The 50962-nt window shown below is 38.6% G+C and overlaps 1 protein-coding gene across 1 annotated transcript; it reads left to right on the top strand.

Annotated features, from left to right (window-relative positions):
• The first annotated feature begins 9747 nt into the window (after positions 1–9747).
• LOC120464258 (dysbindin) lies at positions 9748–47103 on the top strand. The gene is made up of 4 exons (XM_039653636.2): positions 9748–9993; positions 37122–37271; positions 40144–40287; positions 45446–47103. The coding sequence occupies exons 1-4, from the start codon at positions 9951–9953 to the stop codon at positions 45706–45708; spliced, it is 600 nt and encodes a 199-aa protein (XP_039509570.2). The 5' UTR covers positions 9748–9950; the 3' UTR covers positions 45709–47103.
• The last annotated feature ends 3859 nt before the right edge of the window (positions 47104–50962 follow it).

Genomic DNA, 50962 nt, shown 5'->3' with positions numbered 1-50962 from the left:
ATGTGGGAGGTCCCACCAAGCCGCACAGTGCAACCTTAAAAGACTTTGTGATCTGTGCCAAGGAAAGAACCTGAGAGTTCCCATAGTGTGAACACCCGTCCCGCTGCAAAGCCACCCAAAGTAGAGAGTTGTCTAGTTAAAAGCGGTACCGAGGTTCTTTACCTGGACCGTCCATCAACTTCCAATCGTGTCCTATTAAAGTTTGTGAGAGTGCTTCTTCGGAACAAGGACCGAACTCTTGACATATATGCGGTATTGGATGATGGATCAGAACGCACAGTGCTCCTTCCAGAAGCTGTTGACCGACTTAGATTGCAAGGTAGACAAGAGGATCTTGTCCTCCGCACAGTACGTCAGGATGTTCAAACGTTGAAGGGATCATCCGTCTCATTCTGCATATCACCTCTTGCACATCCCAGAAGAAATAATAATAATAATAATAATTCGTTACATTTATATAGCGCTTTTCTGGACACTCAAAGCGCTTCACATAGAAGGGGGGATCTCCTCAACCACCACCAATGTGCAGCATCCACCTGGATGATGCGACGGCAGCCATATTGCGCCAGAACGCTCACCACACACCAGCTTACTGGTGGAGAGGAGACAGTGATGAAGCCAATTGGTGTATATGGGGATAATTAGGAGGCCATGATGGACAGAGGCTACTGGGCAAATTTGGCCAGGATGCCGGGGTTACACCCCTACTCTTACGAAAGACATCCTGGGATTTTTTATGACCACAGAGAGTCAGGACCTCGGTTTAACGTCTCATCCGAAGGACGGTGCTCTTTTTGACAGCATAGTGTCCCCATCACTTTGCTGGGGCGTTAGGACCCACACAGACCACAGGGTGAGCACCCCCTGCTGGCCACACTAACACCTCTACCAGCAGCAACCTGGCTTTCTCAGAAGGTCTCCCATCCAGGTACTAACCAGGCTCAGCCCTGCTTAGCTTTAATGGGCAACCAGTCTTGGGCTACAGGGTGATATGGCTGCTGGCAAGAAGCTTTCAGATTGCAGAGGCATTCACTTCACAACGTCTCAGCCTGGTGGATCACTCATATCCCATCTCCATGTTGAAGAGGAAATATAAGCATCTGGCAGACCTCCCTATTGAACCATTCGAGCATGTCAGGCCACTTGTATTGATAGGAGCTGATCACCCCTATCTGCTTACTCCAGTTGAGCCAGTGAGGTTAGGCCCTCCAGGAGGACCGGCAGCTATCCGTACCAGGCTGGGCTGGACGCTTCAGGGGCCGACTCACCTCATTCAGTGGATAGCTTGCACACAACAGTGCCTCCTTACCAGTGTTTCACCGCAGACAACCGAGCTGATGAGGAATGTTGAGAAACTCTGGCAAATGGATGTACTGCCTTTCCAGAGTGACAAGATGGTGGTGAGATCGAAACAAGACAAGGAGGAAATAGAACAGTTTGAGGCAAAGACAAGAAGGGTAGAGGTTGCTGGCATCCTCTGGTATGCTACTCTGTTGCTACGGAAAAAGGACATGCCACTGTTCCAGGCATCCAAAGAGGCTGTTCTCCCGAGCTTGAGGAGTACAGAGAAGCGATTGGCAAAAGACCCTCAACGTGCCAGAGCCTACTGTGAGGCAATCAATCAGCTGGTACAATCAGGAGCTGTCAAGAAGTTGGGCCCAGACGAGATCTCAAAGACTGGTGAAAGATGGTACATACCTCATCACATAGTAAGCCACAATGGGTAAGATCGGCTTGTTTTCAACTGATCCTATTAGTTCGGGGAACTGAATCTGAATGATGCCCTTCTTCCAGGACCGACCTTGGGCGCATCTCTTCTTGGTGTCCTGCTGCGCTTTAGGCAACAAGCAGTAGCAATTAGTGGAGATATCAGGGGTATGTTCAACCAAGTCCAGCTTCTGCCAGAAGACCGGCCTCTTCTCGGGTTTGTGTGGAGAGATATGAAGCGAGAGGATCCCCCTGATACCTTCGAGTGGCAAGTTCTGCCCTTTGGCACCACCTGTTTACCTTGTTGTGCCACCTTTGCTCTTTAATGACATGTCAGAGATCACAGTGTTCCAGAGGATGGTGTCAGAGACTCTGTAGAACGCTGTTTCTATGTCGATAATTGCCTTCAGAGCGTGCCAACTGCAGCTGAAACAAAGGGGTTGGTGGACGAACTCAGGGAGATTCTGGCATCAGGTTGATTTGAGATCCGTCAGTGGGCGTGTAACATCCCAAGTGTCACCGAACATCTGCCAAAGGAAGCAAGGTCGGAGAGTGTGGAGCTCTGGCTCTCACATGAAGACACAGGGCTGTGCGAATCAACTCTTGGTCTTAGTTGGCATTGGGAATCGGACATCTTAGGATATAAGAGCCGACCACTGGACTATGACATACTGACTATGCGCAACGTGTATAAGGTTCTGGCTCGACAGTATGACCCTCTAGGGTTCATATTACCCTACACGACTCGTGCCAAGTTGCTTGTCCAAAGCATGTGGGATAAGCATCGTCACTGGGACGACCCTTTCCTTCCTCAGGAGCTCCAGAGAGCTTGGAAAGAGTGGTAAGCCGAACTCAATCTATTGCCTCGCATAACCTTACCTCGATCATATGTTCCAGCTCATGTGGGTCAAACGGTTGTCTCAAGACAGATCCACATATTCAGCGATGCATCGGAGAAAGCCCACGGCTCTGTTTCCTACCTGCGGACCGAGGATGCCCAAGGCCAAGTCTACCTGTCTTTCCTGGAAGCGAGATCAAGGGTCGCTCTTCGGCGACGACACTCCATTCCACGTCTAGAGCTCTGTGGTGCACTGACAGCAGCCCAACTGGCAAAGATGTTGAAGGTCGAGCTGACCTTGAAGGTTGACCAGACTATACTTTGGAGTGATTCAACCACAGTGCTTTCCTGGCTGCAGTCAGAGTCGTGCCATTTTTAAGTATTTGTGGGTACCCGTGTTGCTGAAATTCAGGAGCTCACAGAACCCAGCGCATGTGGACTCCTCACTGAATCCTGCCGGTGATGTCACCCGGGGTAAGACTGTGGGGGAGCTTGCCTTGCCTACTCGCTGGAGCCAAGGGCCCTCTTTCCTCCTTAAGGGACTCGGCGAATGGCCGTCCCAATCACCTAAGCCGTCAGTTTCAGATTCGTCAGAGTACAGGAATTTGGTCTCTTGCGGTATTGTGACTAAAAGCGACTGGCCATGTTCTCTACAAGGAGGCCAACATACTTGGAAGGATTTCGTTGAGGCTACTGTGCGTGAGCTTCACGGGGCGGCTGGACAGGGTAGTGCCGTTACTGCTTCAGATTACCATCAAGCAGAAATGACAATCTACAAGAGGATCCAGCAAGACTGTTTCCCAGAAGAATGGTATCACCTTAAGAAGGGCAAGTCAGTACCGAATAGTAGTCGCCTACTTACCTTGCCCCCAAAGTTAGACACTAAGGAGGCGATCATACGGTGGTAGATTGCGGCGGGCTGAAGCTCTCGATTCTGCTTTTAAACACCCGATCGTACTGGATCCAGGCCATCCAGCCACCAAGCTACTTATACAGGACTATAACAGTCATCTCTGTCACCCTGGACCTGGGACGGGTTTACGCAGAAATGCGCCGCACCTTTTGGATCCTGCGTGGGAGAGAGGCAATCTGTCATGTTCAACATCTCTGTAAGGAATGTTGAAGGTGGAAGGCTAAGCCATCGGTGCCAAAGATGTCTGACTTACCTGTGGCCCGTCTGCGTCTATATAAGCCAGCCTTCTATTCCACAAGTGTAGACTGTTTTGGGCCTTTCCAGGTGAAGTTGGGACGCCGCTCCATGAAGAGATGGGGTATTGTATACAAATGTCTCACTACGTGAGCGGTGCACCTGCACCTGGACATAGCTTGGATTCAGACTCCTTTCTAATGAGCCTCAGGAGATTCATTGCCCTTAGAGGTACGCCGGCTGAACTCTACTCGGATTAGGGCACAAATTTCAAAGCAGGAGAGAAAGAGCTTTGCGAGACATTTGACGGCCTATCCTCAGAGCTTCAACAGCTTCTAGCAAAGCAGAAGATTAGATTGCCTTTCACTTCAACCCTCCGGCAGCACCCCATTTCGGCGGACCATGGGAGCGAGAGATAAGATCGGTCAAATCTGCTTTTTACACAGTTGTAGGAGCTCAGCCGGTCTCTGAAGAAGTACTCCGTACCGTCTTGTTGGAAGTCGAGGCGATACTGAACTCAAAGCCACTGGGATATAGTTCAGCCAACATAGCAGATCTGGATGCAATCACTCCGAACATCCTCTTGATGGGGCAGCTAGATGGTGCTTTACCCCAGGTAGTATACAACAAGAGTGAAGGCTTGAGCAGGAAAAGATGGAGGCACTGTCAGGTCTTGGCAGACCACTTCTGGTCTAGGTTTATAAGGTACTACCTGCCCACCTTGCAGTCTCGACAGAAGTGCATACCACCACAGGGGATCTTGCGGTCAACTCTGTTGTTCTGATGATTGACCCACAGCTTCCCAGGGCTCTTTGGCCAGTCGGCAGGGTGACTAAAGTACATCAGAGCGCTGATAGTCGTGTAAGGTCAGCAGAAGCCAGTAGTTTTAATGCTATTTATGTTGTCATGAATGTGATTGAGATAATGAAAAGCAGAGGCGGCTGGTCTATTATGGGCGCTGGGGCGCCGCCCCTCCTACCAAGTAAAAAAAAAAAGTTTTTTTAATTTGACAAAAATATGACTTTCTTCTGTACAGGTGTACGTGTTTTACAGGTTTTACACAACAGAAGGACGGGGAGGGGTGGGGATATTTTTGTAAGCCAGCTTAATCGTGTAGTTTTATCCTCGGTGCGCTGAGAAAGAGCGCCCTCACTATCTAACCAATGAAGCTCTGATATGCTATTAAAACGTCACTAAATTTGCTCAATTCAACCAATCAGTGACGCGCAGTGTTAATTCTCCGATGGGCACTTTGCCTCAGCGCCCATCAGAGAATAACATGGAGTTTTGAGTTACTTGGTGTGGTCACGTAGCAGCGGCGGCATACGAGAAAGAGACCGTTAAATCTCTTCTTCAAACTTTGTTTGCCAAAAAGGTCCCACTTTATATTAAGTGGCCCTAATACCTGTGAACTTACATGGTTACTAGATATGTACTTAGTATGTAAGTACAGTGTAAATACACATTGGTACACAGTATTTACAGCTGTAATATGTGTGTAACTACACATATGTAATAACACACTGAAAGGTATGGGTAAGTACAATTGTGTAACAGGACATTGGTAACAACACTTTTTTCACTAGTACACATGTGTAACAGGCATTATGTAAGTACATTTTGTAACAACAATGTATTATTTACACACGTTCTTCCACTTCCACACAGTCTTCAATATAGGCACTGAAACTCCATTGAAATCATGATGATTCCGTAAGTTGTGGCCGTTTCACACATTGTATCAAGTGCAGAGTTACTGAGGAGTTACCATGTAACACTGTTAATACAGTGTTGCACAGAGGTTTGTGGGTTTTTTTTATATTACTCGTTAAGTTGAAGCCGTTTTACACTGCATCAAGTGGACCATTCCTGAGGAGTTACAACGTGAGTAGACTGTTAATACAGTGTTGTACAGAGGTTTGGGTTTTGTATAATACACAGTAAGTTATGGCCGTTTTACACTTTGTATCAAGTGCAGAGTTACTGAGGAGTTACCATGTAACACTGTTAATAGAGTGTTGCACACAGCTTTGGGTTTTGTATATTACACTGTAAGTTATGGCTGTTTTACACTTTATATTAAGTAGACACTTCCTGAGGAGTTACCGTGTAAGTACACTGTTAATACGGAATTGTACAGAGGTTTGGTTGTTTTTATTATACACAGTAAGTTATGGCCCTTTTACACTTTATATTAAGTAGACACTTCCTGAGGAGTTACCGTGTAAGTACACTGTTAATACAGTGTACAGAGTTAGGGTGTTTTTACTATACACAGTAAGTTATGGCCCTTTTACACTTTATGTTAAGTAGACACTTCCTGAGGAGTTACCATGTAAGTACACTGTTAATACAGAGTTGTACAGAGGTTTGGTTGTTTTTATTATACACAGTAAGTTATGATTGTTTAACACATTCTATCAAGTGCAGAGTTACTGAGGAGTTACCGTGTGAGTACAGTACACTGATACCACAAGGGGAAACTTTAGCTGTAATTCAGCGCGAGTCCTGCCAGTCATACAATAAATACATGGTATACACGTGTAGGAATTATCATGATTTCAGTGGAGTTTCAGTGCCTTCCAAACTAGTAACTACAGTATTGAAGACTGTGTGGAAGTGGAAGAACGTGTGTAAATACATTGTTGTTACAAAATGTAGTTACATAGTGCCTGTTACACATGTGTACTTACTCTAGTGAAAAAAGTGTTGTTACCAATGTCCTGTTACACATTTGTACTTACCCATACCTTTCTGTGTGTTATTACATTTGTGTAGTTACACAAATATTACAGCTGTAAATACTATGTACCAATGTTTACTTACACTGTACTTACATACTTAGTACATACCTAGTAACCATGTAAGTTCACAGGTATTAGGGCCACTTAATATAAAGTGGGACCCACGTGGGTCACGGAAGAGCTGTAGTGGCGTGATTCGTAGAGTGTGTGGTTCGGTAAAGAGCTTTGATGCAGTCGGACCCGAGTTCGAATCTACCTTTTGCCGAACATATGAGATGTAAAATGTATACACTATCATGAAGGTCTCTAGAGTTATATTTTGCCAATGAACTAAAATCGAAACCATGATATTGTTTTTTGCCTTCATAAAACAGCACAAGACTTTAAGAATAGGCATTCTGTTTTTGCTGGTTATTTAGAGAAACGTATGCACTTTGCTCACGCGATCTTCATGGTCATCTGGTGTTTTCTCCTAAATAAAAGCTCAAGGATTTATTTCTTGCAAGCGTAGAAATAAGGACTAAAGTATTTTAATTTTCCTATATTATAGTGTAATGTAGACTAAAATATACTTTTGAAATATTCATTTTCATTTATTTAGTATACACCCACATTTAGGCTATATGGATTTTACGTCATAGGAATAATTATAAATCATTGTTACATTATTATAATAATTGTTTGGCATCCTAAAACACCATTGGTAATGTAATGTAGACTGAGACTCTCATAATTTAAAAGATGTTTGAGTCCTCTTTATTGTCCTGGTACAAATCAATGCTTTATCTTTGTTTAACAAACAGTTCATGGGAGTTGAAGCTCTTAATTTCAAAGATCACGAGACTGATGCATTTAATTTTCTACATGGCAGTTCAATTAACATTGTATTTTTAGACCATTGGTATTAAATGGCAAGGAGCAAAGGCCTAAAATGCACCAGAATACAGGAAATCACATCTACGAAATTCAAAATTTGATGGGGGAATTTGACCCCCAGACCCCCCAAAAAGACACACAGCCCCACCTATAATATATTTTACACCAGCCGCCACTGATGAAAAGCATTGTTTGTTAGAGCATATTTTTATTTGTTTATTTGTTACAGACCACTCACATATGCTGATTCACTTCTTTGGTCATAAAGTACGAGACAATACAGAGTGTCAGTGAAATGTGCACAGAGAGCATTGTTTAACTCAACCTGATAGGATCTGGCTCCCCCTCTGCATATGCTTGTTCAAATAAATCTGTTGAACTGGATTCCTTCTCCGACTTTGGTGTCTTAATAACTTAGTAGCAACGGCTAGCACCTTACAGTCCTTAGCCTCTCAGTTACAAGGCCCACCTTCCCACCGCATCCATTTATCAGATTTTTATACAAAATAAACCACTTTTAGGATTTATTTTCAGACAAAATCTATTGCTCCATAAATGTTCAACCATACATATTTTTTTTTCTGCAATCATGCATTATGGGAAGAGTGAAAAGTATTTTTTTTTCTTAAGGTGTGCCTTGAGCCCCATTGTACTTCTAAAAAATATTGAATGCACTATAAATAATTGGAGTAAGTGTCCACCAAATGGATCTGCTAGTGGTGCAGTAATGCAGTACCACACATGTAACCTTTTTCTGCTTTAAAATATGATTGTAGTTTGTGTACAGCAGATCTTTTGAAACGAAATTCTCTTGAGTGATGGGAAACTCCAATTTCATGTTTTTCTTGAGTTACTTTTTACATAGTTTTACAACCCAAACATCAGTCACAAGTGGCAATATTATCAGGGTAACCCATTTGCACTTTTGCTTTTATCTGTCTGCACTTGAAACGTTAGTGACATGCTGCGACCACAAACACTGAAGTGAAGCCCACACACAGTCGCAAGGATTCTCTGTCTGAGTCATATAAGAGCTCTTTAACACCACACACCCCTCCAAACACATACACATACACAGCATGAATGTCAGTCTGGATTGTAAAGATGTGTTTGTGACATTTAGAGAGAACTAATGCTGATACAATCATGTTTTCCACACATCCCACACACTCATACAGCTGTGGCAAACTAAACTTCATACGCAACGTAACAGAAGCTCAGCTGCACATTTTTGAGGCTGTGTATCTTGTGAGGACAGTTGAAGCGGAGTATGACATTAACCATGGCATTAGAGCAACATTAACCTCAATTCTGATCCTCTAAGCCTCTCATGCACAAAATTGTCATCGGTGGTGCATGACTGAATGTACTGAGGAAACAAATATTATTCTATCCATAATAAAATATAGGTGTTTTTTATTATTATTATTATTATTTTTATTTTTTTGTATTTGGCAATTTAGATATTGCATGATGACATTTAATGTTTTAGATATTTTTAGATATATAGTTTGTATGTGGGTGTTCTTTAGTCTAACATTTACACAAGTGGCAGTTTTAACTGTAAATCTACCACAGTCACAATCTACACAGTAGCACTTTACACACTTTACAGTATGAAGTGCAAATAAATAAATAAATAAATAAACAAAAACGCACCCTGATCTTACTGGTTTTGTTTAATTGCCACTAGATGGCGCTTTGTATCTATCTTAAAACTAGACTAAGTCCACAAAATAAATAAATAAATCCCAAAAACAAACAAACAAAAAAGAAATCTCTGTAGTACTTCATATCTTGTACTGCAGCTGGAAGTTGGCCAAATCCAAATTTCTCCTCAAATTATTATTATTATTATTATTATTATCTAACACACTCTTAACCATGAGGTATGCCCGGATGATTTTTAAACAGCACTGAAATGTACTGATACAATATATATATATATATATATATATATATATATATATATATATATATATATATATATATATATATGTATATATATATAGTAGAGTTTTAGAGTTACTATCCAAAAATACACATTGAAAGATGAATGTAATGAATGTGTGTTTACGTACAAACACACACACACACACACACACACACACACACACACACACACACACACACACACACACATAAGTTTAAATTTAATTTAATTTTAAGTAAGTTTATATTTAATATAAAATGAATACATTAATGGTCGATTTGTTTTTAGTGATTTCTTCAAAATGAATTTCAAAGAAACGTCTTTCTCCTTTCATGGAATGACCTCTAAGACAAAGAGAGTTTGAAAGACAGAGCTAGCTTTAATTTTCTTAGCACATCCTTTCTTGTTACATAATCCCTCCTTCCTCTGCCTGATCCCTTCTGTAAATGCAACTCTCCTCCTCCCGTGAGGGTGGACTTGGTATGATCCATTCCACTTGCCCCAGACCCGAGGTCTGATTCTGAGCAGAGATACGCGTCCACTGGCGCTGCTGCAGAGGAAGTGCACGACTGAATCTACAGACCAAAGTGTCAGAGACAGAGAGGGAGATGAGCTGTGTCAGAGTCCAGTCTTGCTCTGGGACGGCAGACTGACTGAAACTACCGGGAAAGCACTCAGTTTTCACAGCTGTGTATCTCTGGAGTCATGAGCTCAAAGGGGACGAACCTGCACAACAAACGTCTTCCCTGTGAGTATTTCACCTTTTGTTGAATAATTTTGCTCATAAAGATATGACTCTTCTTACACTCTGCTTGACAACATGCATGACAGATGACCAGTCATTAACCAAAAGAAGAATCACTGGGTCATTACTTTAAATAACATGTATGGCTAGTTGTCACACTGTTTTCCAGTAAATATTTCTCACTTTAGGGTTATTATTTATGATAATCAGTTCCTAAATTGATGCAAACTGTAAAAAACAACTTTTCTGACTGCATTTCTCAGTCATTTAGCATGCCCACCTGTTATTGTACAAAATAATTATCAAAACAAAGCAATTAATGACAAAGATTAAATGTTAAAAACTTGCAAAATAAAATATGAAACCACTGTACTTAAATATGAAAATACAAAATATAAAACATATGACAACTTGCCCCAACCTGACATTTATGTAAAAAAAACTTGTCCTGAAAGCACTACTTATCTTTTCAATTAAAATGTACCATCATTGAATACCTTTTTTACATGATGTATGCCAGTATGTTTTTGTTTACTTGTTTGCAGCCACATTTTTAAATATATGCTGATTTAGTTTAAGTTTCAAGCTTTTAGATTCAGTTTTCAAGTCTTAGTTTTAGTTTCAAGAATTCATAATGAATTTATAAAAAAAAATATTCTATTATGTTTGAATCCAGTGTGCAAAACTGCTGCAAGTGAAAACAGTGTAATTTACAGAGCTCAATGAACTGCAACTAAACCAGCAAATAGAAGAAAAAAACACCAGCAAATTAACATCTTCATAAATTTGCCAACACAAGTGCTGCAAATACTCGCAACACAACCAAATACAGAAACGCGTTGTGAATACTCAACTCAGCCTAAAACAGAAAAGCAATGCAAATATATATTCAAAATGTAACCAAATACAAAAAGGCAGTGTAAATTCTTAACACAACCGAATATAAAAATGCGCTATAAATACTCACAACGCAACCAAATACAGAAACATACTGCAAATACTCATTATGCAACCAAACAGAAACGTGCTACAAATACACTCAATGCAACCAAATACAGAAACGCGCTGCAAATACTCACAACGCAACCAAATACAGAAACGCGCTGCAAATACTCACAACACAACCAAATACAGAAACGTGCTGTACATACTCACAACGCAACCAAATACAGAAACGTGCTGCACATACTCACAACTCAACCAAATACAGAAATGCGCTGTACATACTCACAACACAATCAAATACAGAAACGTGCTGTACATACTCACAACGCAACCAAATACAGAAACGCGCTGCACATACTCACAACACAACCAAATACAGAAACGCGCTGCACATACTCACAACGCAACCAAAAACAGAAACGCGCTGTACATACTCACAACGCAACCAAATACAGAAACGCGCTGCAAATACTCACAACACAACCAAATACAGAAACGTGCTGTACATACTCACAACACAACCAAATACAGAAACGTGCTGCACATACTCACAACGCAACCAAATACAGAAACGCGCTGCACATACTCACAATTCAACCAAATACAGAAGCGCGCTGTACATACTCACAACTCAACCAAATACAGAAACGCGCTGCACATACTCACAATTCAACCAAATACAGAAGCGCGCTGTACATACTCACAACACAACCAAATACAGAAACGCGCTGTACATACTCACAACTCAACCTAATACAGAAACGCGCTGCACATACTCACAACACAACCAAATACAGAAACGCGCTGCACATACTCACAACTCAACCAAATACAGAAGCGCGCTGTACATACTCACAACACAACCAAATACAGAAACGCGCTGTACATACTCACAACTCAACCAAATACAGAAGCGCGCTGTACATACTCACAACACAACCAAATACAGAAACGCGCTGTACATACTCACAACTCAACCAAATACAGAAACGCGCTGCACATACTCACAACTCAACCAAATACAGAAGCGCGCTGTACATACTCACAACACAACCAAATACAGAAACGTGCTGTACATACTCACAACTCAACCAAATACAGAAACGCGCTGCACATACTCACAACACAACCAAATACAGAAACGCGCTGTACATACTCACAACGCAACCAAATACAGAAACGCGCTGTACATACTCACAACGCAACCAAATACACAAACGTGCTGCAAATAGCAGAAAATGTTCTGCAACTGGAGAAAACGCATGCCCATGAAGAACATCATTATCAGTTTGAAAACATGTGTGCAGCAAATACAATGCAACCAAATTCAGAAATGTGTTGCAATTCCTCACAACCAGTGATGAACCTGGCTCGAAAATGCTTATTGTTCAAGGTCTACTCGTCAGTGGTGTTGTTGATGCCCTGAAAGATTTATTGAAACATCCTGATGGTATGTGCATTGTGAGTATTTACTGTATCAGCCTGCCCAAAGATAAAAGGTCATTGCGGACCCTTTGCCCTGAAAGAGGAGTCCCTCAGTGAGTCTGACCAGAAGTGTGAGCCCACAACATCAGTGGCCGAGGGTATATCTGGGTCGATTTTGACACTGAGGACTGGCTGATTGAATATTGTCTCCCACCCTATCCCACCCCATTTTGGATTTTTCATCACTATTCCTGATGGACTGTATGAGCTTTCTTCCTGCTTCCTCTGAACCTTCATCGCTGTTTCTAGACAGCACAGACACCTTACCTTTGACCCAGTCCTCTTCTTATGCCTCTATCACTGCCCTGCTCAGCCAGTCCTCCAGCCCCTCTTCTGCTGGAGGTTGTCAGCCTTTCGCCATCTCCTGCAATACCAAGCACTCACTTCAAACCTCAGGTCCTGCAACCACCATTAGCGCCTGAGCGGGTAGATTCAGTGGCTCCACCTCCTGCCTCAGATTGACTCGCTCTGTCTTGACCTGGTGGCTCCACCTTGGCTCCTCCCACCTTTGGCTTCACCAGGCACCCTCTTCTCTCACAGCTCCTCCGCCTACCTGCCATTCCTCAACCCCTATGGCTGTAGCGGGCTCCTCTTTCCCTTCAAGTCCTCCATCACACCAGCATCAACGAGTCATCGGGCAGTCTGGCTCCTCCTCAGATGATCGTCGCACAGGCCTCCTGATGTCACGGCAAATCTGTTATGTAGATTTTCTATTTGTTAAGGGCTTCTGTTGTTTTGACCAAAAATTTAAAGGGCTGATGACTCGATGAACTTGTCAAAGCTTATGGATTCTAGATTTGTTGGGTGTAACTTGACTGAAATCCCTCTAAATGAGATTGTTTTTCTGAAATTTTTAGCAGATGGGACTGTATAGAATCCAAGTTCCCACACTCTCTGGTCTCAGACACACACATGCTTAGAGGTTGAGACTGAAAATTAGATTGGTCACATGAGTATTTGTTACACTATTTTTCAATTTTGCTCTAATTATGAGTAAAATGTCCATGTCTGTCAAAAAGAAAATTGCACTCCAGATGTTTAGGGTGGTGTCATTCAGGTCGAGTGGAATGACTTATCTACAGGAATGGCACTTGTTGAATGGCACAAGTACAATTTGCAAATTGTGTTACAAATAATTATGGTAATGTTTCTGATTTGTCAAAACAATTTAAGGCAATATGGTAAAATTGAATGACAAAGACAGAAAATAGACTAAATGTATGAGGTATGTTTAACTGGAAATTACACTTCACTTTTAGCGACCATTAATTCCAAAAAAGGAGAAGTGCCTACTTGATTCTGTTACATACTGATGCTTTCAAAATCAAAACTGATTAAGTTTGGGCTAAAATATACTTGGTTTTATCCTTATAACTGTGTGTGTGTTCAAGCATGGTTGCTGATTCTGGGTTCATAGTTGCACTAATGAAGAGACTTTCAACAAATGACACTCAACTCTGATGTTTTTTGGTTTTTTTTTTTTTTTTTGAGATTATGCATAACTATAAAATTGTGTTTTTGAAGTTTTTTATTTAGGTGGGCAGTTCTATATTAAAGTTCTATAAAGTGTTTGTAGTTCATGAAGGAAAACTTTTTATAATACACAAGTGTTGGTTGATGCTCTGATGCCATTTAGTTTAAAATGTATAAATACAGAAAATCAGGCCGCAACAAACTTTTTCAATGCATTGTATGTATCACTCTTAAGTCTTTAGATGATAGCATGAAAAGTCGGGAGAAATTTCACTGAACCTACAAGGACTACTTTTTATCTTCTCACTTTAGGAGCTTGTATATAGTGTGGGCAAACTAATGAGAAAAAGATACACTTTTGGTTGTCTAGTTCTTTACTTCATGCTTCATAGTTTCCTTATTATCATGTCACTCATCTTGTGGAATCTTTTATAAATTCCTCTCCGTGCGTTTCACTCACGTTGCTCTCTGGTACTTTTCCGTGAATCCCAGTATCTCTGAAAATAGAACTAATAGAGTTGCTGCCTAATAAAAGATCCTGAATTAAATATCTTGGATTTTAGCTTGGTTAACAATCATCTCTTTGTCAGATAACTGAAGATATTTAGTTTCTGGGTTTCCTTATTTCCAAAACTTTCATACCCACACATTCCACACACACATATACTCCCACTATTAATAATTCAGTTTGTTTTGGAAACCACAGTTGTGTGTCTAGATTCAACACATGACAATGTGATTTCTGGGTTATGCAGTAACTATTTATGCTTCGGTTATTTATATAAAAGGGTTTATCAGACTTCCAGAAATGTGCTCTGGTAATTCTCAGACACTTAAAGGTGCAGTAAGCGATTTCCGAGAAACACTGTTGATACAGTGTAATAAAAATCCTGTATTTTTTATAGAATAATGCTGGCAACTTTGGTTGCCAGAGCAATTCTTTAAAAAACACATTAAAACTGTAATTAGCTTTGCAGTGATAAACAGTGAAACAGTGATTTCATTTTCTGAAATCTGTTGATATACAGTACCAACCTTTTGAAAAATTGATTTCTGTTTTAATACACTGACAACCATCAATCATCACAGTAGGGATGGGAGCTACATGAGCAATCAAAGCTCATCAGAAGATGTCTTCCATTAGAAGGTTAATACTTATATTTAGAAGCTGCACAGTGCCATTCACACAAACATTAAAAACCATCATGGTAACACACGTGAAATTTAAAAAATGCAATAAACATTAATTGAACAACATTAAATGTAACATAAAACCTTAATGTACACAACTGATTAGAAAAATAAACAAGAAAATTATGAGGAAACATAGTTATTTCAACAAAAATACATCAAATGTGAAGTGTGACGCAGGGAATTGTGGGAAATATTTTCACTTTCAAAAACTGTAAATTTAACAGTATTTTACAGTAAAATTATATCACAGTTATTTACCGTATATGGTACGGAAACTTTCTGTTAACCAATTAACAGTTTTGCACTGTAGCATTTTTACAGTTTTTTTACGTTAAAATTACGATTATTTTTTACCCCTCCCTTCCTTGCTCCACCCCCAAAATAAAGAATTTGCAATGCAAGAGTGAATGTCTCTATCATAGCTGAAACAAACAAAAAGAATGCTTCATGAATAAAGCGAAGATGATGAAGAAAAAAACAATAATAAATAATAACAAAAAATGAACAGAGTGCAAGAGTTTGTTTTTAGTCACCAGCAGCACACGCTCTAGACAAACAATGCCACTCAAAACCGTCCTGTTTCTATAGCTAAAATTACAACAACAGCATATCTTGTCTCTCAAAAAAAAAAAAAAAGCAAAAACAAGGTTGTGATGAAGTCTAAGCGTTGGTGTAGTGGGCAGACGACCGGACGATGAAGATGAATACAAAATATGATTTTTTTTTTTTACTGATATCATCATAAAACACACACACCTCATATGTACTTATGTCAGAGATGCTTTTCAAAAACTCTTGCAAAACTTCATCAAATGTATCATCACCCTCATGATTCGTGTGTCAATGCATCAGTGCTAACCACTAGTCCATAGCTCCAAAGAAGCATGTTGTTTCTTCATGTGTGTAGCATTTTTGGGAACATCACCCTTCACATTATGTGAACATACTGCATAGTGGCGACTTCTTTTTAAAGCGAATACAGTGTGGCATGTTTCTTTGTGCTGTTTGATGGATGGCAGTTTGAAAGTGCAGCAGGTCAGAGATCATTAAAAGAGGGATACACTAATGAACGGCAGCAGTTCCAAATGACCTGACAAATCTTGACATTGGCATGGCAGGACATCTTTTATAACAGACCTGTGACATCATCACATTGTGCTTAGGACTGAGTGTTACATAATGATCCTTGGAGCAAATGGACATGATAATAAACTGTTGCTATGCCTTAGATCAGCTGTTTTTATTGTATGATACATAAATATAATTAGTTGCTTTGTATTTTGTCAGTTATAATACTTTAATGTATAAATGTTTTAATTATTAGTATATAAATCCTGTGTATTTAAGTAACCCATGAAATCAAAACTGGAGTTTTGTGGTAGCTTTGTTAGCCTTGTGGCTAATATTGGTAACATGGTTGCATATTCCTTAGATGGGGTGGGTGATATACCGGTAGACATGAATAAGTATAAATTTGTCAACCGGTAGAGATTTTGGACTATCGTCTTTATTGCGGCTCAGCTCATGTGATTTTTCTGTGTTATGTCAAGTCACCTTTATTTATATAGCACTTTTTACAATACAGATTATCTCAAAGCAGCTTCACAGTAATAACATGAAAGTAATACAACAAGTTTGTTTCTAGAAGCAAATTACGTCAATGTCCACCTTAAGTAAGGCAGATCAATATGGTTGAATATTAAATGTCCTTAGTAACTAAGCAAGCCAAAAGCCAAGGCAACAGTGGCAAGGAACCACAACTCCATCAGGTGACAGAATGGACACAACAAACCTCGGGAGAAACCAGACTCAGTCGGAGGGCCAGTTCTCCTCTGGCCAATGAAGGAACAGTGTATGATTCGGGCAGCATTACAAGTCAGATTGGGTCGGAACATTTAGAGTACTTATCCATTTCCATCTGTTTGGAAGACAAAGTAATCATGCCGGTAAGGGGAGACGTTGAGGATCAGTGCCGTTGAGTTGTTGAGGATCAGTGCCGTTGGCTGTCGTGTCGATGAGGCCGGCACTTAAAGGAGAACTCCGGCGAACAATGAACCTTTGGTCTAATAAAACATCGGTACCTAGTCAATCGTTCTGTGAGTTTTGTTTTCATGATAATTGAATGTAAAGAGTTTTATCTCTAAAAACTGTTTAGTGTATAATGCTAGTAATGGGGGCATTGACTAAAATAAAAGAAATTGCTAGTTTATACCACTAACAAGGCTCAAAATAGCCCCACACTAACGCAGTAATATAATGAGGCTCCATACATGCAAAACGAAGCATTGAGAACTTTGTAAGACTTTGTACAGACCGTTTAATAAGAAGATACTTTATGAAGACAGTTCACTTCGCGTATACAGACAGGAGCCATCTTAAAAAATAGTCTCGATAAGTCGATCCTCGATCGCCATTCATACAGTTCAGAAGTTCGCTGAACTTCATACAATTCAGATCACTCAGCACGACGTTCGTGGTTTGACTTATCGAGACTATTTTTTAAGATGGCTCCTGTCTGTTTACACGAAGTGAACTGCCTTCATAAAGTATCTTCTTATTAAATGGTCTGTACACTTACAAAGTTCTCAATGCTTCGTTTTGCATGTATGGAGCCTCATTATGTTACTGCGTTAGTATGGGGCTATTTTGAGCCTTGTTAGTGGTATAAACTAGCGATTTCTTTTTACTTAGTCAATGCCCCCATTACTAGCATTATACGCTAAGCAGTTTTTAGAAATAAAACTCTTTACATTCGATTATCATGAAAACAAATCTCAGAGAACGATTGACTATGCACCGATGTTTTATTAGACCAAAGGTTCATTGTTCGCCGGAGTTCTCCTTTAAGGATGAGTTGGGATGGGTCCAGGCGCAGGTCCACCATTGAGGGTCCCTCGGGATAAACAGAGAGACTAATATTAGCGTAGACACCATCCTTCTTATCATGTACCAAGTACAGGATTTACAAGACGTGTTCCCGGTTCCGGCTGATCTAAACTATGCAGCCTAAAAAAATGGCTTGCTTTGAGCTTGCTCAGTTGGGGTTATTTATTTAGTGTTTAGCAATGTTGTTGATCTGTGTTGTGCTACTTACATGTTATCACTGTGAAGCTGCTTTGATACAATCTGTATTGTGAAAAGCGCTATATAAATAAATGTGACTTGACTTGACTTGACTTAATTTTGAATTTAGGAAGTCTATAGTGTGTTATGTGTATTGGCCAAAGAGATGTGTTTTTAGTCTAGATTTGAACTGACTGAGTGTGTCTGCTTCCCAGACAATGTTAGGAAGATTGTTCCAGAGTTTTGGTTCTAAATAAGAAAAGGATCTCCCGCCTGCAGTCGATTTTTCTATTCTAGGTATTATCAACTGGTTGGAATTTCTATAGTGGACTATAATGTGTTAAGAGCTCGCTCAATACTGCGGAGCTAAACCATTTAGTGCTTTGTAAGTAATCAGCAATATTTTAAAATTTATATGATGTTTAATAGGCAGCCAATGCAGGGTTGACAGAACAAGGCTAATATTATATTTCCTGGTTCTGGTAAGAACTCGAGCTGCTGCTTTTAGAACTAGCTGAAGTTTGTTTATTAAGCGTGCAGGGCAACCACCCAGTAGAGCATTACAATAATCTAGCCTTGATGTCATGAACGCATGAACTAATTGTTAGTGTGGTCACGGAAGCTTATCATTTGCATGTCTTTTTAAGCATTGCAGTAAAAAAACAAAACGAAAAAAAAACTGTTTATAAACTGGTAAACCGCTGTATGCAGCGAAAGACAACTCATTTTGCTATTTGTGCATGCTGTCAGAGAGATGGTTTCTGAGTGTTGTTTAAGGGCACATTTACGCAAAAGTGATGTAGCTACTATAAATGGCAAAGTTTTTCCTTCTGGGGAGCCTTCTGTGGAGGGGCGTAATGTCATAGATACACAGCAAATTCTGGTTTTTGGAATAAACTCCCTGTTAGTTAAAGGGTTAGTTCACCCAAAAATGAAAATTCTGTCAGTATTTACTCACCCTCATGTTGTTCCAACCCCGCAAGACCTTCGTTCATCTTCGGAACACAAATTAAGATATTTAAGATATTAAGATCGCTCCTGCATACAGTCCATAGGCTTCTTGAGGGACTGGCTCTTGCTGTCCCCGAAAAGTCATTAAAGACATCGTTAAAATAGTCCAAGTGACTACAGGGGCTCAATCTTAAGTTTATCAAACGACGAGAACACTTTTGTGCGCAAAAAAAACAACAAAAATAACGACTTTATTTCAACTATTCGTTTATTTCTCCCTCTGCGCGAGTCAGGTTACTAGTTTAATAGCGTAAGCTTCTGTTATTGTACGTCACACGCATCACACACACATGACCAGCGTCGGCCAATAGTGAGCCTACGTGTGACGTAGCTCTACGCAATCACGCTACGTTAACTGACTTACAGGCTCATGGAGAAGGAAGTGAATAGTTGAAATAAAGTCGTTATTTTTGTTGTTTTTTTTGCGCACAAAAGTGTTCTTGTCGTTTGATAAACTTAAGATTGAGCCCCTGTAGTCACTTGGACTATTTTAACGATGTCTTTAATGACTTTTCGGGGACAGCAAGAGCTAGTCCCTCAAGAAGCCTATGGACTTGTATGCAGGAGCGATCTTAATATCTTAAATATCTTAATTTGTGTTCCGAAGATGAACGAAGGTCTTACGGGGTTGGAACAACATGAGGGTGAGTAAATACTGACAGAATTTTCATTTTTGGGTGAACTAACCCTTTAAAATCAACTCAATCTGAGTGTACATGTGAGACCATCAATTAGACTCCAGCGCAGAGTTAAAATAACTCTGCTTTTGGAGTTGAATTTTTAACACTTTTTTCAGAGTTAAAATGGAGTTAAAATACTAATCCTACAAAGAGTAAATGTAACTCTAAAATTAATTATATGAACTCATTACCAGTGTTACCAGTTAAGTTTAACACTTCTTAGAGTTAACATTTATTTAACACAATATAATGTTTTGTGTGGAAATTACTATACTGGACACCATACTCTTGATTTACTGCCTTTATTTGAGCAAATCCATTTGGTTCAGACTTGAGGAGGAGTAACCTTCAACCGCTTGCTGCAGGACAGTCGTCTGAACAGCATGAGGCATAATATAATCTAGCACCATTCATTGAGAATGCAAAAATATATAAGCTGAAAATCACGCACATCGTGGGTCACCACTAATATAGCCTAACGTTACATAGCTGTTACAATTCAATTGCCTGTAATGCATTGATGCATCAATTTCACGGCAAAACACTCATTTTCAGAAACACGGTGAATGGAAAGACGGTTAGCTAATGTTAACTCGTTTACATCGACAAAAAACCCACGCAAATAACCATTTCAAAATTTGAAACAAGTAATTTAAACATGCGTTCAACAGCAAGTTTGTCATGGTCGTTGACGTTAATTAGTAAACAAACTAGCCTGTAACGTAACAGGGGCCCGTTTCAGAAAGGAGGTTAAGTGAAAACTCTGAGTATGTTAACCCTGAAATGAGGGAAACTCTGGGTTTTCCGTTTCAGAAAGGTGGGTATATCAAACCCGAGAAAGCAGAGTAAGTCAAGCCCGTTTCTGAAAGAGAGGTAACTTATACTCAGAGTCAGTTACCATGGTAACTTACTCTGTGAACCTAACCTGGTCGGGAGCAGGTTTTCTTCAGTAAACTCAGAGTTTCTTGCGGTCTCCTCCCCTTTTTTAAAGAGGAAGTGCTGTTTAAACACTAACAATAAAATGTATTTACACATTCTTTAAGGAATATATATTGTTTGTCCATGTTTTAATTGACTAAATCTGTTTTGCAGCAATTTGCCAAAAAGTAAAAGGATTAAAACGTTTGCTAAACTTTTATTTGATTACCACCATTTTTTATAATATATTTCTATTAAATCATTAAAAAAATTGGAATAAAAAACATTTTATAGAACTCAATTGTTTTTCAAACATAATTTAATAAGTTATTAATGATAAAAATAAGATGTTAATCTTATTCATAATCAATTATTGAAGTTAGTTGATTACATATGTTTTATTGAACAAATGTTTAATTTATTTAACTCATTTTCATTTTAACTGATGATAATAATAATAACCGTAATTTAATAATGCTGTTTATATATTTAATAATTGTTTAATACCATAAACCGTGATATTTTCTGAGACGGTTCTTATACTGTGAAACTCTCATACCCCACATGGGGGAGTCCCGCACACCACCCCCACTGTTAAACAAGTTACTCAGCAACTTTTACTGTTTTAAATTAACTACTTTTTACTTTTTAGATTTTTAGACTGGTATTTTTACTTAAGTAAAAATGTATCAAAGTAATAGTAGCCTACTTTAGGTTGAATAACATTCTTCCAGTTTCACCTCTGATATTATAACAGTAAGTTACTGTAAAATAGTTATGAATTATTAACCACAAATGACATCTTAAACAGTGTAGTTAGATTAATGTAATACTTACTATCTCTAGAAAGTATTGGTCTACATATTACTAAATCCTATATCAACCTCAACTACTTGATTAACACAAAGAGAAGAGACAAGAAACAGCACTTTTAAATCTTTCAGATTAACAATATACAATTGCATGAATTATTCTTGAATTGATCAAAGTGTGTAGAGGGAGAAGGTTACATAAAACATATAACTTTTAAAAATGTATGTTAAATGCACTATTGTTTTATACTGAATTGTTCTATAGTTTATGCAGTAGCTTTTTTAATGTAATTGCATCATATTTTATTTTAAATTACAGAAGAATTAAGAGTAACCCCCTTAATTAAATTACAATATTTAGATCACTTGTTAATTAATTACACCTAACACCTCTTTTTGTCTGGCGCTGTTGCCATGGTGACTCATAATATCTGCGCTCCATTGATAATGGCTTTTTATAGTTGTGGTGCACGCGCTTAACTCAGAGTCAGTCAACTCAGAGTTGATTGAACTAACTCATTTCAGCTGTTCTGTAACCGAAAACTCAGAGTTTCCCATCTCAGGGTAAGTCAACTCAGAGTTCAAGCTTTAACTCAGAGTTGGTTGAGCCTCCTTATTGAAACGGGCCCCTGGTACGCGATGACCAAACGTGTTTGTCAGAAAATATATTTTTTAATTAGTTTTATATAAGTTACACTTTTACCTACCTCACGACGAAGCGTAAGTCCATTATTCCTTTGTGCAGCGGCAGGGTCGTGTCGTGGCGCACTTCTCAAAAATAACTCCAGGTGTAGTGTTAAAACACGCTCCTGGGGCCTGTTTCAGAAAGGAGGTTAAGTGAAAACTCTGAGTATGTTAACCCTGAAATGAGGGAAACTCTGGGTTTTCCGTTTCAGAAAGGGGGGTATATCAAACCCGATAAAGCAGAGTAAGTCAAGCCCGTTTCTGAAAGAGAGGTAACTTACTCAGAGTCAGTTATCATGGTAACTTACTCTGTGAACCTAACCTGGTCGGGAGCAGGTTTTCTTCGGTAAACCCAGAGTTTCTTGCGGTCTCCTCCCCTTTTTTAAAGAGGAAGTGCTGTTTAAACACCAACACTAAAATGTATTTACACATTCTTTAAGGAATATATATTGTTTGTCCATGGTTTAATTGACTAAATCTGGTTTGCAGCACTTTACCAAAAAATAAAAGGATTAAAACCTTTGCTAAACTTGTATTTGATTACCACCGTTTTTGATCATATATTTCTATTAAATCATAAAAAATATAATAGAACTCAATTATTTTTCAAACATAATTTAATAAGTTATTAATTATAAAAAAATAAGATGTTAATCTTATTCATAATCAATTATTGAAGTAAGTTGATTATGTTTTATTGAACAAATGTTTAATTTATTTAACTGTCATTTTAACTGATGATAATAACCATAATTTAATAATGCAGTTTATATATTTAATAATTGTTTAATACCATAAACCGTGATATTTTCTGAGACGGTTCTCATACTGTGAAACTCTCACCACATGGGGGAGTCCCCCACGCCACCCCTGCTGTTAAACAAGTTACTCAACAACTTTTACTCATGTTTTAAATTAACTACTTTTTACTTAGACTGGTATTTTTACTTTTACTTAAGTAAAAATTTATCAAAGTAATAGAAGCCTAATTTAGGTTAAATAACATTCTTCCAGTTTCACCTCTGATATTATAACAGTAAGTTACTCTAAAATAGTTATGATTATGAATTATTAACAACAAATGACATTTTCAACGGTGTAGTTAGTAACAATTACTATCTCTAGAAAGTATTGGTCCACATATTACTAAATCCTATATCAACCTCAACCACTTGATTAATACAAGGAGGAGAGACAAGAAACTGCACTTTTAATGCTTTCAAATTAACAATATACAATTGCATGAATTATTCTTGAATTGATCAAAGTGTGTAGAGGGAGAAGGTTACACAAAAAAATATATACCTTTTAAAAATGTATGTTAAATCCACTATTGTTTTATACTGAATTGGTCTATAGTTTATGCAGTAGCCTATTTAATGTAATTGCATCATATTTTATATTAAATTACAGAAGAATTAAGAATAATCCCTTTAATTAAATTACAATATTTAGATTACTTGGTAATTAATTACACCCAACAGCTCTTTTTTTTTTGTATGGCTGTTGCCATGGTGACTCGTAATATCTGTGCTCCATTGATAATGGCTTTTTATAGTTGTGGTGCACACGCTTAACTCAGAGTCAGTCAACTCAGTTGATTGAACTAACTCATTTCAGCTGTTCTGTAACCGAAAACTCAGAGTTTCCCATCTCAGGGTAAGTCAACTCAGAGTTCAAGCTTTAACTCAGAGTTGGTTGAACCTCCTTATTGAAACAGGCCCCTGAACACCAATGAATGAACTCCAAAATACAACACAGCCGGGGAGTATCCAATAACACAAACCGTAGTCAGAGTTAAAAAAAAATAACTCCAAAAAATTAACTCTTTCACACTTTTTTGCCTAACTCATGAATTTTCAACTCCTGAAATTTGCTGTGTACTCATTCTTAGTTTCATTATCATAGAGTTTTATTTAGTTTGTCTTTCTTTGTTCAGTTTCCAGCTACATATCAGTTGCCGTAGTGATTAATTTAATCATCACAGGTGTTTGTCATTATTTACATAATTTGCTTTGTATTTAAGATGCAGTCTTTTCAGTGTACGTTTGTCTGGTCACATCAGTGCATAGCAGTTGTGTTTGTTTGCCTGCCTCATTTGGAAAATATTCTGTGTGGAATATTAAAGCCTTTTGACCGTGATCTTCATCTTCATCGTGTTTTCTGCAAACGTTGGTGACAGTTATGTTATCACAAAATAATATATATCATGATATATTGTGGTCATATCGGCCACCTCTATTCCTTAGCAGACAAAAGCAGAAAGCTGAAGGGGAATCTGAGAGTGTATGTTATAGTGAGTTTACCATGACTAAGGAGTGTTTTTAAAACCAGCTGAAGAAAATTGAGCAGTTTCTGAACTAAAGGTTTTTTACAGTGTATTGTCAAGCAAGCACTTTTACCTTTTATTTACCATATTTGATGATTTGTGAATTGATCAATGTTTGTAAGGGCAACTGAATCTTACATACATTGAACAATGCATGTAAGAGCAATCAAGTCTTTTCAGAAGTCTTTAATTGCACTGCTTGATTCATATGGATTTCTTTTATGATCTCAGTTGAATATTGGTTGAATAATTGAAGAGTTCAGATGCAAAAGCCTCTAAGTGCCATTTGAAATTTTCTTCTAGAATGATCATTTTTATCAAGCTTGTATATTTAAGTTCGGTGATTTCACTTAAATGGCAATGATGATTACCTATTAATTGTTATTTAAGTGAAATTACTGAACTTACAAGTTTGATAAAAAATCATCATTCAAGAAGAAAATTTCAAATGGCACTTAGAGGCTTTTGCATCTGAACTCTTCAATTTTTCAGTGAAAGGACTGCAAAATCTCAGGTTTAATTTAAAACATCTTCAATTGTTTATTGAAGATTAACAAAAATGTTATGGGTTTGGAATAGGGTTGGGTATCGTTTGAATTTGAACGATTCTGATTCCGATTCCTTGTTTCGATTCCGGTTCCTAACGATTCTCGATTCCGATTCTTTTAAGAAGCAGGGTCAAAAAAGTTTAGCTAACCTTGCTAACCAATGGTCTTTCTGAAGGAAATACTCCTTCTGTCACAAATACTCCTTTTGTCACAAATTTAGCATTTTGCCAAGATTTCGTTATTTTTAGAAAAGTGAAGCCACACTTTGGACCGCCGACGTAAGCTACTCATGTTCGACTGGCGCGGTTATGCCAACACTTCCGGCAGACGCTTCTTCGTTTCTTCTTCCGCTCGGCGGACTGTGAATATCGAAACTAGGAATCGAAATTTTAACTTTTGAACGATTCCGGGAAAAACGAAAAGTTAGTCCCGGTTCCAATCGATACTCGATTCTCGATACCCAACCCTAGTTTGGAATGACATGAGGGTGGTGAGTAAATGATGAGAGAATTTTCATTTTGGGGAGAATTAATCCTTTAAGAGCTTGTGTTTAGCTGAATACCGCATCCTTTATCCATGTCTTTTTGGTTTGTGGGTTTGAAAATCCTCATTTCTGGTTTAAGGTTATACTTGTCAAAAGTGGGTAAAATCTATTTTAGAGAAACATTCTCTTGTCATTTCTAATGAGAGAAATTAGCATTTGCCTTTTAGTTATAGTTAGTAAGTCGGTCCTCTCAGTCCCTGAGGTTTAACACATGAACTTTTAACTCATTCATCTGGAAAGTTCATTTCCTATGTCCTGTTTTCAAACTGTCCTCAGAGGGATGTGGTGGACTGGTTTTAGGTTGTTTTGGGGCTGTAATGCTTCTGAAAGTCACCTCCTAGAAGAAAAATGTTAGTGTTTTGGGTGAGATGACTGGAAGAGGTTGATGTGCGGTTAAGGCATTCCTGCTGTGGTAGTTACACATACCTATGACTGACTATTTATACAGCCAGAATGCATTCCTGTTGATGAAACCAAGATCTGCTAAAATCAAGATCTGCATGACATGTTTATTTTTGTCTGAAAAGGTTAAGACTGTTGGCATGCATCTGAGAGTGCCTGTATGGATGATGTGCCATGTCCTGTATCCTGCTGGATCCATAATCCCCAGAATGCTTTAGTATGTGAACCACTATGACAAAGAAAGCTGGGGGTAGGGTGGGGTGGAAACAGAGCGTTGCCTTGTATGGAGAAAATGACAAATCAGTCCTTACAGACAATCCGCCTTTCTTCTGCTTTGATCTAACAAGTCTTGCTCACCCCTCCCAACATACTGCTGTGTGAATGGAAAGCACAGTGCGAAAAAGGGGGATGGATGCAAGAAAGAGATGAGTCCAAGAGAGGAAGAGAAAAATAGAGTGATCTCATCCTCATGCGGTTGTTTACTTGCCTTATGAATGATCTTATTGGATGATTTGGGGCAGCGTCAGAAAGCCTCGTGATGAAGTCATTCACTTTAAATCAATCACCGATTTAGTCTGATTGGAAAACAGTGGCTGATCAATTGTGGAATTTACATAGTTCTCCACAGCAGATCTGACTCCATCCACTACTGCACTTTTAATGTAAACTCCAACAACTGAATCAAAATAGTTTTGTGGTTGTTGAGGTTTTTGGGTTGGTTGAATGATGGTGATAGTGCAGTGATGCTGCCTGAATCATAATGACACTGTGTTCGTTCGTTGCCAGAGGAGAACTGCCCCCAACCATTCTGTCACGTGATGGAGTTTGGGTTCCTTACTATTATCGCCTCTGGCTTGCTTAATTGGGGACATTTAATATTCAACACTATTATTGATTTGACTACACCAATGATGTTTAATGAGCAGATTCAGCAGATTAAGGTTTGCTTTATAGATTAACTATTATATTAAGTCAACACAGAACTAACTTCAGCTGAACAATGACAATATTTTCTTTTAGAGCTGCTGTACAGCCTCACTTTGCATCATTGAATCATGTTCCTGTTGTCACTGTAAAGCTGCTTTGAGATCTAAATTGTATGAAGCACTAAATATAAAGATGACTTAACTTGCTTGGTGGTTGCCAGGGTCGTTGGTTTTGATTTGGTTTCTACCCTGTTATTTGTGGTAGCCAAGGTGTATCTATGGCTACGTTCACACTGCAGGGCTTAATGCTCAATTCCGATTTTTTGAAAAAATTCGATTTTTTTGCAAGGCCGTTCACATTTCCAATTAAATGCGACCTTTTGTGATCTCCTGTGTGAACGTGAAATGACCCAGAAGTGACCCGCATGCGCAGAAGAGTAATCAACGGTCAACTACGTCACTTGTTGGAATAGTTTTTTTTCCATATTGTTGCGAGCTTTTGTTTTATTATTATTGTTATTGCCACAGCCCATAACACAGACAACAATTTTTTATCGACGGGCAAAGTTTGCGCATAAATGTAAGATTTTTCTGATCCTCACCGACCTCGTCATAAAACCTGTTTAATTGATAGTGCCTCGGCGCTCCTTGCTTTATTCACCAGCGGCCGCGGTGCGACACTGGTGGCTGGTGTTGCCAGATTGGGTGTTTTTTCGCTACATTTTAAGGCATGTATACATGTGTTTTAGCCAGGTTTTCGCCTGAAAGGCTCTATAGAAATCAATCTGGCACCCTACTGTACGAAGTTAAACTGACAGAGAGCGCACGTTCACAGACACCAGAATGAACATGTTCACAGTAATGTTTATCAGGCAGTAATACAGTATATGAACGCGTTCATGCACTATCGTTCATTGAACGCATTCAGGCACAACTCTGAGGTAGAGACACGTCTGCAGCGGCCCATAACAGTGCAGAAACGCATTGGAGTTAGCATGTATTGGCCAGCTACAGGTGCGTGCAATGACGTGCGGGTCGGATATATGTGACCTGGCCATTCAGATTGAAGTCGCATTTCAAAAGATCGGATTCATATCGGATTTAGACCACATACCCAAGTGGCCTAGGTCGCATTTGAAAAGATCGGATCTGTGTCGTTCAGACTGTCATGAAAAAATCAGATACAGGTCGCATAGGGGCAAAAAAATCGGAATTAGGTCGTTTCAGCCTGCAGTGTGAACGTAGCCATATGTAGCTGCTAAGGTTACAGAGTGTTTTTTAAGAATATGGCCAGGTGGTTTCTAGGGAAAGGGAAGGCAGCCCTTCTCCTGAGGGCTAACTTCTCAAAGATTTCAACTACAATCCTAATAAAACCTGAGCCAGCTAATCAAGGTGTTCAAGATTTTTTTTTTTATAAATAACAAGCAGGTGTGCTGGAGCAGGGTTGGAATGAAGTCTGAATGAAGAAGAAACTCAAGTCTAATGAGAATAAACAATTGAAGTACTGTACATTGAATTAAGTATTGTATTGATTTGTAAATTAGGCTAATAGATTGTAGCTATTGCTGCCTACAAGTTGCTATGTGACCCTGAGGCCAGGAATACTCACAAGCTCTGCCAGATCTGCCAGATGACATGTCCAACTGCACTGGCATTTTGCAAAGTGCAAGAGTGGCCAGCAAAATTTTGTTTTGTTTTTTTCTCAGTCGAATCTCATTTTCCCTGACTTGCTCCTTTCTTGATCATATCAAATAAAATGTGATTTGACTGGAAGGGAATGCCAGAGAATAAAACAAACTGCACCCCTGGGCAAAGCACTTAACCTTGCGTTATTTCAGAAGCATCAAGTCATCATTTTATTTTCACACACATGCACACACTCAAATATTCACATGGCAGATGTCAAGGACTGAGTCATACCACCCTGGTTATGCAATATCCATTCATGACATGTCTGTCAGGTTTTAAGTGCCTCAACCTTTCTTAACCTTTAGTTTAAACACAGGCATATGTTTTTAAATTTTAAACTTGGACAAGGTCATGGAAAAATGCAAGAGGAGATCCCTGTGGTGTTCAAAGAGCTGAGTTTACGTGTTGAATGGTTTGCCATTTGGATACTAGAATGCCACTGTAAGTGAATTCCACTGTGAATTCCTGCTACAAGCATAGTTTGTCCCTGCGGGATTGAAGGAATGTTCTGGGTTTAGTTTACGTTCAAGTGTACGTTTGCTAAATACATGTTATTGATCTTATTCTGAACGATACATATGTTTTATTTTTAAAAAATGTGTTTTAATCTCATAATGTCATAACTTGATCTTCCCAGTGGTAACATTTGCTGGACTAACCAAATTATTTAATCCACTAAAACAACAGCCCTTCTCATACAATTGACTGCAAGTCCACACCTATATTTTAAAGAACAAAGCTCTACGTTTTCTCTTTTGTGATAACCTGTTTCACTCAAATGTAAAAAATAAAACATTAAACTGTTGCTACTTGTATTTCATCGTAACTTTAAGCTCACTTGGTAGCATCTGTCACATTCTGTTGATTACCAAAAACAAAACAAAAAAGGTCCCCACCCACCACTGTTAAAAGGATAATTTAGACCACTTTAGTACTCAAATAACTAATTTTGTGTAGGTGAGAACCAATATAAGCTCTGGAAGGCAGAGGAGCAGTATCAGGGTACAACATAATCTTATGAGCACCACATCTCAACTTTTAAGAATCTGAATAATGTCTGGAGAATTTGAATAATGTCAAGCAGCTAGATCACATTATGTTTCATTTTGTGGCAATTGTTGATCTTGTGATGTTTGAAATTGAAATTGAATGAACTTGTTTACGGAAGTGAATCAAATTCACAAACTTTTTTACTATTAAAGTTTAAATGAGAGATTACAACATCTCTGTTAAAGAGCTTCAAAATCATTGCGTTGTTCATAATGTTGCTTAATTTTATATTGCCAGAAACCATCACAAATATATGTTAAAAGTATAACCACACAGCAATATCAGATGGAAAAACAAATGGGACTCCAACTACCACTTTGCCCATTATGGCTGCAATGGTCAGCTAGAGCAGATCTGATTAGTTATTCAGAGTGACAGCGCTGTGGCCCCTGGATGCCCCCCGTCGTCCTCACAGCCACCACCAGGCGAGAGAGAATGACCCGTCTTACACAACTGCCTACTCTGGCAGTTTGCCTGTCAAATGTGATGACTCATGGATTCTTTAACATAAATAAAAAGGAACTGTAATCATCACAGCCTTACCCAGGTTCTCCATGGTGCAAAAATGTTTTGCTATCCAAAGAGAACAAATGAGATATTAAAGAGTTTATATTTGTGATGTTTCTTTTTGGGAGTGTCTAAAAGGGGTTGTTCATTCAAAAAATAAAATTCTGTCATCATTTACTCATTTACTCACCCCAATGACTTTAACTGTATGGGGAAAAAAACATTGAGACAAAAAAAATGTAGGTGTCCCACAAATGAAAGAAATGTAAGGTTTGTAAATATATGAGACATCTGCTCAAACATTGGTGGTGAGGGTCTTCTCTGCACTGTCTATAATGTAAACACGTGTTGGCAGTTGGTTTTGTTACTGCACAGAATCTCCCCTTAACCTCCTGAGACCCGAGAGTTCGCCTGGTGTGCATTTTATACTTTTTCTTGCTATTTGGGATAAGTAGGACCTAATAAGTATAATAACTAAAATTTGTTTTTTTTACAGGAAGTAGTTTTTGCATAAAAGGATGTCCTCATGCGAGGACAGTGGGTCTATCATATCTTTTACAAAATATTATTTGCTGTTGGGGCCAGAATTTCCTAATTAGTCAAAATTCAAAATTTCAGCTTAATACGATAAGTAGTTCTCTCAAAAATGAATGTCCTCATACGAGTACAGTGGGTCTATCTTACTGTTTGACACAAATAGACTACATTGATAAAAAAGTTCATTTGATACATTTTCACAGTTTATTTGAAAATACAAACATGAGAGTGCATAGCCTACATAAAATGTAAACAGCCTGAAACATGGCTAATAAAAAAAAGCTAAAGTGCAAACTGTAACAGTAACAGTACAAATGTTCACAGTTTATTTGAAAATGTAAACATCAGTGTATAGCCTACATAAACTGTAAACAAACTGAAACATGGCTAGTAAAAAAGCTAAAGTGCAAACTGTAACAGTAACTGTCCAAAAACAGTTGAATTCAGCAGGGCAGCCTTTGAACTCTGGCTTTTTTTTTTCTAACTAGCTCCCTCTATCTTTCCAGCCTGTCTGGAATAGCCCCTATTGGCCGGTGTGAAATGCTGCATTGGGGGGGATTGGAGCGACCCGAGATTTTTTGCCTGGTGGTGGAAGGTTTCCGTTCTCATTCTCTTCTTCTGCGACATGAGCACCTTCATGAAGAACATCACACTTGCTGAGGAATACCTGAGCCACTACCATGCGAAACTCAAGAAACTTCATGATAGATTTCCTTGGGGTGCCATTTCCCTGGTTATCTCTGCGATACAGCAGCCAGCTGTTGGGCAAGATCTGTGAAGTGCATCAGCATTCGAACTGTCCACTTCTTCGTCCGCACAGACATTCGGTAGTAACTCATCATCCTATCTGACATGTCAACATCTCCCATCTTTGAGTTGTACTCGCGCACGATGCTTGGTCGTTTCACGGTCACATACTTTTTTCCCTTCTTGGACCAACGCTGGCAAGTATCTTCTGGCTGCTCTGAATGAACAGTGGAGAGCATCACAACTGGCTTGTTGTCGTACCACTTGACCACGCAAAGTTTCCCATCTGCCCTGGTTACTGTGGACACGGCACCTCTCCCTTGGTCCTTCAGGGTTTTGTCATCGGGTAACTTGTTCATTGCTTGTTTGACTCGGCCCTTCATCACTGTACCAGTGAGATAAATATCATCCTTCAGCATGTGATCAACTACTTGTATGGTAGTAAAGAAGCGATCACAATACACTTGAGTGCCTGCAGTGAGCGTTTCAGAAAGACGTTTGATGACTAGTGTTCCTAGACCCAATCCATCTGAGTCCTGAACCTTCGAAGCCAGGGTTTTGAACCTTGATAGACTTCAAAGTCTAGCACGAGTCCATCCACAGATGCCAGCACAAAGTTCTTCATTCCCACTGGATTTGGCTTTAGTGGCAGGTATTGTCGGAATGGACATGCCCCTGTAAACGGAATCATCTGTTCGTCTATTGAGACGCATTCTGTACGAGCCTGAAGGCGGCAGCCGGTAAGTATACGGTCCATAAAAGGCCTCACCTTCCAAAATTTGTCGGTTTCCCTCTTATCTTCTGAGACATCATAGTCAATAACTACTTTCAGATGGCTCCTAAGTTTGAAGAAGCGATCATTTTGTTACTAATGGCAGGGATTTGTAGGGCATTGGACCAAAACATCCTTATCTGTGGATAAGACACGCAAGACATCAAGATTGCTGCTCCAAAAAAGTGATACATCTCATCTACCGAAGTTTTGATAGATCTCCCACTGTTACCCAGTGACATGGCATTTGTGCAGTCAGCAATGAGTTTCATCAGGTCTGAGTCAATGTACTGCTCCACATAATCCAGTGGCTGCCAACTGGTTCGCTCATCTTTCAGTCCATCCTGAAACTGGACCAAATTTGGTCTAAATGGAACAAACCTCCAGCGTTCTCCACGTTCAGCATTCCTTGGTTCTGGTCTGGGCTCTCCATGTCTCTGATCTTCCTCATCCAGCTCATCATTCTCAGCATGCTGTTTTTTACGTCCACGTCTGTGCACTTGTGGATGATTTGGCTGAATTTCATTCTCAGAGTCAGTATCTTCAGTATCTTCAGCTGCATCAGAGGGTGTGTATTCTTCACCGGAATCATCATCTGATGAATCAGGTGGTGAAACATCGAGTAGCGAAAAATCAGGTTTCTCATCCATGAGGTCAACATCTTGTGGAATGACTTCGTCCACAGCAGGATCATTATCTTCCCCATCTGAGAGGTCCTCCACCTCAGAGTTGTTTGCTATTGCCATGAGCAGTCGTTCTGCCTTTGACAATGAAAGTTTCGCTGTAATGATAACGTGAACAAATTAGAGATCCAGCTTTTTTGCAAGAGATACTAATATTGGGGTCATCTAAAGTCATCTTTTATTGTCATTCCAGAATGATTTACCTAGATTCTAGCATGATTGACCATGATAAACCATATATTATAGTATTATTTACTGTCATTTACAATGTTTCAAGAGTGATTCACCATGATTTACTCTGCTCAAACACACACACACACACACACACAGACAAATGTTGTTTTTTCAATGCTAATGCTAATGCTATCCATCTAAATATTCCTAAGTTTAGCTAACCACATGGTAGAATAAATACCATTATATAGTCCCAATGTCCTCAAACGAGTGCTTCACATTTACTGATGTCCTAGAGTGCTACTCTTACTAAAATATGTCAAATTTTAATACCCATATAATGGTAGAGACTGTATTGTACATAAATACATTTGTTTCATTCATATAATTTGAATAGATTTCTTACCTGGGTCATTTTTCTTTCGGGAACTGCTGTAGAACTGTTTTGTTGAAAATCAAGACATTTTCCAGCCACTTTCTTCTCATTGACAATGGTGTAATGTTGTGATATCACCACAGGGGGGTGTGGGCAGTGTCCCTAAGTGTTGCCAATTGGTCTAAAATTTTACAAATTTGACTATCATTGTGTCAATAGGCAAAAATGGAATGTCCTCATATGAGGTCGCAGGGTCTCAGGAGGTTGTTAAATTAACTGCCAGAGTTTATATAATTCACACAGATTAAGGGCGTTTTTCACACCTGAAAGTCCGCACCAAGGTCCGAAACAAAGTTCACATTTTGATACATTTTATACTTTCAGAAAGTTTTGGTTTGGTTTCACACTGCAATTATGTGAGCTCACTAAAGAACTCTACATGACATTCTTGCGTCATGTCGTCATCATCTACAGTATGTGGGCTGCATCTTGACATTGATTGGTTTTGTAATTCGGCGGGTAACTTTGACAACATGAATGAACATTATCTCATATCGTTGCAACTGTATTGTTATTTTTATGGAACGAATACCTGCAACACCAACTATACACAATGCTTATTCAAATTCGCCAAATGAACGCCCTCATCGTGCGAACATTTTATCGTCGCCGGCAGGAAATGAGGAGTTGACTGCAAGTTGACTTCTTATGTCATCAGACCATACTTCAATTAAAAACCTCATCTCCACCTTTCCCCAAGTCCCCATGTGCTACCACAGATCATTTTTCCTGCAACCTTCTTTTTTTTCCGGCTATGCGGAAACCACCAGAACCTGTAAAAGGTCTGAAAGTCCGAACCATACATAAATGATTTCACACCAGAAACGGACCAAACCTTTGTTGAGTTTCATCCGGACCAAGACTACCTTTTTTCGTCGAACCAAATTTAATCTGTTTGGTCCGGACCATGGTCCCCGGGGTAAGTTTCACACTTGGAATTTTGATTCGGACCAAACTGAAAAGTCTGAAAGTCAAGACCAAACTAGGTAGGTGTGAAAGGGCTCTAAATAAAAACTGGCAGTGATAATTTAACACCAGGAGTTTTGCTGTATGGGAACTCATATATTGTACAAATGCATATTTTCCAATGGCCTATATGGTTCATAAATGCTGTACTGGGTGCCTGGTCTGTTTCGAAGGTGCACTGATAGTTTAAGCCTATATAAATCTGTAACATATTTGTTACACACATTTCTAAGGGCTCTAAATTATCAACATGAACTTTGCTGAAAATCCTGTTTTGTAATTTACTGCCTTCTGTCATCTGATTGACTTGACACTTTTTTGGCCAACACAAAAAAGCCTTTTGATTTAATTAATTTTCTCATTCCAATCATGGTACCTTTATCTTTACTGATTTTAATTAAGTAAATGTCAGAATAACTTTTTTATAGTTAATAAAAAATACAGAGTTAGATCAGTTTGATCATAAAACTAAGCATTTAAATAACATATTATTGGGACCTGACCTGATTGATTTATATTACAAGCTATCAGAATTTCATCTTACTCTTTATATCTCTGGATTCTCTCCTATATCATACTTTATCCAAAAAAGCATCATGAAAATCTGATGTATCAAATATGACAACAAACAACACATATCCAAAGTAGAAAAAAATGAAGGGCCAGAAAAAGACGTTTGATTTCATTTTGTAATGGCACCCTCACGTGCTGCGGCCATGTTGAGATCACATGACTAGCCTAAAACACACACACATGAACGCACACACACAATATATATATATATATATATATATATATATATATATATATATATTTACAGTAGTCAGCATTTGAAGTGGATCAAAACATTTCATCCAAGTTCTACATGAATTTTGAACAATACCCGACAACTTTGATGAACTTTTTTGATCCACTTCAAATGTTGACTACTGTATATGCTTAGCCTGGGACAATGTTCACAGTTATCCCCCTCCGTTGGCGGCCTTGTTCTACAGCACGTCTTGAAGCAGCTGAATGCGATCAGCTCTCCTAGCACAAACCAGATAATCTTTACATTATTCCTATTTTAGACCAGGTTTAAAAGGCAGATCCAATTATTTCAGGCTCAGCCTGTGCCTTCTAATTATGGCTGAGTTGCGGGACACTGTCGCTGTGAGGCTGGATGTATTAATGACTTGTGACTTGGAAAAAGAATGCCATTCTCTAACACTTTATAGCTGTGGTGCAAGCTTTAGGGCTGTTATTTCAGTTGAGCTGATACTTGCCCCGTGTCGCTTTTCAAGGACAGTGAAACACAAATGTTAGGCTGAACATGTCATACTGACAACCCATAATTGTTGCTTGTGTGTAATGTAAAAACGTATGCAATAATAAAAAAAAGCATAATGAATGCACTCTAAATACTACCTCTATTAAATGTTTATACAACTGCATCTGATGGAAACTGAAGTTTTCCAGCATTGCTTTACCTAGAACTGGATGTTTATGTTTTGAATTGCTTAGTTTCTGGGTTCAGGGTGATGACTCATATTGTCTATTTCGAGATAGTTGTGTATGCTAACACACGTTGAGAGGACTCCGTATATAGACCGGTGACTAATATCTCTGCTTCCAGGTCAAAGGTCAGTTTTCTTAGCCAGCCAAAATTACTGTCAAAAACATATGGTAAAACATGTTTCATATGATTATCAAAACAATACTGCATTGATTACTGCTTGTTCGAGAAAGTATTATGGCATGGCAGTACAGTGGTTTAGTATATGTGTTTACATCGCACTCCAAGTTATAAATAAATACAGCATGGCGTTTCAAATAAAACTTTTTTTGTTTTGAGATTATTTAGTGACTTTATTCCCTTTGAAGGTTTTAAAAGTACTCTGGGGACAATTTGTTTGCTATTTTGTGTCTATAAAACAGACGCACAAATAAACGTTTGCATGATGTCCTATATTTAATAGGAATAATCTACTTAAGAGCCTAATACACCCCACTACCTATATACATTCATTCCAGCTTGTCAAATAAGGCTTAAGTAAAGAATGCTTATCAGTCCTCTGACTCATCAGTCATTCTGAACAAACTGATACAAAATGTTCATATTATGTCTGTAACACTCTCATACTTTCCACAAATGTTTATTTTGTCTTAGCACATAGTGTTCTTTCAAGGCTTTTTTGCTTTCATTTAGGCTATAGGCTGAAGTAAACAAGGCACACAAAAACTGTGATCCACTCCGAATTTTATTAGAAGCACACAACTCTAATTATTGCTCTGAACTAACGGTCAAAAACAAATTAGAGCTCAATGTATTGAGACACAAAACAAACATACAAAAAGTGTATAGAGACTTGAAGTAACTTATGCCCCCTGCTGGTGGATTGTTGTTGGGGTTTTTTTTGTTTTGTTTTTTAATGAAGGTTTTAGAGTGCAGCTTGTCCATTAGAAGAATTGCAGAACTAACTGTTGCTTAAAATGTAGAAAATAAGCAAATGTACTGTTAATGGGTGTTGATGTAACATATGACTGAAACTATACTGTCCCTGTTTTTGCTGATAGCGGAGACAGAACATGCACAGAGAGTCCCGGACACAGAGTCGGCCCAGCAAATGAGGCTGAGAGAGAGACAACGATTCTTTGAGGAGGTGTTTCAACACGATGTGGATGTCTACCTCTCCTCTGCACACCTGCAGATAGATTATAAGAGACGTGAGTTTGAACATGCACATATATGGGCGACTTTTCGTTTGAAAAATAATAATAGAATATAATTTTGGGCCTTAAATTTTTCATTTAAAACAGATACATTAGACTATACAAAGTCTTCAGGTAAATTTTGGAAAGTCTTCAGGTAAAATATCTCTGCCTGAGTGACAGCTTGAAGATCAACAAATGTCATCAATTTTAAGATTATACCAAGATCTGTAAGTAGATATGGAGTCATGTTATAGTCATAAGTTAGTTGTGTTAGCTTCAAACAGTAAGAACTGGAATTATCATGTCTCTCTCTCTCTCTCTCTCTCTCTCTCTCTCTCTCTCTCTCTCTCTCTCTCTCTCTCTCTCTCTCTCTCTCTCTCTCTCTCTCTCTCTCTCTCTCTCTTTCTCTCTCACACACACACACACACACACACACACACACACACACACATTTTTCCATGTTTAAAGGGGACTTTCCTTAGACAATAATTTTTATACGGTACAAACTGTATATTCTATTGTCCTACAGTAAACCTAGCCATCACAAAAAATCTTTATACAGTATTAAATTTATACCTCACTGGGACCAAAGAAATGTCCCCATGAGCTAAGAAATTACTGGTATTTCTATACTTGTGGGAGCATTTGTTCCCCATAACATAGGAAATACCAGGTACACACACACAATATTAATAGATCAATATCACACATTATAGACCTTATGTAGCCCCGCCCCTTTTCAGCTCTATGCTCGTTGTCTTTTGACTTCCTGTCTGTATTTTCACAGCGATCTTGCATAGGTATGAATGAACTGCTCGTAAAAAAAAATCCCGGTCGACATTTGTTAAGACATCTGCTTTACAATGCTTATGATAAACATTACAATGCTCATGATAACTTTTGTTAACTCTACAATAAGTAAATCCACTTCACCAGCTAATTAGTCCTTGACAGCGATGCCATAGAAATATACAGAGCGACCGCAAAAACGAAAGTTCAAAGACAGTATTCTACAGATGACGGCGCCCACGTTTCTCTGGTGTATAGGGTCTATAGCAAAATCCACTTAAAGGAGAAGTCCGGCGAACAATGAACCTTTGGTCTAATAAAACATCGGTACACAGTCAACCGTTCTCTGAGATTTGTTTTCATGATAATCGAATGTTAATCGAATGTCAAACCACGAACGTCATGCTGAGTGATCTGAAGTTCAGCGAACTTCTGACGGCGTTCGGGGATCGACTTATCGAGACTATTTTTTAAGATGGCTCCTGTCTGTATACGCGAAGTGAACTGTCTTCATAAAGTTTCTTCTTATTAAATGGTCTGTACACTTACAAAGTTCTCAATGCTTCGTTTTGCATGTATGGAGCCTCATTATGTTACTGCGTTAGTGTGGGGCTATTTTAAGCCTTGTTAGTGGTATAAACTAGCGATTTCTTTTTACTTAGTCAATGCCCCCATTACTAGCATTATACGCTAAACAGTTTTTAGAGATAAAACTCTTTACATTCGATTATCATGAAAACAAATCTCAGAGAACGGTTGACTAGGTACCGATGCGATGTTTTATTAGACCAAAGGTTCATTGTTCGCCGGAGTTCTCCTTTAAAGGTTGAAAGACCACAATCTTTAATTTAAGACATTTGCGCCACCTACTGGTCTGGAGTAAGTCGTTTAAAGGTGCCATCTGGCAAAAAAAATCAAATCATACTCCATATTCCATACCAGATGGGGGCAGTGTACCTCTAGAAAGTGAGTTGTGCCTCGGCTGCCTGCACTCTCATGTCTTCAAACAACAGGAGCGAGTGCTGTCTTGCTCTCTCTCCCTCCCGCATATTAATAAAATCAATTAACACGATAGTAAAAGGTTGGAAGATCGCAGTTTCATGTGGAGCATTTGGAGATTTTTAGAGATTAGAGACTCAATGAACAACATCTCAACACTAAGTGATAAAGACCGTCTCATAGACTACTGTCTCAAATACAAATAAAAGCACAGGCTTTGAAGTTTTACAGTATTCGTTTTGTTCATATTACATTTACATTTCATAAGACAGCATTCGCTGATGTTGACCAAGCTAGCGCCATTCAGAGCTGTCAACTCTCACGAATTCACCTGCGAGACACGCAATTGACACTTCACACACTCTCACGCCACACATAAATTTTGTCACGCACAGAAAAGGACACGGAGACCGACAGACTAGACATAGCAGATTAGTTATGATATATAGATAAAAAAATCTCAGCTCTCAGATTCTGTCAATTTTATTACGCAATTCAAACAATACAGTTTTGGCGCTTGTAAATGTTACACCACAGATCCCTAGCGCACGTGAACCGATCATCTCTACTGGCTAATGGTAAAAGAACACGAACTTTCCCTGAACTGAAATGTAGTATTGGACTGTACTTCATCAGGTTCAAGTACACCCACAAGCCGTGCGTTATTCATGTATTGCAGTTTGGCTGGTGGTTATGTTGCCCGCCCACATACCGTCTCCCATGGCCGAAACTGGTATTACGACACCTGCCGGGCCGAGGCTAGTAATTTAGCATGCTAATTCAGGTTAATATCTCGGCAGCACTGTAACTTGTCATTTTTTTAATGACATCATCAACCTTATTTCTTCTCATTCTTTTGATGCGTGTAGCTCGTTTTTGGGATATTTTAACCTCAATTTTTTTACAGATGGCACCTTTAACTATCTAAGACTATGACAAGGGATAAGGGGAATATAGGAAATAAAAGAAAAGATAAAAAAAAGATGATATAGATGAAACCTACTTTCAAGAAGATTATAAGTAGCCATTAATGCCACATTCACATCTAATCATTTTCTTTTCATCTCACATGATGTGTCTGACCCTCCAATTGCAGCTCCTTTAGGAAGCATCTCATCAATGGAGGTGAACGTTGATATGCTAGAACAGATGGATCTTATGGACATCTCTGATCAGGAGACCTTGGATGTCTTCTTCAGTGCCAGTGGAGAGGAAGGAGCACTGACATCTCCTCTTCCAGGTATAAACTTCACACCAGTCTAAATGGCCGTTCACACTGATTGTGGGTCGACAAGTTTCTGTATGGCTAGGTGATGCTTGACTGCAATATCTAACTGTATCAGGTGACATAGGCTCCACTGTGTGCATTCCCATTTGGTATTTGCTTTAAGTAGAACTACTTCACTGCATTGCCATCAGTCTATGTTGCTCATGACACCTGCAATTGAAATCTTCTGGTTGCTTTGTTGCAGCAAATTGCAGTAGTGGTGCAAAGTTCCCTGTAGTACACAAAGTAGTCTTTTCATATATCTAAATAGTGCTCAAAGTGATAGTTACTACCAAAAAAGATCATATTTTTTTCCAATGTAATACAGAGTGGCATTGTGGATTAATATAATTTGCCAACCTGAGAAAACTCTCATGGGAAAACTTGACAATTTAAGGAAGTGATGTCGTGATTTCAAATTAATTTGTATGAAGTAATTCACATGGAAACATACAATTGTTAGACAATAAGCATACAGGTCCACACCTACACCGCTTGTAAACCATAAGCAGATTGGATGAAAATGTACTAATGAATTAGTACAAACTTATCCGAATTAGCAGCCAAATCCTCAAAACATAAATAGTTAGGAATTGTTATGAGTGTGTTGCTATACAAAACAAATATAGCAACTTTTGAGAAATTCGGAGTAGCATGCCAACAACAAAGCAAGCAACCTCATTTTCAATGAGAGATGTCATATTTGGACTTTTTCTTGTGTGTGTCTTTGACTGTTTAAGTGCAATAAGCAGGGAAAAAGAACGCACACTTTGGGTGTGAGTATTCATTTGGTTGTAATGAATAAAATGATGCACAATATGTGCAATGCAGTGAGCACTGAAGTATAGACAATGATTTGCCTCATACAGCTGCACACTGCAGTCGAGTTGAAACACACTAGCAAACGTGATTTGTTTTTGTCAAACCAGTTAAGTGCGAACCCTGCCCCACACAATTTCATTGATCAATGCAATTACACAGGGTTTGTGCTATATTCAAAGTAGCATGCCAACAACAAAACAACCTCATTTTCAATGAGAGTTGACGATTTTGGAAGCATACCTACTGTATGTTCACAGGGTCTTATGTTCCCCAAATGTATATGACTCATAATGAACAAAATATGTTCCTATGTCCTGTTCCCCAGTTCAATGGTCTGTTAACAGACATTAAGTAAACCTTTTAATTAATTCATTAAAAGACTCATTTTCCCAGAGCCCTAATAATAAACTTCTAACTCTAACATAAGAAAGATTCCATCACTCCAACCATTTGTTTAGTTTCCTCAACTTTAGGCCTTTTATATTGAAAGCCATTTGGCAATGCTGTGAAACAGAAAACTGCAACAATCACAAAGAAACTCTGCATTGTTCTGGAAGGACTGGGTAATGAATAAAATTATGCCCAATATGCACAATCCCATGCTGAAATTCAAGCCTTGTTACACCAACAATATTCATCCGGAGCAAATGTGAGTAAGGGGAGGCGGGTTTGTGTGTCAACTCGCTGTAGGAGAGATGAGAGAACAAGAAAGGGCAACTGGTATTGTGTATCTGTTCTAAGGGAAATGAGTATTGGAAGTGTTTCAGATATTTCAGTGTCGAAAAATCTATATTTCGGACAACACTACATTTTATTATTTCAGATGCCTTTTTAAAAGACTACTACTGAAACATGTTTATATACACTCACCTAACGGATTATTAGGAACTCCATATTAATACTGTTTTTGACCCCCTTTCACCTTCAGAACTGCCTTAATTCTACATGGCATTGATTCAACAAGGTGCTGAAAGCATTCTTTCTAAATGTTGGCCCATATTTATAGGATAGCATCTTGCAGTTGATGGAGATTTGTGGGATGCACATCCAGGGCACGAAGCTCCTCTTCCACCACATCCCAAAGATGCTCTATTGGGTTGAGATCTGGTGACTGGGGGCCATTTTAGTACAGTGAACTCATTGTCATGCTAATTTGAAGTGATTCGAGCTTTGTGACATGGTGTATTATCCTGCTGGAAGTAGCCATCAGAGGATGGGGACATGGTGGCCATAAAGGGATTGACATGGTCAGAAACAATGCCCAGGTAGGCTGTGGCATTTAAACACTGCCCAATTGGCACTAAGGGGCCTAAAGTGTGCCAAGAAAACATCCCCCACACCATTACACCACCACCACCAGCCTGCACAGTGGTAACAAGGCATGATGGATCCATGTTCTCGTTCTGTTTATGCCAAATTCTGAATCTACCATCTGAGACCCCATTTACACCTGGTATTAAAATGCGATCTTTATCCAGATAAGTTATCCGGATAATAAGTACCGATTCCATTTACACCTGGCCACATAAATGTGTTTTTGCAAAACGGATATATAAATCCGATCTTAAAGGGTTAGTTCACCCAAAAATGAAAATTAAGTCATTAATTACTCACCACCATGCTGTACCAACCCCGTAAGACCTTCGTTCGTCTTCGGAACACAAATGAAGATATTTTTGATTAAATTTGAGAGCTGTATAACTACCACATTGGCTCCTAAGGGACTGCCTCTTGACGGCCCAGAAAGTCAATGAAGAAAATGTTTAAATATCCCAAGTGACTACCGTGGCTCAACTATATGTTTATCAAGCGACGCGAATACTTTTTGTGCGAAAAAACAAACAAAAATAACGAGTTTATTCGACTATTTCTTTTCTTCCTTGTAGGCCAGAACGAGACTTCCTTATAGATTTCCACGACGCATGCGCGAGAATTGCGATCTGAAGTAGTGCTTGTGTAAGCAGATCGCAAATCTCGCGCATGCGTCGTGGAAATCTATAAGGAAGTCTCGTTCTGGCCTACAAGGAAGAAAAGAAATAGTCGAATAAACTCGTTATTTTTGTTTGTTTTTTCGCACAAAAAGTATTTGCGTCGCTTGATAAACATATAGTTGAGCCACGGTAGTCACTAGTTAAACATTTTCTTCATTGACTTTCTGGGCCGTCAAGAGGCAGTCCCTTAGGAGCCAATGTGGTAGTTATACAGCTCTCAAATTTAATCAAAAATATCTTCATTTGTGTTCCGAAGACGAACGAAGGTCTTACGGGGTTGGTACAGCATGGGGGTGAGTAATTAATGACTTAATTTTCATTTTTGGGTGAACTAACCCTTTAAACTCCCGCGTTATATGCAGATTTAATGGATTGCACGCCACCAAAAGCAACAGATATGAGCTGCATTTCGTTGATCATCAGCTAATTTCCAAATCAAAGACATCAGTAAGAGAGTGGCAACAGCGCTGGTAAGATAATTTTGTTTCTTTACTTGAAGATGATTGTGTGTTAAGCGTCTGTGACTTACTTTCACTTTTATTTGCGATGTTTGCACGTTGGCTCGATGAATAGACGCTCAGCTGCTCATCTGCGGTGATGGATGATGCGTGTCGCAGTAGCGCCGTCATATCTGACTATAACATGACATATTGCCTGTATAACAAGCTCTCACTCGTTTATTTTTTGCATTTTTGGGAGGAGAAAACATATACATATGTGGTTTCAACAACCAGATTGCGTTTACACCTAGTAAAGATCCGGACACAATGCGAGCCAGACTACCTTCAGATGTGGTCAGGCAGATCCGATCACGATCCGATCACAACGCATTTACACCTTGCATTAACATGCGTTTTTTATTATCCGGATAACTTATGTGGATACAGATCGCACTTTAATACCAGGTGTAAATGGGGTCTGAATGTCTCAACAGAAATCGAGACTCATCAGACCAGGCAACATTTTTCCAGTCTTCAACTGTCCAATTTTGGCGAGCTCTTGCAAATTGTAGCCTCTTTTTCCTATTTGTAGTGGAGATGAGTGGTACTCTGTGGGGTCTTCTGCTGTTGTTGCCCGTCTGCCTCAAGGTTGTGCGTGTTGTGGCTTCACAAATGCTTCTTGCACAAATGCTGCATACCTCGGTTGTAACGAGTGGTTATTTCAGTCAAAGTTGCTCTTCTATCAGCTTGAATCAGTCGGCCCATTCTCCTCTGACCTCTAGCATCAACAAGGCATTTTCACCCACAGGACTGCCGCATACTGGATGTTTTTCCCTTTTCACACTATTCTTTGTAAACCCTAAAAATGGTTGTGCATGAAAATCCCAGTAACTGAGTAGATTGTGAAATACACAAACCGGCCTGTCTGGCACCAACAACCATGCCACACTCAAAATTGCTTAAATCACCTTTCTTTCCCATTCTGACATTCAGTTTGGAGTTTTGGGAGATTGTCTTGAACAGGACCATACATACATTATATATATATAATTCAAACGACCAAATTGGCTAGGAGGAATGATTGCGTTACACACCACTGCTGAAATCCACACACATTTGGCAGGTGTGTGTTGATGTATATAGAAAATAGGAACCTTTTCATTTGTATTTCTTATTTACCATAAAAAAAAACTGGGGGACACAGGGCCCTATGAACATAGGACCCTTTTACATGTGTCTATTATGTGCCATATACATCTGTTAGACATACGACTGATTCTGAAGATTTCTGGCTAAATGATTGATAGAGACCAACAATGAAATAAGATCAACTATATGCAAAAAACAAACAAACAAAAAAAAACAGTGATGTAATGCAGTGAGCACTGAAGTATAGACAATGATTTGCCTCATACAGCTGCATACTGCAGTCAAGTTGAAACACCCACTAGCAAACACAATTTGCTTTCGTCAAACCACTTAAGTGCGAACCCTGTCCCAAAGAAATTGATCAGTGCAATTGCACAGGGTGGGTAGGGTAAGGTAGGGTGGGGAAGGATGGGGGGGCAGCAATTTAAACAATCCCAGCTATTTAAACACTGTCCGTGTGAACAGGGCTTAAGGCTTTTACAGAGACAGGTGTCATTTCTCAGATCACAGGTGGTAAGAACATTTTCTATGTGTTGTTAAATAAAGATCGCTTACAGCACCAAAAAGGAATGCTTTCTAGTAAAACCCTTTTATTGGTAACCAAATAACAATGAAGTGTCAAAAGAAACAGTCACTCATATGTTGAATCCATGTGGCTCAGATCTGAGCAAAAATCTTGTAAAATTCCATAGAATTCGAGAGTTAACTAATTATACATTTGTTCTCCAGCTCTTGGTCACACTGACTTAAAAGAAGAAGGATTGCGGAGAAATGACGTGTCCTTGAGAATTTCTGACCCTTGTGAGATCAAAACACGTATGTTGTCAACCTCTTCAAACTCCACCTGTGACAGTCAGGCCTCCAATGAGGACGGATCAAACACTCCCGTCGTCCAATCAGATGATGAAGACGTGCATGAAGAGAGCCTGTTGCAAACAGGGGTGCCCACAGGCAACAATGAAACGTCCCTGACCTCTGACCTCTCATTATAACCTGCCTTGCCATTTATTACTGACGGTTTGGGTTTGGGGTTGAGACTGTTTTAGGGTTGGGTTGAGTAGTTTCAGCTATGTCAATCTACCGAAGACCTTCATGAACGTTGCGAAATGTAACGCATACAAAGCTCCTATTACGCCACACAGGGAGTGTCACACTTTGACAGACCTGCATAGTTGTATTGTCATTTGCGTCTTATCGTTTAACTGTATCATTGGCTCTTTTGAGGAAAAAAATAGCTGCAGGTTTATTGACACCACATACATACCACAAATATGTTGCAATTCTTTTTTACAAAGATTGGTGCTGTTCAGTAGAGACACTAAATGCAAACAGGGGTGCCCACAGCCAAAAATGAGAGACTAAAACTGTTGAGGTGAGTCTCACACAAACATTTCACCACAAATATCAAAAGAAAACAAAACATAGAGAAAATTAAGCCTCTTATTTTGACCATTAAAAGGCATGTTACATTTTTCATTTTGGGTTTCATAATTTCACAAGGAATCATTTCATAATTGTCATTTTTGGTAGAACTATCTGTATAAGTTTTTTTGTTTTTTTGTTTTTGTATTTGGCATTATTTTACATTTATGCATTTGGTATACACTTTTATCCAAAGTGTCTATTGCATTGAAGATATGCATTTTATCAGTTCATGCATTACCTGGGAATCAAACCATGATCTTGACATTGTTAGCACCAAGGTCGTGCTCTACTTTTTTCCCATTCTTTCCTCTTTTTTTTGTAATTTGTGTTCTTAATGAAAAAAATCTTAATGGTGATTCTCATTAATTTATTACTGTATTTTTATTTTATTTTTTTTGTTAGAACAATAAAAAATGTTTGTTTTTTAAACCGACATAAAAGGCAATGCAAAAAATACTAACATGGTGTTCAAATAACAGTATAATAAATTGTTAATGAGAATTTAAGAGGAAATGCTTATTTGTTATGAAAATAATGTGCAAAACATCTTAATTGGTATTAATTTTATTTTAATAGATTGCCTTTCTTATTCAAGAGAGTAAAGAATAAGGTTGGGGCGAGAGGATGGTGAATAGACCCATAACCACCCAAAATGTAACCTGGGTACTATGAACTCACAGTCATGTCATGCACAACCCATTATGTAACATGCACTGATAGACTTCATTTTCTTTAAGCAAATTATTATTATTTTTTTATTTCTTTTCATTGGGAGTGAAATATGACCCATTCTTGACAGTTTTTGTGAGACCTAAAAGACCTGTTGGGTGTTTACGTTGATAATGTCTTGGTTAAATAATTTATTTTTATTTTTTTTTTATAATGTGCTGAGGATGTCTTCCTCTCTGATGTCCACAACACCTTATGCTTTGCTATCAAAATAAAGCCAAATGCCAAATAAAGAGTGTTGGTATTTAATTATTTATTATTTAACTGTTTCTCATATTTCCAAATGAGTGAAGAAACTGATTGAAAAATATGCAGGTCTGAGGTTAACCCCACTGTGATATCTTTACCGCAGCCAAGAGTATAATAATAAAAATTGATTATATTTATGTAGTGCTTTTCTGGCTACTCAAAGCGTTTTACATATGGAAGGGGAAAACTCTTTTTAACCACCATCAATGTACAACATCCACCTGGATGATGCGACGGCAGCCATACTACACCAGAACGCCCACCACACACCAGCTTATTGGTGGAGAGGAGACAGAGTGATAGAGACAATCAGTGTATAGACCATTTCACAAGATGTAAACAACACTGGTCCAGCTGCAGTTCCTGTTTCAGTTTTTTAACACTACATAAAAGCTGGGATAAAATACAACCAACAGAACATTTAAAACTGAATCAAAAAGTTAAACAAACATCTTTAAGATGTTTTCTTTACATGTGAAATAAAGAAAACAGTTACAAACTGAAACAGGAAGTGCTTCTGGACCAGTGTTGTTTACATCTTGTGAAATGGTCTTATGGACGCACTTTCTCATGTCGTATTGTTATATTCTACTAGTCTCTATTAGTAATCAAAATTGCTAAATAATACGGCTACAGTAAAGGTTTTTGTTAAGGTAGGTCTAGTCATTTGTCCCACAATACTTATGGACTATTATCAGTCATGAAACTAAAGGCTATCTGTAGTAGCTTTCTAAACTGTAACCAGACAATTATATGTTTCACACCGAAGCCTTTAGATAAAAATGTTCTATCGATCATGAGTAACAAATTTAGTCAGTGGTGTCTAGGATGTTTCATTGTGACTTTAACATATGAAATCCATGAAAGCATAATATTTTTGCAACATCCTACCCAATAGTAGTGCTCAGTCATTTGCCTGAATGTGTGGAATTAAGTTAACAAAAGCAAGAGAATGCCAAATTTTCCAAATTATTCTAATTCATCTAAGACTGCTCATTTAGCTGTTAGAGTACTAGTACTAGTAAAGAGTGACAGCATGTTCCATCCTGTTTCAGTCTGACAATGCGACTGCTCTTTGTTGTCATGTCCAAAGGAATGTACTGGGGCGTCAATCTAGCAAATGATAATAAAAGAATCTGCAGTCCTCAGATCTGTCTTACCCCTCAGAGTGCTTTCCCTGTCCCCAGTCTTTTGCGGGGCAGCACGGGAAGCAATACTCTGTTTATCATTAAGGACAGTACTCATCCCTTTCATGATCTGTTTGTAGTACTCCCATCTGGAAGACGCTACACACTCAAAAAAATGATTTAATTTTTTTTGTTCAATTTCATTAATTAAAATGAGCATATACGACACAATCCTTCATAGAAGTGATTGCAGCTTAATTTCATTAAATGTAATCAATGTAATCTTTTAAAAATTTGGTTCACCAAATTTTTTTTAATTGAGTCAACATGAATATTTTACATTCGTCTTAAACGGATGTGATCTTTAAAAAAATGAATTTTGGCCTCTTGTTAAAATAATTAATTAAAATAAGCTAAAGTAACATGATTGTTTAATATTGTCACAACTTAATTTAATTGTGTTCAATCAACCTAATTCATTTGTGTGAAATCTACATGAATCATTGTTGTTGACTGTTTACAGGCTAATGGATCTGTAGTTCCCAGAATGCTTTGCAATGGACTGCATTAAGAGGGTCAATTTATGGAAAAAGTGTTATTTTATGTGTTTTTCAGTAAATGGAACGATATTGTTAGTCAATGTTAGTGTTTTATGTTCAGTTATGTTAGAAACTTAAGAGTACTTTCTGTAATATTTTTGAATTTTGTGGTTACCATTATGCATTGTGTTCAGACTCAATATTACACTATATGTGCTTTAATTCTCCTGTCCAGGCTGTGGGTGCGCAGTATGCATATATGTGTAAATCTCACTCACAGTCCTGCACAAGTAATATAATATTACTATGTAAAAAATAATTTAAAAGTGTTTATCATTAGAAGTGACCATAGAGTCAAAATAACTAAACTTATAATGTTGGTGAGTTAAGGCAGGAAAAAACTAAATGTAGTTACTAGTTAACCTGACAAAACTTTATCTAGTAGGAATGACTAAATTAATTTAAATTCATACAACAAGATTACAACAAATTATTTCAAACTAATTTGAATTTGTTGGAAAAATGTAATTCAATTTCATGGAAAACCTTTCCTTAATTTAATTAAGTTCGTTCAACAGTTTATTTTTTTGAGTGCAGAGCGCTATACACTGTAAAAATTAATATGCTTTATCTAATCAATAAAATTGTGGCAACAGATTACAAGCAATATTATTTATTAAATTGAACAAATTAGAATTGACTAATAGTTAATCAAATTGACATTCGAATTAATTCTAATTTGTACAATTTAATTAATAATATTGCTTGTAATATGTTGCCACAATTTTATTGATTAGATAAAGCATATTATTTTTTTCAGTGTAGTCTCACACTTCCAGATTCCAAAACAGCTTTTATCCAATGGCCATTTTTGAACTGAGTTCCCTCTTCCCTGCCTCTATCGCCCCACAGCTGCTTCAATAATTTTGAACAGACGTGTATGCCATATTGTTGCAATAACATGCACAAGACACTTTAAAATGTGTATTGTTTTTATTGTTTTAACGTGGTATATCTTGGCATGTGTAATATGAATACAGCTTGATTTCTATGAGAGATGTCAAATTTCGTTGTATACCATGTCTCTCAGTGGCCACCAAGGCTGCCATAGACCGGCCAATGGTTTTTGCCAGCTCTTTGATGGCAGCTGAGAGACAAATCTGTGACCTGACGCAGTTTGCAAACCACATTCAGGCCAATTCCCCAACCCTCATCAAGATCCTGTCTGATAGGCCTGCAGGAGCATCATAGTGTGGACACATTCTGCTGCTTGACAAGAAGCTGAATAAGCATTACCCACCAAAGGCGATATTGTTCTGACTTGCTTGGTGGGGAATACCAGGGCAATGAGGGAAGATCATAGGGGAAGATGCTGATTCAGGGGAGAGATAGCCTCGCAAGAGTCTCTACCATCTTTGGTGTTTCCCCATAGCCAAGCTATTTATAGTTTGTGATAGAGAAATAGTGTGATGTTTGTGGATTATATACTCTAACTGAAACAGGTTTATACCACAATCTTGACACCTCGGTGTGGAGACCGGGGAAAAACGGAAGACCCAAGGGTTGAGTTTGTGAATGAGAGGGCAGGAAGCGTTCGTCTAGTTTGCTTCTTGAACGAACGTACAGCTTATCTGCCAGCCAATCGATGCTTAATCTTTCAACCGCTCTCGTTACAACCTCAACAAGCTCCTCAAAAGCGTGAGACTGAGGTGGCGAGTCCTTGGTGTCTCCTGCTTCGAAACTAACAACATTTAGTTCATCAAAGATAGCTGCAGTGTCAGTACTTGGGCGGTCACTTTTTATTCTGTATTCGAATGTGCTTTCGAACATGACGTAAAATATCCGAAATTGAACTATAAATAAACTATCCGGTTTTTAAAGTGCCATGAGCCAACGTGACATCATGACTTTTGCGTAAACATACACGCCACTTTCGAGTCAAGTGGCGTGTTATCTCTTCGCATTTTGTGCTATCCGCGTGTATGTCTACGCCATTAACGTTCGCGTCATTCCTCGTGTCTGTACACGCCGTCAAATGTCGAGTCATAAATGCAATTAACCCCAGTGACGGTTAAGTTTAGGGATGGGGTTGAGGTAAGTCATATCTTTTTTTTTACCTAGGATGGTAAGGGAACAGTCATAAATGCCATTAACCCCAGTGTTGGTCAAGTTTAGGG

This window comes from Pimephales promelas, chromosome 21 (assembly GCF_988280905.1).
Source record: "Pimephales promelas chromosome 21, fPimPro1.hap1.1, whole genome shotgun sequence".
Taxonomy (NCBI): domain Eukaryota; kingdom Metazoa; phylum Chordata; class Actinopteri; order Cypriniformes; family Leuciscidae; genus Pimephales; species Pimephales promelas.
This window is presented reverse-complemented; position numbering and strand designations above follow the sequence as displayed.

What these genes read in the sequence shown, in the direction of transcription:
- LOC120464258 (XM_039653636.2), top strand. Translation starts at nt 9,951, where the DNA reads ATGAGCTCAAAGGGGACGAACCTGCACAACAAACGTCTTCCCT. An exon ending in GCAGATAGATTATAAGAGAC is followed by an intron (nt 37,272 to 40,143) that starts GTGAGTTTGAAC and finishes CTCCAATTGCAG; the next exon opens with CTCCTTTAGGAAGCATCTCA. An exon ending in ACTGACATCTCCTCTTCCAG is followed by an intron (nt 40,288 to 45,445) that starts GTATAAACTTCA and finishes TTTGTTCTCCAG; the next exon opens with CTCTTGGTCACACTGACTTA.